This window comes from Lotus japonicus, chromosome 5 (assembly GCF_012489685.1).
Source record: "Lotus japonicus ecotype B-129 chromosome 5, LjGifu_v1.2".
In the NCBI taxonomy this organism is placed as follows: domain Eukaryota; kingdom Viridiplantae; phylum Streptophyta; class Magnoliopsida; order Fabales; family Fabaceae; genus Lotus; species Lotus japonicus.
The window spans coordinates 16,195,228-16,267,316 of NC_080045.1; the positions used below are offsets into that span (position 1 = coordinate 16,195,228).

The following is a 72,089-nucleotide window of genomic DNA, read 5'->3' on the forward strand; positions in this document are numbered from 1 at the left end:
AAAAAATGTTAGAATATTAATTATCAATCATAAATTGAAGGGGAGAAAATTAATATAAAACTAAGTAATATTTTGATATACAAAAAATATTGAGAGTTAAAATTAATTATAATAAAATAATATTTATTAAAAACAATTAAGAAAAAGTAGTCTTTAAATAAAAAGTGGCACTCTATAGGTATTTACCATTAACTATAATGTGTGTGTATTCGTTGAAAAAAATTCTTCAAATATAATTTTTGATCTATTATATATTAGTAAAAATGATTGAGAAAGAATAACAAAGTAAAATAACTATGACCAAAGTTCAATAAATTTAAATTTAATAAATAATTATTTACACTAAAAAATCATTTCTTATTATAATTTTTAAAGTTAAAATTACTTCATTGTGGATATAAAGGGTAAGAAAATATGTCACTATAACTTATTTATGATATTAAAAACTTATTACTTGAATATATTTCAAATTCACATTATGAATTTCTATATTTTTAAATGAATAAAATATTAAGACTACTTCAGGGCTAATTATTTAATATAAATTACTAGAGAGAAATGCATGTGTGTTTAATAAAAAAGTTATTTCTCTTGAACATATATACGATTATTGCTTGGTTTGTGTGTTTTGGTGGGTTAAGGGAAAGTAGAATGATTGTCCATATGATTTGGAACAGTTTGCTAGAGGCTTTGAGCGTAATGAATGGCCACGGAAACAAAAGATGACACGTACAATGTATTGGGAGTCACCGCCATCCACTGTATTGAAGTGTAATGTGGATGGGGCGTCGAAAGGGAACCCAGTGGTGAGTGGTATTGATAGGGTTTTGAGGGATCAAGAAGGGGAGGTTTCAGGTTACTTTACAAAAGGAACTGAATAGTTGTGGGCTTTGGACGAAGGTTCAAGTAGTGTTACATGCTTTGTTATTTTTCTAGCAATTTAAATTTTCAAATGTGGTGGTTGAGAGTGATTCCTCCTTAGTGGTTGGGTGAATGTCTAGAGGAGATAAGCGGTCATGAAAATTGGAACATGTATTTAATCATACAGATCATCAGATGTCTATAATTCAGTGTGTTGGTGTGGTGCATGTATTGCGTGAGGGAAATACTGTGACAAACTTTTTGGCAAATCAAGAGTGTGTGGTAGGGAACAAAAGATATGGGTATGTTGTGACCCAATGCAATTATCTAAATGAGACGGTTGTTCTCATTTTTATTGTGTTTCAATAAAGTTTTTTTTTTAAATTAATTATTAAATTTGAGTAATATTAATTATCTAGATCTAGAGAACTCTAATTCTATTCAATGAAATGTCTCACCTCCATTATTATTTAATTTATTATATTTTATAATAAAAAGTATTTTAATATTTATATATTTATTAAAACTATAATAATCATATATAATTTTTTAAAAATTATAAATAAACTCGTGCAACGCACGGGTATAATTTCTAGTGTAATTGTATAACTCCAAATTCTATAATAATTCCTTCATCTCTCTCTTTTTTTTTTTGTTACATATGGAAAGAACATCTCTCTTCTTCTAAACCAGATAGTTTGAAGTGTATGTATAGCTAAAATTGATCACCAATTTCCACTAAAAGTAAGAAATTTATGTTAATTAACTAATTATAATGCAAGCTTGCATGCACATTCTAGCTACTTGCACTGCTATACACATAACTTAAACGTGTATTTTTTAATTGGTGTATTTGCCACACATGTTAATTCTTCACAGTACCAATTATGAAAACACAAATTAAATCAGAATCAAATGCTTATCAAAAGTTAGGCGTTTGCTTATTCTTGTAGGTTGGTTAGATAAAATCTAAAAGAAATTGCCCACATTGTCATGGGACAAGGCGACCATTCTCCACGTAATTTTCAGTATATGATCATTCGGTGCGATTCTCATCAAAGTAGTATTTACGAATTGTTATACTTTTTTGAAAAAATGTCAGCAATGCCTAATGCAGAACATGAGGATGACGATTGACGAGGACAAGCAAGACACCTTATATAGTGTACTACGTGGGCTAGTAGTATTCAACGAGAGAAATGATTTTTAGTATGAATTACTTAAAACCTCATAAGTTAGATTAGAAATTTATCGTGTTTGTCTCAGCTTTGTTTATTTAAAAAAAAATCAATAAATTTTTACAATTAAAATGTTTGTTTTGTTGTGAATAACGCGTAAGCAAGTAAGAGAGAAAGGAGAAGAGAACACTAAGAGATAGAGAAATGGTCTGATGGGGATACTCGGCTAGGTGCAGACTCTCTTGTATTTATAATATTAGGTTTGGAGTGTTGAACAAGTATACATGTGGGTCTGACTCATGGATTCTTAATTCTGATGGGCATCCAAATATTCATTAACACTCCCCATTGGATGACAATCCCTTAAGAATGTGCCTCGTTAAAACCTTACTAGGAAAAATACAGTGGGATAAAAACCTAGTGAAGGAAAAAGAGTACATCATTCTATAGTTCGTCTTTGTACATTGTCTCATTAAAAACCTTACCAGGAAAAACCCAACGGGAAAAACATGGTTAAGGAAACAAGAGTACAATGCATTTTAATTGCGATATTTGAGCCGACGAACTCTGATACTCCACACAAGCTTTACAAATGTTGTTGTTGGAAAAACCTTCGTAAATAAGTCTGCCAAATTATCACTTGAACGAATTTGTTAGATGTCTATGTCACCGTTCTTTTGTAGAACGTGAGTGAAGAAGAGTTTCAGAGATATGTGCTTTTTTCTATCTCCCTCGATGTATCCTTCTTTTGTTTGAGTAATGCATGCAGTATTATCTTCATATATAGTTGTCGGCGACATCTTTCTAGAGGACAGACCACAAGTATCAAGTACACATTGAATCACGAATCTCAGTCAAACACATTCTCGACTTGCCTCATGTAATTCTAATATTTCTGCATTGTTAGTTGAGGTGGTTGTTATAGTTTGTTTCATAGATCTCCATGAAATGGTTGTTCCTCCACATGTAAACAAGTAACTTGTTTGAGATCTTCAGACAAATATCCAGCATCTGCATAACCAATTAGATCAAGCTTGGACATATAGGGGAAAAATAAAATCATATCCATTGTGCCTTTAAGATAACGAAAGACTTGTTTTATTTCATTCCAATGTCTTCGTGTAGGTGAAGAACTATATCTTGCTAATAAGTTAATAATAAATGATATATCAGGTCGAGTATGGCTAGCAAGATACATTAATGCTCTGATAGCACTAAGATATGGTACTTCAAGACCAAATAATTCTTCATTCTTTTCTCGAGGTCTAAAAAGATATTTATCTACATTTAATGACCTTACAATCAATAGAGTACACAATGGACATGATTTGTCCATATAGAATCATTTTAGTACCTTTGCAATATAAGTCCCTTGGTACATAAATACCTCATCATTTAGATACTCAATTGATAATGCTCGACAAAAGTTTCATTCTCAACTCTTTTATCTCAAATTCTTTCTTTAGCAAAACTACAGCTTTTTGGAGCTCTTCTAGAGTCTCAATAAATCATTGTCATAAACATTAATTATGACATAAACAATATCATATCTCATCATAAATATGCATGGATTTGTTGGATCCTTTTGTGACCGTCCTTAAGCAAATAATCATCTAGATTTCTTCAATCTAGTAATTTGTTAATTGTTGAGAACATGAATTGTTTGCTTTAGGCATCTTACAATCTTCAAGGATTTTTATATAGATATCAATCTCAAGTTAGCCATACAAGTAAGTTGTAACTCCAAGTATCCACCACGATTGTCACATGTGTCTTAAATATGACAACATTATTTCACTTTACTACGAAGGCTCTTTAGGCCTTATTGTCTTTATACCGTTAGGGTATAGACATGAGGTCCCAAGACCCTTAAATTCAGCAAATGAATTGCTTCTTTCTATTTATGGCCAATCACACCCATTCATTTTCGGGTTCAAGATTCTTGCACATATTTCTAATATTGAGCGCTACTTCATCATGTCACAATTCTTCATGTTCTTGGTTCCTTATTTTAACTTGTAGAGACATAATCATATGATATCTCTTAAATAAATAATTACAGGTACCTGAACCTCTTTAGGAGGAATAAACATTTTTGTAGTCTCTACACTTTTCAAGATAGTTTGCCTCATCAACAATACCATCTTCCTTCTCCATGATATATCTTTTTGAACCAAGTTTTAGGCATGCCTTAGTCTAATAATAATGACAAATTTTCCAATTGGGATATTAAGCTAGAGAAGGGTATTTGCAGCATATAAGAAATATAAATTCCTTTTAGGTCAGAGAATGCTTCTTTTGAACTTCTGGTTCATAGTGTGAGTATACATATGCATGCTTTACAAATTTTCAGAGCTGCTTAATTTCCTCTCCCTTAATGCTGAGAAACAACGAGTAAGATATGAAAAATTTATCGGTAATGGCTCAAATTGATTACATAACTCACCTTTCCTTGTGATCCCACCTTAGTGCGTTGTGGTGGAGCAATTGAAAATATATAACGCACATTGAAAATTCTTAGATGGGAGATATTAGGTTCCTGACCATGAATCAATTTTAATGGGGAGAATTCTAATAAATTGTTGGCTTGATGCGTGTCAATGCTGCTAATTGTAAAATCATATATCCATAAATAATGATATTTGTTCTCATATGTAATTGTCTAGCTATAAATAGAAGGCGTTTAATTAAACAATTTAGCTAGATCACACTGAAGACGAGCATGAGCAACTAGACATTCAAAATCATGTCATTTACCAACTTGATCAAGGTTGGAATTTTCACTCTATCAATATTGAGAGCTGATGACATATATTTGGTCATTTAGTCGATGCATCATTAAATTTATGAAATACTTAAAATGGACCATAAAAACTTTATGACATATATTTAGTCATTTAGTTGATGCATCATTCAATTTGTTCCATATATAGAACTTCCTCATTCAAAATAACATACTTCAATGTTTGAAGTAAAATTTTCTGGCATTCTAAAGCCTTCAAGGATTTTGATATTTTCGACCCATAATTTATCATTTCATCAATGAAATGTAAATAAAGTCTTCAAAGACTTTCAAATTAATAAGGAATTGTAAGATCAAGTTTTGATCATGTAGTACAACTCTATGTTTTGATGATTACATGTTAACTATTGTGTATGAACAATTATGGTACTCTAATGTTGTTTTCTGAGTGTTTTAATGACAGGCTCTGACTCTGATCTAATTACACTTAAATCAGAAGCACTTTGCTTAAAGAGTAACCTACGCAACGCTTTCGCACTCACTATGTTCAATCTGAACAGTAGAATAAGCTTCAGAAGATCTGAAGATAATAAAGCTCTGATATGAATTCAGATCACTTGAAGTTCGGAAGACCAGAAGCTCTGAAGGTCCAGAGGCTCTGAAGGTCCAAAAGTTCTGAAGGTCCAGAAGCTGAGAAGTGAAGACTCTGAAGTCCAAGAGTAAGCTGGCTCTGAAGACCAAGTACTTCTCCTCTGAGTCCAGAATCAGAAGTTACCAAGGTCAGAGGATCCAAGCTTCCCTCTGACTCTGATCACCAAGCTTCACAAGTTCCAACATGAAGCGTCGCTATGATCAGAAGTCATCTAGGTTAAAGGTCAAGTCGCTATCCAAAGTACAAAAGCAACTGTACTATTCCTGACGACCTTACCTAACTTATTCAGCCACAGCAGAACCTGAAAAACCAAGATCTGCCCTCCAATGGTAGCATTCCATGCAAACGTCTAAACCCTAATCCTTGGAGTATATAAAGAGGCTGAAGATTAAAGATGCCGCCTAAGAAACTTTGTTCAAGAAAGCTCACGCGATATTCAAATATTCTCTTAGCAATCTTTCTTCAAACTGTACTTATTGTGTTTACTTTAGCTTTCTGAGAAGCATCTCTGTGTAAACCCAAACTTTCAAACAGTTGTTTGTTTTTCCTTAAGGAGACCAAGGTTGGTTAGATCCTTGAAAAGACTAAGAGAGTGAATCTTAGTGATAGCTAAGTCATTGTATTGTTAGTCACTTTGCAGGTTGCAAGTGCAGTTGTAACAAACTCTGAATAGTGGATTGCCTTCATTCTAAGAAGGAAGAAATCACCTTAACGGGTGGACTGGATTAACTTGAGGGATTTATCAAGTGAACCAGGATAAAATCATTGTGTGCTTTCCTCAACTCTTATCTTAGCACCTTTATCCTTTGTGTTTGAAGAGATTTGTTCCTATCTCAAGTGGGAAAAGTTTTTAGATTGAAAACGCTATTCAAACCCCTCCCCCCCCCTTTCTATCGTTTTTCATACCTTCAGGAATATGTTCACATGACTTTTGTGTCCCAGTATGAATATTGCATCTAATACTTTCCTTTAACTCATATTTGTCGCATGGAAAAGCTTAATAGGTTTGACATCTCCACATTTCTAAATTACTACTGATCCATACAATATCTAACAACATCCTTATCTTTCTATACATTGATATCAATTTAGGGGAAGATAAAGGGAGCAGAAAGCATGAGATCATGCGCCAATGTGAGACTCTAACTCACACCTCAATTCTCAATATTCTACACCTAAGTGTGAGTCACAACCATATTATTATGCTCCCCCTCAACAAGCTATTAGGAACTGCACTTCAATTCGCTTCATCACCGTGTCAATAGGACACGTCGTCTAACCACTACATTGTGTCAAGAAGACTTTCGATATGAGGAGTTATTATCATGGTCACATCAACCATTGATTCAAATACCACTTCTGTGATTGCAACCGCATCTGGGTTGTTTCTTGCAAAAATATAATATTATTGATCTATAGATCTGTTCAAGAGTGTTAGTGATCCATTTTAAAATATTGCTGTGGAATTTCATAGGCTTCTTCTAGAGACTCACCACAAAGTTTCATTTCATGAAACAAATGAAACAATATCAAATATACCATTTGATGTCCTTCAGGAACAATTAACCATGCGTTCATAATTTTTCTAACTTGAATGATCACAACTTTTGTCATGTTTGTTGAAATATTCACTTCAGGGAATATCTCAATCATTACTTAATAAAGCTACTTCAGTAGCTTACATGATAGACACATCTCTTTCAATCAACTTGATCATTTATAATGGGAATGATATAAATCTTCAGAAACTATAATGTAGATATTGACAAAAGACTATAGGGTCTTCTTCTTTTATTTATTTCAAATAGCTAAGTTTGTTTAAATATTCATTTATGATACAAGTAGGAAGTCTAAATACATGTAAATAAATTTGTTTATAATAAAGATTTATGTACTAATTAAAATAAGGCTTAATTCCATTTTGGGCCCCTGATGTTTCAGAAATGAGCGATCGAGGCCCCCCGTGTTTAAACGTATCGGTCAGGCACCCCAACGTTTCAAAAACGTGCGATCCAGCCCCTTCTGTTAAGTTCCGTTAGTTTGACCAAACGGAGGCTCTGACGTGGATTTTCATTTCCATTTTAACATTTTTTTTTACCCAGAAATTTTCCCTCAATCCAGAAACACGATACCCCCAATTTTTTACCCTAATTTCATTCATCCTAACTTAGCAAGAGAGAAGAGACAATTTTCTTCATATTCAAAACCCAGCACTCATAAATCCCTTCATCTTCTTCCTCCTTTTTTTTTGGATAAGCCATGTATTTATATATAATAATAATTGACTACACAAGTTGTGTAAGTCGAAGAAAACATTACAAGAATAAAATGAGAAAAGATACAGAGTTAAAGAGATGAAGAAAAAGCCAAAGAAAGAATTGCCAAGGGGCCAAGAAAAACAGGGAAACACCAGAGAAGAAACAGAGACTACGAGGAGAACAAACCAGAAAAAGTCGAGGCAATTATTCAACCAGTCAAGAGTAATCATCTCCCTTCAAGACACTAGCCTGCACCCAAATCAACGCCCAACGGCGAAGTACTCAACACCAAGGCCGGCCCTGGGCCTGTGCAAGTAGGCCCACAGCCCAGGGCCTCCAAAAAGAAGGGGTCGCAAAAATAAAATTCCCAAAGGCTACGGTTTCTAAAGTGTGGCCTAAAGTTTTTATGCAACGGCTTTGAAACTGTTGCCTTTTCTTCTGCTGATCACCTTATAGCCTGATTCTCCACTCTCCAGCTTTGTCTAGAGTTGCTTCCTAAAGTGTGGCCTAAAGTTTTAGGCAACAACTTAGAAACCGTTGCCTTTTTAGATTTTTGGCCACGGTTTTTTGACTGGGGCACACGTCCGCTGCCTTTTCTCAAAAAACTACACTACTTTACTAAATAATTTAAATAGATAATGTTCCTTAAAAAAAATTATTAAGGGTCAATTTTTATTATTTGTCCAGGGCCTCCAAAATGTCAGGACCGGCCCTGCTCAACACCAGCAAATAATTCAAGAACACAGTATCACTCAATACATCTTCTTCCTCCTTCTCCTCCTCCACATTCCATTCCCACCCAACAACACCATCACCAACGAAAACCCCCACAACACCGTCACCGCCAACCCCACTCACCCAACACCGCCACCAGCTCCTCTAACCCCCCCCCCACCCCCTTACACCACCACTGCCAACTCCCTAAAACCCAATCTTCTGCCCACCCAAAAAAACATTTCTGAAAATCCCCCAAACCCACCTCTCACACACAAATTCGAGTTATCACACCCAAGGAGATGAAGCAGAGGTGACGAAGGGATGGATCTAGAACTCGTGGTAGAGGCAAAGAAGACCACGAAGGAGAAAGGGAGATCTACGGTGAGAAGGCCCACGGTCACAGTGACGGGTTTGGTGGAGGCGCGACACCCCTACCGTGGCAGCGTGGTCGAAGCTCGGTGGTCACGGCAAGCGAGGTGGAACAATTTATCATGGAGGTGGCGGTTATTAATGGCTTCTGGTTCTGTGTTCATGTCTGAAGAAGAATTCTGGGTTCAATTTGGGGAAAATTTTGGGGGAAGGGTTAATGAATGGGGGGAGGGAATTATTATTGTAATTTATTTTTTTTAATCAGACTTAATTAAATCCACGTCATCGCCTCCGTTTGGTCAAACTAACGGAACTTAACAGAAGGGGCTGGATCGCACGTTTTTGAAACATTGGGGTGCCTGACCGCTACGTTTAAACACGGGGGGCCCCAATCACTCATTTCTGAAACATCAGGGGCTCAAAATGGAATTAAGCCTTAAAATAAAGTACATCGACATACAAATGTTTCTACATGTATTCAAAATCAATTACCTTTCAATTATAAATTTTATTAAGTGCTAAAAAATCAATTGATATCATATTAACTGTTTTCCATAGAATCTAGCCACAAAATTCAAGCATCGCAAGGTTTGACATTTTAACAAAAAAAAATATGTTGTCAAATAATCAATTAATTACTATCTATCCTTGTAACAAGAACTAGAAAAAATATATATCCATTCACGTCAACTTAAAATAAACAAGAGTTTTTTTTTTTAATCACTTAGCCAAGCAACAAGAAATTAGCAAAATATAAAATAATATATATAAATCCAGTTAATCGATTGAATTATTATGTTGTGATTCTTAAAAACAACTTGAAATTTTTTCATGATGAACAATGCTACGTAGCCCGACAAAATGGGCACGAAAGGTGCACGAGACTCATTTTGTGGCAGTTTCAAACCGCCACAAAATTACAACTGCCAAAAAAAAAAGAACAGTTGCAAGAAAATGCTTCGTGCATGGTGCACGAGATCGCACGTCGTGCCACACAACATTTTCCTTTCATGATAGTAGATGTATAGGCATGCGTGAGAAATGTTAATGGATTTAAATTGATGTCACAATTTCAATTCAACATACATAAACAATCTAATCATTATGGTGAATCAATTTACATGTAAACAATAATCAAATAAATTCAGGAAGAAAAGAAAATAGCATATAAAAAGTATTCAATTCAATAAAGAGATCTTTTACCAAAATAAAGAGATCAATTCAATTTAAATAATTTAAATATAGCATATTTTATGACTTTTTCTTGATCTCTTCCCATTATTTTAATATGATATATCTCATGAACTTTCTTTATCTCTTCCAATTCTGGTGGCAAGATTCAATAATATTCCATTCATGTCAAGGAATGAATGGGGAATGATCAAATCAACTAAATGATATGTATAGAGATATAAAGTAATTTCTCTAATACATTGAAGTATTCAATAAATCTATTGAATCTTTTTGGGATTTAATGTTCATATAAATTTATAGTACTTCATGAATTGTTCTTTGTGTATTCATGCTATGGTACTTCTGGACTCATAGCTCAAAGAGAATATATCTCAATCAATTCGGATATGATCTTCAGGATTCATACTTAAAAAAAATTCAACTACGGTACTTCTGGACTCGTAAGTTATGAATCTTCATGATTCATATTTTAACTAATCAACTAGGGTACTTCCAGACTTGTAGGTTATGAATCTTTAGGAATAATATATTTTTTTTCTCAAAATAATTAAACTACAGTGCTTCTGGACTGTAAGACTATGAATCTTCATGATTCATTCAAAATAATTCAATTACAGTGCTTCTGGACTGTAAGACTACGAATCTTCATGATTCATTCAAAATAATTCAATTACAGTGCTTCTAGATTGTAAGACTATGAATCTTCATGATTCTTTCAAAATGATTCAATTACAGTCCTTCTGGACTGTAAGGCTATGAATCTTCAGGATTCATATTTATTACTATGATACTTTTGGACTCATAGATAAATGTTTCGAAGAAAGAAGAAGAAGAAGAAAAAATTGTAAAACTATAACCTTCCACATAGTGACATAGATGTGGTACTTACTCTGGAAGTGGTACTTACTCTTTCACTTAGGAATGAGGAATTATGGAGAGACTATCGTGCTGATAGCGTGTTGTGAATAAAGCGTAAGCAAGTAAGAGAGAAAGGAGAAGAGACCATTGAGAGATAAAGAAATGGTCTGATGGGGATGCTCTGCTAGGTGCATACTCCCTTGTATTTATAAGGCTTAAATACTCTGGAGGTCCCTGAAATTGTATGGCGTACGAAAATATGTCCTTGAAATTTTTTTTTCCGATTCCGAATCCCTTGAAAATTTTTTTAATCAAAATCAGTCACTGCGTGTGTTTCATGCTTATGTGGCTCAATTTTTACACAGTCATCAATTCCACATGTATTTTTTCTTTTTCTTTTATTCCAGAGTCATCAAATCCATACCCTATGTGGCTCAATTTTATATTTTAATTGAAAACTTTTATTTTTATTAAAGAAAAAACCAAAAAATAATAGAAAAAATAGGGTGAAGTTCAGAATTCTTCTTCAACTCATCCTCTCTTCTTCTTTTTCATACTTCTTCATCACTCACTTGAAATTATTTCAACCCAGAAAATACCACACCAACTCCCAAATCTACAACCTCCACCCAACCCACCAACACCCACCGAACCACCCAAAGATCGAAGCCCAAATCTCCAGATCTGCGACCTCCACCACCCAAAAACCCATAGAAAAGGAATCACATCAGATTGGAGTCATGGAAAGGAAAAGGTTTTGGTTCAAAATTGGAGTTTAGATTTAGATTTATATGAATTGGCTACATGTAATCCATTTCCTTGGACGAACATGTCTACCCCTCTAGTCTTCTTCGCCCCTCTCTCTTCCATCCCCCGCCTCACTTCCCACATCAAAACCCACCTCTATGCAAATTTGATTGTGTTTTGAGATTAATGATTGGGTTTTGTTAATTGTCTTTCTAGAAGGTCTTGCGGTAGGTGCTGCTTTTGCAGTGTTATTGAATGCAAGAGAACAAAACAATTGTTCTAATCGAATCTACAATAATGGAGAAGGGAGGGGTTGTGCAGATATGGTGGTGGTGCAGTGAGGGGAAGGGTTGGAGAAGAGAAGAAGATGAAGTTGAATTTTCCAGAAAAAAGAAACCCCTAAATAATTTTCTTTTATTACTCCATGTGTAATAAAAGAAAAAGAAAAAATACACGTGGAATTGATGACTGTGTAAAAATTGAGCCACATAAGCATGAAACACGCGCAAGGACTGATTCTGATTCAAAAAAAAATTTTAGGGATCCGGAATTGGAAAAACAAATTTCAGGGACTTATTTTCGTACGTCATACAATTCTAGGGACCTCCAGAGTATTTAAGCCTATTTATAATATTAGGTTTGGAGTGTTGAACAAGTATACATGTGGGTCTGGCCCATGGATTCTTAACTCTGATGAGCATCCAAATATTCATAACATGTTTCCATTTTTTAAATATTTGTTATTTTAAAAAACTAAAATCAGATTTTTTGGAAAACCAAATTTATTTTTTATCTGGAAAATCTATGATAATAATTGAGATGATACTGATATTAATTCATTTGACCAAAAACAAATTTAACTATGCCCTTTTGAAAATCTCAAAGATATAATATCATTTTTAGATAGTAGTCAATTTTTTAGTCCAAAATAAACACACAATATCACAAGTTCTAACTTGAATGCGTTCGGGCCCCTTGATGGGAACTCTAATCAACAAGACCGAGTAACCCTCATATTTCACAAAAGAGTAAAATACACTCACCCCCCTCAAGATTTGCAAGAATGACACTCCACCCCATTCTTTTTAAAAATCTACACTTCACCCCATTTTTTATAAAGGCAAATTTTAGTGATGAAAACAAATTCCTCACTACTAAAAACTAATTACTAATTGGTAAAAATTTAAATAAATTTAATGCATATACACTATCATACATTAATTTATGAAAATAATTTTACTGAATTAAATTTAAAAAAACCATTCACTCTGTCTGTTAAGTCCACGTCCCATCTATCTCCAAATCATATTTCTCACCACAAACGGCCACCACCAAGCCTTTACTCCCTTTAACACGGCTCCACTGTCCCACAATGTGAAACCCCATGGCACCTCCATGCCTCAAAGTTTTGTTGCAACCTGAACCCCAGAACGTGAATCGCACATCCCTAAAGCCACTTGTTCAACTACTTCTTGTGAATTTCACCCCTTGAAGTTGTGAGCGAACGCTCTGTTGGTCTTAGATATTGTTGGATTTTGTTAAAAACGATGCTCCACCGCCTCGTTGGGCTCTAATAACCTCAGATCCACTTCATATTTTCATAATTTTGTTTCTCTATTTTCTTCACCCATTTGTGTTGCTTTTTTGGCCTACAACCCAATTTTGAAAATTGGAGGTATAAAGAGATTATTTTGATTAAAATTGAATTATTACCAAATATGAAAACACAAACATGTTTCACTATGTTCGAGATATGGTTTGTAAATCGGGCAGGTGTGCTATTGCATAATTTGCATTATGAATTTACGGAGGAAAAACGCGATTGAGAGAATGAGGAGGATTGTGATGTTTTCATTTTTAAATTTATTGGATTATATTGATTTTTTTTTGAAATTATTGATTAACAATTTAAATAATAACTAATTATTAATGAAAAATATTTTTCGTCACTAAATTTGCCTCTATATAAAATGAGGTGGGATGTAGATTTTAGATAAGAATGAGGTGGAGTGTAATTCTAACAAACCTTAAGGGGGGTGAGTGTACTTTACTCTTCACAAAAGCCATAAAATTTAGGCAAATAATGTTGAAGGTTAAGTTCTTACTCTGACTCACCTATACCAACATCCAAAACATTTGCAAGTAAAGTTGTACAAGGAAAAGGGATAAACTAAAGCATGATGAAAACATGAGGTTACGTCTTAACTCATGCTCACATCGAGATATTGTTTGCAAATATCTCAAACATTCAAGAAACATCAAACGCATAGAAAGAAGGCAAAACCTAGAGATATTAAGAGATCAATTATATTTACAATTTAAATAAAGCCCAGTATATTTATTTGAAACTAAGTTACGACAAAGCCTTTTTTCAATAAGTACTATAGCGCGCAAAAAAAAGGGAGGCCAACTGTGTCCATCATCAACCAAGGGAGACACATTGTGTTGATCGTTGATTAAGGGGTCGTGTACCCTCCACGTGGTCGAATTAATGGCAATTCTTAGTTAGATTATGATCAATAACTCTCAAACCCAGGTATCCTAAGTCTATCCTAGACGTATGCACGCCTACAAGACCTGTGAAGAGCCGAATATCTCTCTTGCCACCCGCCCTTTTCTTATTCTCTCTCTTGGTAGTAGTGACGAGGACCACAAGAGATAATAAGGAAGACACAAATTTCAAAAACATATATAAGATAGGGAATTGTTATTCAGACCTCCCCCACAGCTATTCAGACCCTTCATTAATGTATGAAAAGTCATAAATACCCTTAATGAAAAAAAAATATAAAAAAATCATCACTCTCTTCACATTCTTTCTCTCTCCTCTCTCTTTACCTCTTTCCTCTTTCTTCCACCCCCACCACCCACCACCACCCACCGCCGTAGCCGCCACCACTGCCGCCACCACCGCCGCTGCCACCACCACCACCACCACAACCTCCATCTTCTGTCGTTTTTGAAAATATCCAACTTTAGGGAGTTGTTTTTGTCGTTTTTTATTTTTTTCTGCAAATAAACGCACTTCACTTCTGAAGTGCGTAGTTAACGCACTGTTAACGTGCGAAGCAAATTTGTACATAACTAATATTAGATGATTTTTAAAAATCGTGAGACTACTAGAAGGTGTAGGAATTTGGAAATTCTAACTGCACATTTGAGCTTAGAATTATCATATTACCTTAACTAATAAGTGACAGTCCAAAATTCCTTCCGGAAATTAAACAGGAAAAAAAAAAGAAATATATGTGTTACGCTCGCACTTTGAAAGTGTGTGACTATCGCACTTTGAACGTGTGTGACTATCGCACTTTCAAAGTGCTATAGTGACAGACTTTCAAAGTGCAAGCGAAAAAAATTTATAAAGGGTTTTTTTGGATTTTACAAATTTATCAAGGTCTGAATAACTGTGGGGGGAGGTCTGAATAACAATTCCCAAATTCCCTATAAGATATTCAGAGCAACTTGGAGCAACGAATCACATGATAAAGGTACGATAACATGTTGCTTGACGATTGATCCGCCTGAAAGTGAAAATGAACTACAACATTACAAGTGAAATAGTATTTAGGCTTAATTAGGAAGGATGGAACGGGGATCATGAGAGAATCATCAAGTAGAACAAAATATGAAATGTTCATTTATAACCACATCAGCTCATTATAAAAGAAACTAAGGCAGCCCCACTTACCTAATAATCTCATACTACTCTATAACTTTTGTGAGAAAATGCAATATGAGAAATAGTATTAAATATACCGATGCATATATATATATATATATATATATATATATATATATATATATATATAATAGTATATACATCGATCCATGCATAACGTTTAGCTAGCTGATTATTATGAAATATTGTATGATTAGTAAATGGACAGTGATATGTGAATGGGATCGAGAAATTAAACAGAAAAGTACAAGCAAAAAAGGACATAATTGTGGTGTGGAAACTTCAGGGATCACTATCTTAGCCGAATTCATGATTCATCAAGGATTTGATTTCTGAATTGGAAAGGATCCCATCAAAAAAAGTAACAAGAAATTAAAAAATTGTATATATCAGTTAGTTCAGCTTAATTATATGGTTGAGGGATCGTTTGACTTGTTAGTAGATTTTTATTATGTAAAATATAATGATGAGTTTTTCTATATATAATTTATGATGTGCTATTTTTGGGGCGCCCTAGCCCTTCATTAGTTCATTGTAACCAAAAAGGATGTGCTAATTTTATATACATCTTCTAATTTTGGAATAATTTTTTTTTATCTCAATTATCTTTCTTTTTGAAGAAAAAAACAATGAAAACGATGGCAAAGGCAATGTCGTTTGCAAAATGAATCAGAAGTTGAATTCATATATACTTCATAGTTCATATTCATATATACGACAAAGCAGAGAGGACAGGGTGTAATAAATGCACCGTCATTCGGTGTCCCCACACAATGCAGCCAATGGTTAGAGTTATATTCCCACGTGTGGGTCGAGGATGGACCACTGACACGTGTCGGTTCCTTTCCAGTATTTTGTCTCTAAAGCGTGACGTGGCTCTTGTTCTCAACATTGGATTCCCCTCTCCGTCTTTAGGTTCAATGCATGCGCTCACTGGCTCAACAATTTTTTGTGTTGTTGACTCCAAAATTATTAACTATTCCCCTAAAATATAAAAAAAATTATATTAAATTATGTTTGCAAGATTTTTTTATAAGCATAATAGCAATAATAATGGGTGTACAAATTGTAGAAGGAAGGGAACAAAATAGTGCAGTCGCAGAGAACCTTGAGCTTACCAACCTCCAAAACCAAACAAAAAATGGATCGAGAGACTATCATCATATTCCAAATAGGTTAACACTTTTAAAAAAATATATATTTGTTGCAACACCCAAATTAAATTACATATATATTCTATATGGCCCGTTGATGATTTTTTTTTGGTAGAGGTTAATCCATTTACATTAATAATTATTTTCCAAAGAGTAATAAATAAAATAGTTTTTAAAAGATAGAATGTGCTGTTCAAAAAAATAAGATAGAATGTGGTCAATTTAACTAAGTGCATGGAATAATCAAAAGAGTAAATTATCCTTTTTTACCTTTAACTTTCCTTAAATTTTATTCTTCTCTAAATTAAAATCTACACTCCACTGCGCTCTTTTTAATTTTTGAGATAGAAGATCAAAACCACCACAAAATTTCTGACCGATGAATAATATAGATGAAATTAGTGTAAGTTTTTAAGAAGAATGTTTTTTGTTGCAAATATTTGTCACTAAATTAAATCTATCTATTTTGGCGACATTTTATATTCATCTCTAAAATTCGATAGTAATACATGCAAATTTTAACAAATATTTTAAAATTAGCGACGAATATAAAAATAGAACTAAAACCCATTGCTAATATTGTCACTAATTTTTTAATGAAGTTGTCAATTTGTAAATTAGCGATGAAGTTTGCGTTACATAACTCTTCCTGTAAAATTTGTCACTAATTTCACCCTCCATAAAACAATTTTTGTGAGAGATTTTATAACAGATTCTGATATTTTGTTGCAAAAGTTGAAATTGAGTAGAATAGAGTGTAAAATTTAAAAAGAATGAAGTTTAGTGTGATATAAACAAAATTGAAACTTACTAGACTAAAATTTACTCTAATTGAATTGAATATTTTCATTTCTCAATGATCGACTCTTATTTCTATAATTAATAGACTAAATGGACGACTCTATTTTTTTCCAACTCAAATGACAATTCAATCTCTTATATTATGATGATATTTGAAGAAAACACCAAATATTTTGTGAGGTTCTTAGCCTTCCTTCTCATTGTTACAAATATTAATACTCTCATGTTAGAATTTGTCTTATCCATGGTCATATATGTACCTAAATGCACCACGCGGCGTAGGCATGGGAAATTCTAAGTTTTGTAGTTATTATAAGTTTTGTAGTTACTATTGTTTTGGCCCCTTTCCATAACCTAATAATTTTTAACTTAGGTTCTGGTCAAACATTTCATTCAGCTATACATGGAGACTTCAAATAGTACAAAAGGACGAATGAGACAGCTTGCATAAAAAAATATTCAAGTGGTCACTCCCACAGTAGACATAAAAATCTTTCTATGCCTTTTTTTAAAAGGCTTTTATGAATATAGAAGACGCATACAAGAAAACCATCTTCGATCGAGGCCATTTTTATCTTTTAAAATTGGGAAAAAGACAACCTACTCCAATCTCTCTTCACTCTCAAATTAGAGGTTCTCTTTATGTGGCCGTGAAATCGATGTCGATATTTCCTTTTCACAAATCAACCTTAAGATATGGAAAACGGGTACGTAGATTCTCCATATTTATGTGCGAATTCATGTGGGATTTTCCCCGATTGATATTTGTTTTGGAATATTTAGAAGTGGCAAATACATGTTATTGAAAAAGGTGAACATCCAACCAAATGACATATATATATATATATATATATATATATATATATATATATATATATATATATATATATATATTAGTGACAATTTTCATCTATCACAAATGTTTATAGAAGCTAAAATCCTCCGCTGCATGATAAGTCTCTTAAATGTTTACTTATCATTACTCATCTTAAATAAATAAAATCCATTTGTTAAACCATGTGTTTCGGAAGACAATTTTGTTTGAATTGATGAGCTTAACTTTCTAGGAATAATTTTTTTCTATTCAAATAACTCAAACATATATAAGACATTTGTTTAGGGGAATTAAACATGTATATGTTAGCTTGTTAACAAAGTATATTTATTAAGAACAAAAGAAAGTTAACATTTTATCAATTTATGTGTTGTGTATTTAATATTTATTATATAAAAAATTAAATTTTACAAATTACAAAACTCAATATAGAAGAAAGTACTAATGTATAGTACTTTAGAATATGAATCTAATTGTATTTGTGATTGCTTTAGCTTTGTATATTACTCTATAATTCATTTCCTATAAAAAAAACTATATAATTAATTTAATTAAGTTTTTTTTTATAGGCATTCATTTAGTTAAGTGATGATTGTTCCTAAAATTTGTATAAAAATTGCTCACGATAAATAATATTATCCTTGACACAAATGTAACTTCCTTATATATAATGTATATATTTGATACATGTAGAATATGTGTGTGTTAGCTAGAGAGAGAAAGAGAGAGTTAATGATAATATGGGGCCATATATTGACTAAATTAAAGGCATATATGCATGTCGCTTCGGCATGTTCCACCATACTGATGTTGAAACAATTGCATGCATGAATACTAACTAAGGTAGCACCGTCGTTTAATTTGGATCGCGTATGAGATTGAGAAGTGTAAAAAATAATAAATATTTCCTCTGCTTCACATGGTGATTATATACCTCGTCGTTTTTGTGTCAAATAGATGCATATATAAATAGATGTTGTGCTCGAATCCTATGTTCAACTTTGTGCAACGAATCATTAGTTTGAGGTAAATGTCGTGGAGGCTTCTTCATGGGTCCTAATTACTCGACAAGATCCTTCACAAATTGACAATGATCAGCTCGAACAACATTATATTCATGCATGTTTGTATTAATAATAATGAAGATTTGTCTGAGTGTGTGATTCCTGGTTTGTGATGACACGATATTAATCCAGTTTATAGCAAGTTAAATCGCAGTGTGAATTAATTACTGTTGTCATAATCGTTAACTTGATGAAATAGCTGAAGGGATTCTCCTTTGACATTTGTTTTACACGTGTACTAGTTCCCAATGTTTTATCCCCTGAATGTACAGAGTTAGTTAATTATACTTTTTTATAAGAAGGGTTGTTTAAATCACCATGGATTTATCTCAGATAAAATTACTCCAATATAATTTAGGTCGTCTAAGACTAGCGTGATGTTACCTAATATTTAAATCCGTATTTGTTTTCATCTCAAAAGATATATAGCAGACAATAGTCAGTGAGAACTTATATTAACCTTTGAGGCTTTGACTAACATGCTTTTTTTTTTTTTAAATTGAAAAGATAAATTGCACCCTGCTAGGATTGATTCATGGATCTTTCCCTCCCCAACCTATATGTCCCCCAACTCTTACACTTGAGCTATCATTCGGAGACAGACTAACATAACTCACTACAAAGAGGTAGCATAGAGTGTAGCCTACCCACTAGACCACAACACTACATTATCAAGATGCTGAACATTAATTAATATATTCAATGATACAATTCACATTTCCAATCATATTTTGAAAATATTTCTCACAAAAACTAGTGTGGCTATAGCCACACCTAGCCTATGAATGGGTCCGCCCCTGCCTTTGACTAACATGCTTTTTTTTTTAAATTGAAAAGATAAATTGCACCCTGCTAGGATTGATTCATGGACCTTTCCCTCCCCAACCCAGGGACGGATGCAAGTGTTGAGGCATGAGGGCAAGTGCCCTCACTTGATTTTGCAAAATATCATTAGAAAAAAATTTCAGTAGTAAAAGTATGTAGTTTTTTATGGTCAATTTGGTAAAAAATGTCATCACTTGTGTCCCACATTGCTAAATGCCCTCACTTGTGTCTCACATTGCTATGTGCCCTCACTTGAGTAGTAAAAGTATGTGTTTTTTTATGCTCATTTAATTTAGTAAAAAGTGCTCTCACTTGTGTCACATTTGATAAAAAAATGTTATCACTTCTAATAGTATATGTTAATTTTTTTATTACAAATTTATATTTATATATTGCCCTCACAACATTAAATTTCTGGATCCGTCACTGCCCTAATCTATATGTCCCCCAGCTCTTACACTTGAGCTATCATTCGGAGACAGACTAACATGCATTGACCTGATGTCCTTCTATGATTCTATTAATTAAAACAATAAATAGGCAAATTAAAGGTATGGATTTTTTTTGGTAAATAATAAAGGTATACTGGTTTGCCTGCTGTTATTTTCTAAGTCTTGTTTCTCTTGTTTTTCTGTAATCTTCTCCTCCCTCCTTCTCTTTTCTGGAGCACCCCTTTGCCTCCCTTTAATACAATCTTATGGCTTATAAAAAAAATAAAAAATAAAGATATATTTTATTTCTGTCAAGAAAATAAAGGTGTGGTTAACAGTTAACATTTTAGCTGAGATACTACAAAAGACCTACTAAAGACCATAGCAACAATAATACACCGAGTCCAACATATAACAAGTTCGTCTTTTGACCCAAAAATATACATGATATAGCAAGATTTGACCCCAAAAAAAATAGTGCTTGCTTGCTTGATATACCAAGTGAAAATATTCTGGATATTCTGGACAATCTAACTAATTACCATCTGTAGAGATCATCACAATAATTTCTAATCTGATTAATGGTTTCTCTTATAACCCCTGAAGTTGGAGCATGCGAAATTTGAATCCCCAACTAACCAAGAAAATAATCAAATTACCAAACCAATAATTGTCATTGAAAGTTGTCATGAGGAGATACTATCCTCCTGAAGTTATCAACTTATCATCATCATATTTGTCATTATAACAATCATCATCTTGATAATGTTCTTTGAGTCGTAAATGGAGGATAAAATACAAGTCATAGCAGAATATAAGTTTTAAATTTAATATCACTAAGTTTGATGATGAAACCTTTTTTAAAATTTTCTTGTTCCTTCCAGCGTCCCTTTACACATAGAAAGGGACATGGATTCTTTTACGCAAAATTTTATATGTAAAGTTTTCTTCATAAATATTTACAATATTAAATCAAACAAAACCTATTTAATACCAATAAAAGAGATAAATATTAACTTTTCACATCAATAATTTAAGTGAAAATATTGCATAAGATCCATTAGCTTGACTATAGCTATTCACGAGTTTTTAATGTCAAATATATAGAACTTGAGCTACACTAATTATACAAACCAGAAATGAACCCTCAAGTTATTGTCTTAAGGTTACATCTTATAAGTCATAACACCAGTCTTATAAAACTTTGGTCACTAAAAAGTTGAATTTGTCACGAAATTTGATATGTCAAACTCGAATAATTCATGAATACTTTTAACTCATTTATAACTCTACTGAAATTTCAACGGGTACAGTGAAGTGCCTTATTGATAATCAGAATAAGAGGACAAGCCATCCAACAGTCTCTCCGTGTATCAGAATAACAACAAAAGTTTTGTTTTTTTATCTCCATAAGCTCATGATAACTAAAGCTTAGCTTGACTACACTATATATTGGCAAAACTATCACAAGTATGAAACTATTTTTCTAACACATCTGTGTCACGAATAATCTTCTTTGAAGGAAGAACAACTGCAGCCACTGGTTTATCTTTAAATCCACCACCTTCATCAATTATCAGCCTATAGCCATCTATATGGAGTTTTGCATGGTGACCACTAACAATGATGGTTGGACTTGCCCTTAGTTCCTACAAACAAGAAAACAGTAGGTTTATTTTTCTTGGAGTGCAATGGTGGAAATGAGGTTTAAATTTAACCTCATGCAAACTACCCAAACCTCTCACCACAAGCCCAATTCTAGTAGTTTAGTTACCAACTTATTTGAAGAAGCTAGAAAAACAACTAGAAAAAGAAAAGGAAAAGTTAACAATATGCATATATGAATTTAAAAACATAAAATGTTGCAGAAATATACTAATAAGAAGCAAGCTATTGTTACCTCTGGAATGTCCCATACATTCTTTCTCCCACTGAGAGCCTGCACCTTAGGGATCCGAGTATCCCGAACTTTCAAACATTTTAACTGCTCATTAACATCTCCTTTCTCCAAACCAGCATGAACAGCAATCAACTTGCAGCACTTTACTCCATCATCAGTATTTATAAAGACATTGTCCTATAAAAGCATAACTCAGAGAACTTTCAGTCTCAGATGTTGTTTATTCATTCACAATATGTTAGTAAATGAAATAAGGATTCATGTTTCTAAAGGACAACCTGATAACTAAGAAATCTATGTTACTTGACATGAGAGTATGAGACATATATGACTACAAACAGAAAGAGGCAAAGAAAGCAAGCCACACCTCTTCATGGACCCAAACTAAATCAGCAAGAAATTTCTTATGCTCATCAGGAACTGCCTTAACCAAATCTGCATGCAATGAACTGCCCCTTAGGTTAGGAAACAACAACCAAATTTCAAGAAAGGGAAAATACACTTCAAAACTTATACAGAGTATCATTTATTTATAGCACTGAAACTCTCTATTATTAGGAAAATCTGGCTCAGGAACAGAAAGAAACATAGAATTCTCACGAGAGAGTGCGGACCAGGAAATATCCATTATGCTTGAGTAGATACAAATGATACAATCTGATTGTTGTTATACAAGAGATTGGCATAGAGCAAAGTAACTAACTAGTGACCAGCTCACATAACTAACCAACTACATTAGTAACAAACTAACTCCTCAATACTTCTAATAGTCTTCCGCAAGCTGGAAGGGGTAAGTATAAGGACAACCACCTTGAGAAAAGAACTATCCAAAAACAACATCTAATTATGAACACCAGCAAAAAGCTTCAACACAAATGAACTTGAATTGCATATTCTCTTGATCACATCTATCTGCAAACTTCATCCTTGCAGCTGCAAACTATTCTTTATCCCTCCTTCATTTGGTTCCAACTCTAATGCTTTCTTGAAGCTTTCAATAACAGCCATATATGCTTGGACTTTGCCAAACAGAGTTTTTGCATTATGTACTCCTAAAGAACATTGAAAGCTAAGAACACATCCAATAGTAAGACCAATTGTCTAGTAATAACCCAAGTTCACATAAGCCACTATTCCTTGCCATTCACTTCCAATTGCAACCCCTGATAGTATAGGTCGAATGCCATATAGGAGACCTGAGATGGCAAGCTTAAATAACACCTTTACTAATTACTCTGAATCACCTCGCCATTTGTTAACAACAGATGATGCTGAAATATTAAAAAACGAAGTCTTGCACTCGATTGCCCTTACCTTAGCAAGCATTGTCTTTACCATCCCAGGGGGTGCAATGTTCTTTTGGAATGCACATTGTCATTGGATACTATGCTCAACGGACTGTCAGACTTCCATTATTGACCACTTTATCAGAAGTCCCACCATTATGCACAACTTCCTTCCTACCAAACTTGAAATCATAATACAATTTGAAGTCCTGGAAAGACCACCAGTGGAATAGTGGCTCTCCCCGCTTGTTTTCAGAGGAGTGTGAAGAGTAGGCAAAAATGAAGACATATGTTTTGAGGCTCCCAAGTGAATGTTTTGCCTATTTCTGAATCATTTTTGCAAACACCTTATAGTCAGCTCCAAGATCCACCTGGACCAAACAAAATTATAAAGTCATATGCCCGATGGAAAGAAAAACTCCATAATCACAGCAAAGACTCCATGAACCACTGATTTCCCTTGTTTGAAAGAGGACTTTCTTTGTTCAAAAGAGATACTCTACGACGAGTGTCAAGCGGACAGGGGCACGCAAGTGTGAGCGACAACGGCAACAGAGGGGCGCAAGTGCGAGCGACAACGACAATGAGAGAGGAAGGGTGAGTGCCTGAGTGGCTGTGCAATGGACAGGAACGCAGGAGAGGGGTACGTGTGTGAGTGTGACGGTGAAGAATCCACCGCACATGTTGTATCTCTCGTGTTCTTCCCATTAACAATCACTTGAATCTTGGACAGTTATGAGTGGAACAGTATAACAACCAGTAGAAGGATCTTCTAGCTCTATAACTGCATCTTATGGACAAGAAAGTGTCTGACTCTTGAAGAGGCAATTTTTGTGTTGAGTCCATCAAAATTCAAATTATCGAAGCTACCGAAGGTGAAAGGATCAGATGCAGATTTCCATGCCAGAAAGAAATTCATCTTTCGTATCGGCTAAGAAAGAAAGTAAAGAAGCATAAAAAATCTTCTCAAATTCTGTATGCTCTTTGGTACAAACAGAGGATGACTTGGGACAAGATGAATTCATTGAGACATCGACTCCAAGACTGGTGATGAAATCCAAGAAACTAAAGGAGGAGAGTTTCGCGGCGGTGTCGAAATATGAACGTTTGAAGCCTCTACCGTGAGTAGCACGGAGAGAGTGAAGCGGAAGTGGTGAGCTCCATTGATGAAGCTCTGATACGGTGATACCATATTAGGAAAATATGGTTCACGAACAAAAAGAAACATAAAATTCTCAAGAGAGAGTGTAGACCACGAAATCTCCATTACGATTGAAAAGACACAAATAATACAATCTGATTATTATTCATACAAGATGTTAGCATAGAGCAAACTAACTAACTAGTAACCAACTCACATAACTAACTAACAACCTAAGTAACACTCTAACTCATCAATACTTCTAATATGCATAAAACCTATACCACTCTGCACAACCTGAAGTTACAGAAAATCTAATATACTAACCAAGCTAGCAGAAAATCAAAGAACAAAGCAAATTTCAGCAACACAACACCTCAATGATTAACAAAATTGAACCTGCAAGATAAGAAGCAAGCATATACCTGCAGAACCATGGGGAACACCATAGGACTCAAAGGTAGGTCCAGCGTCGTAAATAGAACCCTGATAGTCGGTTCCCTTAGCATGATTGAACCTATCCTTGATGGTACCACTCCACCTTCTCCCTTGCAGGTGCATCTTCTCAAACCCATCACCCTTGAACCACCCTTCCCTGTACTCACTCGCCTCGAACTCCTTCCACCCCTCGGAGAATTCGGACCCGTCAGGGGGCGGCGGGAGGAGGTGGAGGAAGGCGGCGAAGGCGAAGTCGTGGTTGCCGGAGAGGAACACGTGGCGCTGGTTAGGGTAGCGGGAGGGAAGCGCGATGAGGAAATCGAGGACCTCGCGGGTGTGTGGACCCCTGTCGCAGTAATCGCCGAGGAAGATTATGGTGGCGGTTTGGAAGTGGGAAGGGTCGATGGAGTGTTCGAGGTTGGACCAGAGGTTTTGGAGCTTGGTGATGAAGCCATGGATGTCGCCGATGCAGCATATGACTCTGGATTCTGGCTCTGACATTGGTGCGCCAGTTAAATGATTTGGTTTCTTGTGAGCGTTGAATTTGGTATGTTTATCACTTTTTTATCTCTTTTTTTTTCTTTAATGATTAAAGTATCTTCACCCAAGACAATGATGTTGAGTGAATCACCATTTTGGTCCCTAAGAAAGTAGGCACCGGTCATATTAGTCCCTAGAGATCATTAATGGTTAAAAAATCTCTGTAAGTGTTGACGTCGGTCATAGTAGTCCCTATCTAAGTTTGACCGTTAGTCCCTGTAACGGAAAGTTCCCATGTGTCACGTTATGTGCCACGTAGATTTCAATTTAGTCCCCAGCGTTATCAATTTAGTCCCTAGGTAATTAAATTTAATTAAAATAATGAGTTAAAAAAATAAAAATACAAGAATAGAAAATCTTAATAAAAAAAATAAAAAATAAGCCAAATAATTAAAATCTGATCGCCGTTTCAGATCTGCCTTCACCACAAGCACACATCTCTTCCTCTGCCTACACTCCACCACCCTCCCTTCACCACGACCACCACAAGATCTGTTTCCTCCACCCCAATCACCAGCAACGGAGCCGCACCCCTATAGCCACAACCTTCCTCGCTGCCTCTGTTCGACGCCGACGACCTTCCTCGAACCGGCAAGGAGCGTGGAAGCGTGGTGGTGGCGCGATTGCAGATGAGCGGCGTGAGAGGAATAGAGAGAGTATGCGACTGGGAAGGAGGAGTTGAGCGTGGTGGCGATGCAACAGATCTGACGAGGTGTGTGGCGGTGGCAAGCAGAGGAGCGTGGTGGTGGCGATTTTGAAGGGAGGAAGGGAGGTGATGGTGGGTGGGTTTGGGGTTGGTTCTAGATTTGCTGGGTTTTGAAGAAAAGAGGAGTGGGAGGTAGAGGGAGTGATGGGTTTGCTGGGTGAAAACAGTTCAAACAACATTCAAACGTTTCTTGCTAGTGTTTGTGGAATTAACACAGTCATTCTGGGTCATTCTGAATGTAAAGTTGAGATATATGTTCATTTTGCTTCATTTCAATAAAGCTATGCTTGCTTTCTTTCTCCTAGTCAATTGACTTGCTTATTTTCATGGTTTTGAACAGAAAAACCATTTGTCTGGATTGTGAAAATCTTATTTAAAGCTTTCATTTGATACCGTGCAACAATTGATGAACACAGTTTAATAGGGACCCTTTAATGGTTGCTTTGTTTGCATCTAATTTCTGAGGTAACGTTGCCATGACAAAATCTAGTAAATGAATTGAATGAAGAGTGTGGTAGAAAAACAAGCTTGAGGGTTGGGGTTTGATGTTTTTCTTAAACAGGATTTGGGTGGGATGAATTTGGGTTGAAGATGATGGGAAGGATGAAGATGAGATTAATTTGGGTTGTATTTTTATTTTTTTAGCTCATTATTTTAATTAAATTTAATTACCTAGGGACTAAATTGAAACCTACGTGGCACATAACGTGACACATGAGCACTTTCCGTTCAAGGGACTAACGACCAAACTTAGATAGGGACTACTATGACCGACGTCAATACTTACAGGGATTTTTTAACCATTAATGATCTCTAGGGACTAATATGACCGGTGACTACTTTCTTAGGGACCAAAATGGTGATTGTAACGCCCCAATTTCTCAACTGAGGAGTCACATTAGTAACCTAATAAGTCTAAGGACTATTTCGTAATTCTGAGAAAACACAATATATTTTTTTTTTCCTTTTCGAAACAACTGAACATAATTGAATACTTAACATAGACTTTATTCAACAACCCGTTCCCGACATATAATAATAGTGTCATACAATATCGTAAGCAAGTTTCCAAAATAAGTACGCTCACTGGAACAGTGGCGGAGATAAAGTTTAAACAACAGAGTTTTCAGATGGGGAAAGAAACTCAGACATAGTCCTGCAAAAGGAAGAAGCAACTGCTTCATCCACCTCTACTCGACCGCCCACGATCACGGTCTCCAACTTGAACAGCTAAGCTTCAGCGGAAGGCTCTCCATCGCCTAATAGCGTTAGGCGCCCAAACAACAAGTAGCAAATAGAAAGGGTTAACTCCATACAATTACCATGTATGAAAGAGAAAATCATGCTATTCAAATTTAACTACCTATCATGGTAAATAAACCAACAACATAACTAAACTCATATATCAACAACCTAACATATAACATCAATTCAGATATCGACAACCTAACATATAACATCAATTCAAATATCGACAACCTAACATATAACATCAATTCAGATATCAATAAAACAATAACTAAAATCCAACAACATAGGGTTAGGTGTTAGTTCCCTATAATGCAACTATATGCTTCTACCAAAATGGATCGATCAGCAACGTCTCTCAAGACGGGACGATCACGTGGGACAATCACCACCACACCGCACTTAACGCCACTACGGACGGGACAATCACGTGGGACAATCACCACCACACTGCCACTTTAGGACATCTCGAAAGATGGGACGATCACGTGGGACAATCACCACCACACCGCCACTTTATAACGCCTTAAAAGACGGGACAATCACGTGGGACAATCACCACCACATTGCCACTTCAAGTTCAAGCCCTAAATGCCAAGTCAATCAACAACTCCCAAATCCAATAACCAAGTCAAGTATCAACAATAACCATGTCATATCCACTAGAAAGCAGTAATGACAGAAACCAGTAAACGGCCGAAGCCTCTCAGAAAACGGAGACACACGTCTCAATAAGTTTACTCGGCCGAAGCCTTCAGAAAACATTTGGCACAAGCCTCAGAAACAGTCAACATAAGCAAGCATAATAATCATAATCATCTGCCAATCAATATAAACATCTTCATCTCAAACACAGGCAGTGCGATAAAAGCAGGCAAGACTCAAAGACACTCTAAAACTGAGTTACCCTTACGATAAAAGCAGGCAAGACTCAACGACACGCTAAAACCGAGTTACCCTTACCTTCGTGAGTAGAAGTTGGGCATGGAAGTTGTGAACCTAGAACAAGGAAACACAATCATCAACACAAGCCCTACTAGAAGTAACACTATCTAATAACGCTAATCGAAACCGGAAAGAAAGCTTTTAAAGCTTCAGAGTTCCTCTTAAGGCATGAATTGACAACAGAACTTCGTTCGCTAAAACGAGCATAACTCGAGCTACAGAACTCGGAATGACACGAAACCAGCGCCAAAATTTCGACAATCGAAAGAGCTACGCAATGGTTCAGGTCATAGAGACCCAAAAATTATTTTTGGACACGGTATCCTAAGCAATAGGTTTCGGCCACTCTAAAAAATAGGGTTCCCGAACTTTTTCTTCGATCTAAATCGATTCCTAGGTATTCTTAGGCGATATCTAGGCCAGGGAAACTCTCAGAAAAATTATCGAATCGAAAACTGTCGCAGGGGTATTTTGGTCAATATTTTTAGCTCGGAAACTCAAAATCAGAATTTCGAAAAATAAATTAGATGGGGTTGATACCAACGACGATTATGACGACTAATCTTACTAACGCTAAACTCAGTCGAGGGTTTTAAGCCCAAAGGTTGGAACTTTAGCCAAACATGGGTATTATGAGCAGAATTGAAATTCGGCGGCAATTCGTCGAGAATCGGCGAAATGAAATCCGCTAAACATGCTCAGGGGCACGCAGGGAATAAGTTTAGATAGAAAGATGAAGTTATCTAGATAGTTTTGTAAAAACCTCAAAACTTAGAGCACAGAAAAGCATAGAGAAAAGCGGCAGAATTTACGATCAGAAGTGAGGATTAGCATCAGTACCTTGAGACCTACGCGTAGCAACGAACTATGGAACGATCAGGCAAGAATCGGCGAAAAACTCTTCTCCTCCTTCTCCTCTTGTGGCCGCGGGTTGTGTGTGTGTGTTTTGTGAGGTTTTTGTTTCAAGCTTCACATATTTATAGGGAATGAAATGGAAGATATTTATCAAAGATCGGATAAGTATGAATAGATATTTATCAAGATTGGATAAGTATGAATAGATATTTATCAAAGATTGGATAAGTATGAATAGATATTTATCAAAGATTGGATAAGGTTGAATAGATATTTTGTAAACCGGTACAGATTAGTTTAGATATCGGAGGATTTAACTCATAGAGTTAAGATAAAAATATAAGAGCGATCCCGATTTCTTCCTACTGATTCCAACGTATTTTAGACACGATATTTATCCCGCTGAATCTTCTAATTCTTCGAAGAAATATCAGTATGATTTTTGGTTTTCGAGGCTTGTTTTTAATGTTTACCGGCTTAAAATGCACTTTATGCACTTTATGATTTTGACCTCGGATGCAGAAACTTCCTTCTGAAGAAAGATTTGGAACGTCGATTAGAGTGGGCGCACGCGTGTGGAATCTTCATTTGAAGCTCTGAATAGAAAAAGTCTTCATCGTCGGTTGATTCTAGGGTTTTGAAATACCAGGGTTTCGGTTTCGGCAAACTTCCGATGATTGGAATCGGACGTTCGTAGATCCTAGAGTTTCGCCTCGAAACGGTTGTGATATATGGAAAAAGAGAAGTTCTAACATTTCTCTGAAATTTTTTTGGAACTTTTCCCATAGTGTTCCAAGGGTGGAACTTTTTGGAAATTTTATTCCTATAGTGTTCCAAGGGTGGAACATCTTTGAAATTTATTCTTTTCCTAAGGTTCTTGTCCTAGGTTTAAGCGAATACTGCTTGCGTCATAAGTTCCGTCGGTTCGAATCTTGTCCTTTCACCAATTTATTCCAAGCTAAAAACTTGGGTCTTACAGTGATTCACTCCAATGATGTTCATGTGGAGCTAACTTTGCTGATTTTCTTCTTCAATCAAAAAATATTTTCATGTTAGAATTTGTGTTTTTCAGTTGGAACTGTCTTAAAACACGTGTGAACTAAAACAAAACACACACTTTGTTGTTGTATTGGACCACGGCTCAAAAGTTAGAAATGTGAATTGAACGACCATGCAACGTCCGTTGAAGGTTTGTAGGATGACCCAATGCTATCTTTGGGGCACATATTGTGAATCAACACACTATATGACATTCTTGTGACTTGTGTTTTGTGAGCTTATGAAATGATGATACAGGTGAAGGAATACTTAATTGGACAAGGATGAGGTAACGTTAGGCATTTGGCGATTGAATATCACAATATAATGTTCCCAAGGTTTGTAGGGCGGTTCAATGCTATCTTTGGGGCACATGTTGTGAATCTGCACATTCTAAGACACTTGTCGGCTTAATTGTTGAGACTTGGGGTTTTGTGAGCTTGATGACTGATATGGGTGAGGGGATACTTAACGGGCGACCCAACATTGTAAAGAGGCTTAAATCATGTATGGCCAACTCGCATAGGTATATAAGGAAAGTGTGCCAAAAAGGAGGACTTATATTCACTTTAGGACAAACCCAAAAATCAAGAGTTCCTTTTTCATCGCTCTCGACTTGGTTTCTAGTTACCTCAGTTCACTTCGTGAACAAGGATCATTCTTGTTTTTTAGTGGATATGGTAAGGATATTTCCCTGACATAAGCTAACTAGTAACAATTCTGTCATTTCCGTCACCATTGGAACTAAACTAGTATGGCATTTTTGGTTCTAGGAATTTCTGTTCTTTCAGATTGCGACTATCAAGTTGCCATATAACCTGAACTTCATTGACAAAAAAAAAAAAAAACTGGACTTCCTAACCTTATATGACAACATAATAGTGTTAAAGTCAAAACTAATTTACAACATTGGCTACATAATTGTTACAGCTCGATGCAGAAAGCATGGAGGTAAAAAGCAAGGAAATCCATAGCAAGAATGCCACTCTTGCTAAAGAACTCTTTAAAACAACTCAAATTCCACTTGTTCTCCTGTTGCATTACACTGTAAATACTTACCACCCTTGCCTTGTGGCTGAGGGGCCATGTCTGAAAATGCAAACTCGCAAAAGTCTGGAAGTTCTGGCGGGATAGCACAGCGTATCAACGCCCAATTCAGGCCCTCGAAGAAGGGATGCTGCTTAATCTCTGCTGCTCCTTTCTCTGTACCCAAACGGTTTTCAGGCTCTTTAACCAACAACCCTCTAATGAGATCCCTCGCTTGGAAGCTAACAAAGGGGCTGTCAGGGAATCTGAGACCTTGCAATACCACGTTGGCTAATGTTTCTTCATTATTAGAACCTTTGAAAGGTGTTCTACCATATAAAAGCTCATAGAGAAAAACGCCAAATGTCCACCAGTCGACCGCAGCTCCGTGTCCCTCTCCTTTGATGATCTCAGGAGCTAGGTATTCATGAGTGCCAACAAACGAATTTGATCTTGCATCTGTGGGCTCAGCCACGAGCTGTGGCAAGGATCTGATCTGAGCAGCAAGATCAGCTTTTAATTTTCTTGCTTTTGCTGCTGGGGGTAAGAATCTAGGGCTGAAGCATGAAACTTGACATGATGGTTCAATGCAGAATGGCTGTATGCAACTTGATTGTGCACAAGGACCAGAAATCTTAGCAGGGTCCATATCTGATGATCTTAGAAGCGTTGGGTTAACATCACACCTCAGTGAAAGGTCAAAATCTGTGAGCATAATGTGGCCGTCTTCTCTAACAAGAATGTTTTCTGGTTTCAAATCGCGGTAAACAACACCAAGCATATGCAAGTACTCCAATGCAAGCAGGACTTCAGCAACATAGAACCTGCATGAACAAAGGTTCTGGTGAATACAAAATCATATTCTAATATCTATTTTCATGTTGCGAAGAAGATTGACTTAAACTAGCACCAAATTGTTGATCAGAAAGCTAATTCATTTATGTTTCCTAATACAAGTGACGTGATTTATTTGTTGAAAAGTTGCATGCATGACTAATGGCCGAGTAACACCACTGCAATGCACAAATTTTGATACGAAAAAAATTCTGTATGGATTTTATATTTTTAAAACTAAATTATTTGTTCTAATCATGAAAGAAAGTAATAATATTGACTATACGCAGATTAAAAAAAAAAGACATGTAAATCAGACAAAGCGGAGAGAAGAATTAGTTCTCTGGACATTGGTAACTTGTAAACACATAACAAGATACTAAAAGAACAGTTGACACAAGTCACATTTCATTAGACTAAAAGGAGGGTCTCACACCTTAATAACAAGAAATCTTATTTGTCAATCTTAATTCTTGCAGCTTTTGTTTCACATACAAGACCTTTACATATAACTAGCATATCTTTTTTAACATATTCAACTATCATTGGGGGTAAAAATCAAACAAAACAAAAAAAGAAAACAACTTCCCCTGTTTTGAATGACCTGCATTGCACTCTATGCAAGAACAATGTCATACCCTGTTGCTGTGCTGCATAGATGCCGCAGAAAGCCACATATTGATATATGTGAACCGACAGAGGAAAACTATGCTTCAACACATAATACAGGAGGTAGTTGACACTAACTCACTAGTTAAAACCAAATTTTGATCAATAATTGAAAAATCATTGACCAAAGATTAAAGTGGCAACCACAAATAAAGGTCAAACTAGCTAGTAGTAACAGTGAATGAGGCAAGGATAAGAAATTTAGGGTGCAGTGGCAGTGATAGTCTTGTGGTTAGCAAGTAAATAGAGGTGTAGGGGTACATCTTGGCTATAGCAAGGCCAAAAGAAATATGCAGCATGCATCCCACAAGCATGTTGCATGACAGTGGATCAAGGAGACAGCAGAACTACTAACATGACATCTTCCTTAAAAAGCCTCATCAGTGAATAACCCAAGTCACCAGCAGGAGTTCAATTTCTAACTCTTTCAATTCTACCAATTTTATAGAAATGAAAAAAAAAAAAATCTACCCAGAATAATCAAGTAATCATAAAACAAATGTAAAGTGAAGCAAACCATAGAAAATTCAAAGCTTCAAGATTTACAAGGTAGGGAAAAGACATTTTCAAGCTATACAAGACGTAAAAGTAACATTTTATAGCTCAATCATATTTTATATAGTGCAGAACTGAAGCATATATTATACCTTAAAAACATCAACTTAAAACCTTATTGACTGTAAAAGATATACCAGAAATACATGAAATGACGATTTATGAGAATGAGCACAGGCATATTTCAGTAACTATGTGAATTAAACATATTTGTTTGTGCCAGGAAATATTCAAGGAACCGTACCATTTATTGCATATCTAAAAACTTAGTAGGTGTTGCACATAATCCTAATGTATTAACGAACATTTCTTAGAATTGTACCTTGCTGCTGGCTCTGAAAAACTTCTACCAAGCTGTTTCTGCCGTAGGACATGAAGATCTCCACCTGGACAATACTCCATTACCAGACATGAAAGATTATCTGAAGTAAACTGTGCATATAGTGTTGGAAGAAAAGGATGATCCAGCATCCTTAAAATTTCTCTTTCAGTTTGTGCCCTAGGCAATTTCTTCCTTCTTGCCAAAAATTCGTTGTCCATGACCTTTATAGCAAACAAACAATTTTCTCCAATTAGCTCAGCTAGATATACAGTCCCAATGTCTCCGCAACCAAGTTTCTTCAAAAGATTGAAGTGTCTCAAGCCTAAAACCCCATGCTGCATTTGAGCATGTCGAATGGCTTCCCATCTAACATCCTTTGACATGTGAGGTCTATTGCCACAACTTGAACCACTGACATTGCTCTCATCACTGGTACTTGTACTACTACTGTAGTCACCTTGGCTACTCTTTGAACTTTGCGAAAATTCAAGTTGCTCTTTCAATCTGGTATTCTTTTTCACTTGTGTAACTTCTCTGCTGCTATCACAGTCAATCGATGCTGAGCCAGAGTGCACATCACCCAAGTATATTCCACCACCAGGGATAATAGAGTCCAATGTTCCAATACCTTTGTCGTTTTCTATGTTTGTATTTTCTATAGCACAGCAACATCTCTCGCAAACAAGTTGAGTTGTACCAGGAACTGACTTGTTATTTACTTCATCGGATGGAGGGTCGGACAAAGCAGAAATGGAATCCTGCTTTAGTTTCTTCTTGCCCAAATTCTTGGTTTTGATGACCGATTTAACTGTGCGGGGTCCATGGCGTGACAGTTTGCACACTCTATTTCCATTTACTGAAGTAGATGAGGAGGATACTGTTTGTAACCTACCTTTCCTTCCGCTCTTTGGCACAGATGTTTTATTTCCTAATTTTTTAGGGGATGGAGCTTTTTCAGGAAAATCTAATTTACTTTGATTGGTGTCACAACTAGATGGAGAAGATGCAGATGTTTGTTTTTCTATTTGAACAGGCTCCACCGGAGATGGAACCTCAACTTTACTTGATGAACATGCTAAATCACTTTGCATCATTGAAGCCCCAGCATCATTTTGTGTAGTTGCGACAACAATTTTGGTAGAATGAACATTATGGCTCAATAGTGTGCTTTTGGCCGTTTGATGAGACTGAGATTCCTTATTCAAGGCAAGTGACTTGCTTTCTTCTGGCAATATAGATATTTCAAACGTTCCTTTACTCTCAACATTAGAAGGCCCAGATCGTCTAGCTTCAGCTACAACCGAATTGTACAATGTCTGAATCTTGCCAACCTCAGATATTCTTGGAGAAGCTGATGACTTTGATAATCTTTTCATAGCAGCCATTTCTGATGCCTTAGATATACAATGGTCTCTCAATGCCTGCTTCAAAGTCACCGGCTCAGATGTCCCAACCCGTGGGGACCGAGGAACGCCCCCAGTAATTGGCTTTTTTAATGCACCTTTCATCTTAGGGCTTGTTCCATTTTGTAAAAAGCCTGAATCCCTGGATGAGGATTTGAGAGTGATGGATTCAAACAGCTTATTAATATCATCATCTAGATTATCCTTGTATCCTAGTTTCACCACTGGAAGCTTCTGGTTTTTCTCAGCCAAGCTATATCCAGAATTGGACTGATAAATCCCTGCAGCTTTCCCTGTATTCAGGTCTTCATGTGCTTCAACAATTTCACAAGTGCCAGAGAACGAACCCATCACAGATAAGTTGCTCCACAAACTTAAGTTTGGTGTGGTAGATGTAACACAAACAATATGTCTCCCAGAGCAAAAGTCTACTCTAGTGCATTTCAAATGCAGCTTATCAGACACAACAACTTCACAGCTCAAGGACAATGAACCCTAAATCCAGCTTTCAGAATCCAAACCATTCTTAAATCAACTTTAAAGTCCAACTGGTACATCCACTTCTTTATCAGCTATAGGACATCAAACCCTGGTGCAATGGCCAACATTTGAATGCATCAGAAAACCAAGTGGAAAATGATATTGTCAATTAAGTAAGACAAAACAGGGAGGGACACAAATTGACAGATAAAGATACCCAAAAAAAAAATTATTAGACATCATCGAAACTATAGGAGAAGCTAAAAAATGAGAAATTCCATATGCCATTCACTTGCAGCACCCAGGAAGGAATACAATCAAATTGCACATTCTATGTTTTTTTATTCTTTTCCAGGCTGATTGACACACACTGAAATTAATACGAAGATGAGAATACGGGACGATTGATCTCATAAAATACAAGAATTTAAATATTCAGTTATTTAGCAAACCAAAGAAGAGCTGAGTAACCAAGAGATAAATCAATGACTAAAAAACAGGGTATTCAAAATTGAGCCATGCAATAATCCGGATACTGCACAATAATCAGGACAAGTTTATATTAATCACAACTATTCCCCTTCACTGCTTTACACCAATCAGTGAAATCAACAGATCAGATGAAAGGTGAAGCAAACCAAAATCTAAGCAAGTTCGACATTCAATTACAGATCGATATAGATGCGCATAAAAAAATTAAAATCAAAAACCATAAAACCACAATACACACACAAAAAGTACAACCACATCGAATCTGGTTTAAAATGAAAAATAATCAAATTAAACGAAGCCATTTTTTGGATACATCAAAATCAATGCCTCGATAGGTGATTCAAATTCCACAAAAAATATAATAAAATAACATGAAATGCAATTTGTTTCTTCAACAGCAGCAGCTTCTACTCCGAAATGAAGTTCCAGAACCACAAAAGGAAAAGATCGAAAACTCAGATTACAGATTCAGACAACACAGTACAGTATATATAAATATGCGTTTATCAAATACAGAAACGGAACGAGTTAGCAAATGCATACACAACAAACTGTTGAGAGTGCGATCGAATCGCAGAAGCTGCACCTGCAAGCAAGCGAAGTAGGAGAAACCAGAGCGCATTGATGGAATCCACAGCGAAGAAGAAGCAATAGCGTTGGAAGATTGAGAGGGACAGAGAGAAACCCTAGATAGCCATGGAAATGGTGGAGAAAGCTCAGAAGGAAGAGAGAGAGAGAAGAGAGAGAAGGGAAGAAGAAAGGTGAATGTGTATTTTCTTTCAGCACTGGCACTGATTATTTTGTGCAGAACTGGGTCCCACGCTCTACGCGATGTGTTCAGACAAATTAAAATAATAATAAAATTTGAATTGTTTTTCATGTATGGAATTTCTGAAAACAAATATGATGGGAGTTGAATTATTTAAATAGAATAGCATCTTTCATTTTGTGTTATTTATTTGTCGTATTTTCACTATTTTGCTTTAAAATAATGTTCGCCAACTTGAAAATCGGCGATCTCAGATTTGCCTTCAAATAAGAAATAATGAAAATGACTGTTACAAAAAATAAATAATGAAAATAATTTAAAATGATGAAATAGTGAAATACACCTGGAATGGAATTAAGTTTTTTTTATTAAAAAAAGCATAGTATCCAATGCTCTTACTTTCTCTTTCTATTTTTTTGGTTTATGTATAACGGGGTGATATTCTATCGAATTGTAATAAAAGATTCTACTTAGATAGATTTTGTCCCATGAAATGAACAAAGAGTTTGATTTTATGCTCTGGTAGAGTAGAGAGATAGAGAAGAGAGAGTTTGAGTAGAGAGAAATATGTGAGAAATAGAGTAGATTTTGAGGTTGTTTGGTATGATAGAGATAAAGGAGAGAGATGAAAAATAATGAGGTGAAAGAAAGAGAAAAATTGACTTTTGATTAAAAAAACATTTTTTTATAATAAAGGTCTCAGAATGCATTTAGTGACAGATCAGAACAGCCACTAAATGCTAAGAAAAGGACAAAAAATATAATAGTGGCGGTTTGGAACCGCCACTAACTGCACCGAAATCAAAAAAAAAAAAAGCACACCCACGTGGATCTCTTCGCAAAACGCAAAGAGATAAAAAAGTGAGATTTTCCCACCCTCAATCTCTCTCTCACCTCACTCTCTCTCCCACCAAACAAGGTAACTTTCCCTACCCTTCCTCTGTCTCTCTTCTTCTCATCTCTCTCTACCCTAACTCACTCCTACCAAACAGAGTGTTAATGTACGTTTAGTATGTAAAAGGAAACTGAGAAAAAAATGATTAAGATGAAGGAGAGTAGATAATGATATCATTTTTTTGAAATCAATATCAATATCAATCAATATATATTAGAAAAGAAGAACTTCCATCAGGCTGATTTAGTGACGTGTCATTCTCACGTTAATTCTTAGTGACGTGTCATTCTCACGTTAATTCTCATAAAACAAATTCCACGTGTCATTCTAAGGTTAATTCTAATAAAAAAAATACATTTTTAAATTTTAGATTTGATTAGGATTTAGGTTGTTTATTTCTTGATTTTATCTTAATTTATTTTTGATTTATTTTTAGACTATTAATTAATTTTTATGGTATTTTTATTGAATTTTTTTAAATAGAGATAATATCTATTTAAATAGAGAGAGGTTTAGATAGATTTAGTTTCTTTTTATCTCTTTGTTAGATTAATAATAAACTAAATCTTAACAGATATTCAACAGAGTCCTTATATATCTTTGACTTCTATACATTTTCAGGACTTTTGGGTTAAATAACATTTGTGATTTTCCCCCTTGATTTGTAGGTTGAACAAAGTATTCGTAATGACGGGGTTAATCTCATGGCAGAGCGGTGTGATTACCTTTGAGACTCACGATATTGCTCAGGTTGGTGCTACGATCTATGATGGAAAAATTGATGTATGGATTCTCATCATTTATTACTTTTTCCCTTTTTTTTAGATTTATGGTTCTGGAAAGTGATATCATTTTCTCTTCCTATTTTCAAATTTTTTTATGGCCCAAAGATAGGTCAAGGTTGATGGAGATATCTAGAAGAAGGAGCACGGGATGCTATCATTGAAAGATTTAGACTTTACATGACATTTGCTATTTAGTTTTTAGATTCATGTCATGCTTTAAAAGTAGTAATCTCCTTAGCACATGTGAGAGAGAAATTGATTCGAGTTTCTGGCCATTTATATTGATTGATTGTTTGGTCCTTTATATGCATCTTCTATAAACAGTCTGCAAAGTGTTTAGTTAGTAATTATGGGTGCTAAGGTAACATATGTCCTACTATATGATGGGTGTCTAATTCAGATTGTAGGCTTAGACTTAATGTAGAACACGGATGTTGTTATTTGGTAGAACATAGATGAAATACCAACCATATTTGTTGTGTTTTTGGATGATTTTATGATATTTTTCTTGCATTCTTACAAAGTTTTCATCAACACATTGAATGCACTATTTCTCTATGAACAATAATTTTAAATTCAAAAAAAATTAACTTTCAATTTTTTTTAATTCAAACAAAAAATTAAAGTTAATTTTTCATCCAACAATTTTGTATTGAATCTAAAGGAAAAATTTATGTTTTTTTTTCTCTTCTGTTGTGAGTTTTTTATTTTATTGTTAGAGTATTAATTAATTTTTATTGAATTTTCATATTTTTATTTAATTCAGGATTTTATAAATTTTTATTTTTGATTTGTGAGGTTTTGGTAGTTTTTATCTATCCTTAATTAGCACATTTTTAAATTTTAGATTTGATTAGGATTTAGTTTGTTTATTTCTTGATTTTATCTGTGGGTCTTTTATTTTATTTTGGATTTATTTTTAGAGTATTAATTAATTTTTATCGTATTTTTATTGAATTTTCGGATTTTTATTTAATTCAGGATTTTATGAGTTTTTATTGTGATTTGCTAGATTTTGGTAGTTTTAATCTATCTTTAATTAGTACATTTTTAAATTTTAGATTTGATTAGGATTTAGGTTGTTTATTTCTTGATTTTATCTTGGGTCTTTTATTTTATTTTGAGAGTATTAATTTTTTATGGTGTCTTTATTGAATTTTCGGATTTATATTTAACTTATGATTTTATAAGTTTTTATTGTGATTTGCTAGATTTTGATAGTTTTTATCTATCTTTAGTTAGTACCTTTTTTAATTTTAGATTTGATTAGGATTGAGGTTGTTTATTTCTTGATTTTTTCTTAATTTGTCTTATTTTTATTTAATGTTAATTCCAGAAAAAAAGGGAGCTGATCTGGTGCTGAGGGTCCACAGAGCTACCATGGACACACAGAGATTTGATGGTTGCTAGGTGAATTTGGCAGAGTTTCTCATTAGTTGCGGACTGCGATTATTTCTACATTGTTTCCACTTATCACCTAAGAGAAATGTGTTTACTTAAATTTTCAAACTCATGTAAGGATGTAACAGAATGTGAAATTAATCAGGGTTGGTAGTGGGTTTTTTTACTTCTCTTGTTGTTTTTTGGGCCATTTTGTTTTTAGACAAATCTTACACTTGTATTGTTCTACCTTGAGTCATTTCTGGCTCAGGTCTTTCTATTAATAATATCCATTTTGCTTTCAAAAAAATCAGGGACTACTATGTTAGTTAGATGTTATTATAGTAGTTACTTAGTACTAGGATAAGATGAACTATAAATAGAGGAAAATTTTATGAGTTTTTATTGTGATTTGTTAGATTTTGGTAGTTTTTATTTATCTTTAATTAGTACTTTATTAAATTTTTTATTTGATTAGAATTTAGATTGTTTATTTCTTGATTTTATCTTAATTAAAAAAATATTTTCTAAAATTCGACCTGGAAATACTGGGATGCACACTCCTTTAATTCATATTTTAATTTCATTCAATAAATATATCATACACTCATGAATTAAAAATAAACATGAAATATCAACGTTTTTTTTTTGACTAGAAATTACGTAAAATCAAAGTAAAAACTAGCAAAAACCACTAAAAAAAAAATCAGCCACCAAGTAACATTATATTTAATGTAAATGAAAGTTTTAAATTCCTCATCTCTTGATTGTAGAGCCGTTCTATTTTAGGTGATAAACTAGGTAATTTATTATTTTTTGTTTATAAAAAATTTCATGTGTTATTCCATTATAAAGTTTCTCTTCTGTTGACACGTGTCATTCCCTATTTCAAAAGATTTGCTCTAATTATCTAAGATTTACCTAGATTACTCATTACTAAATTTATTTTCAAAATAAATTTTGAAACCGTTTTCATTATCTCTTCAAATTAGGAAAATTCTCTAGCCTAATTTACTGCATATTTACCGGAATCCCCTTATTTCTCCTTTTATTTTTTTCATGATCTACAATATAAAAATAAAATATGTAGTGCTGAGATTATAAAATATCAAAATTTTAAAATATTTTTCCTAATTAACTAAGATACCGCATCAATCATCTCATCTCTTATATGTACCTGCAACTCGACTTAAAATTCAAAAAGCAAACATATAACTATCATATCTTATTTCTAACAAACTCAATCTCCTAATATCATAAATTAATTAATTCCATTATAATTTTAATAACCAATAAAAGAAAGCAATAACTGACTCAAAATAGATTAAAATACACACTCAACCAAGATACATGGACAATTGAACATGTACACGAAGCATGAGTTTTCCAGAAACATGGACTCAAATACAACTAGATTCTTAAACAAATATGACTAACAGTGTATTATAGCCATTATTGGAGAAGGATTTTGATGTTGGATGCAAACAGATGGGATATGAATGTAGTTTGTGGTGATTTAGGCATTTGATGTTGGATACATTCTTCAACTATATTCTTTGGATTGGAGGATGCATCTTGCTTGCTCCCAGCAAGGTCCTAAAAGGTGTGTGTGGATTATTTGTTTCAGCACGATTAGAAGATGAATAGATGATTGGAGGATTTTTAAAGGCTCTAACAACTATGTTTGTACCTAAGGTATGTTATATCAAACTGATTTTTTGCACTTTTTTTTATGGGATGACGAGAAATATTGATCATCCAAGTTTATTTTGATTTTATTTTTTAAATTCTATCTCTCACGATCAATAACTGTTAGTTAATTTATTTTTAACAAGTGACTATGCTACCTTTGTCAGTTTGATAATTGTACCATTGTTGATTATGCATCTGATTTCTTATACAAAGGTATGTTCTTTTCATATAAAACCTTCTATTGTTGTATTTGGAGTACTATTTTTGTGTAATTGAAGGAGTGATCGCATTCAGAAATTATGCACCTTTTGAAGAAATTTTATTTTCCACTCTTAAGATGGGAAAACAATTTGATGTTTAGTATTTTGGTCAAGTTTCTGGAACTCTATTCTCTGATTAACCATTGTTTCAATGGAGGTTTGGGAATTATATTTCCCATTTAAGAAAGAAGTTATTAGAAGCAACTTGAGAGGTAATTCTTGAATGGTTAAAATTAAAACCATACATGCTCACAATTGAAGTCAAGTTTGTGTTCCGTCCTGATTCAAGTCTACTCCTTTTTCCAAGTATGCTTACATTGCTTTTCTCCTTCTATAAGAAGGTGGTTTAGGGCAGCAAAGATTCATTTTTACTGCTTTTATGTCAGTTGTGTGTCACTTTGAGGCTAACCTTCTAATCAAGCATTTTACTTTGAGGCTAACCTAGCTTTTAGCCACTGTTTATGCCTTTTATTAATTTTTAGAAGAATCAGTCAAATTTATGTTTAAGATAAAATCAAATCACCGAATCATGTATTTGATCCCAATATAATATATAGATGATTTGAACTTATTGATAATTTCTATTGTCTTAGGACTTAGGAGCAAAGCTCCAATTGTGGAAGTGAGGCTCAAGAATTTGACTATTAAGGTTGATTCCTATGTTGTTAGCAGAGCTTTGCCAAATATACCAAGCTCTGCATTGAACATTGTAGTAATACTTCTTGGTACCTGTGGGATAAGTACTGCTATGAGAACAAAGCTTTACTAAGGTTGATCCTTTGTTTCTCATATAGAAGCGCTTTTATGCGGTCAAAAAAGCATCTCATGCAGTAGGACTTCAAGGGGATCAAAGAAGTAGGTGAAATGTGAATTTTTAGATGGTATGATGTCATATCCAATTAGTACTTATGGAATATATTTGATGATTCACTAATGAAGTGTCGAATATTAATGAGTGAGTTTTAGAGCTTGGAGTCATCCAATACTATTAGAGGGAAGAGGTGGAAGAAGAAGAATAGTTAAAAGTTGAATCGTTCAGATGAGGTAAAGAAAAGTTAAGAGTAATTATATTTATATTTGTATATAACTATAATAATTTGATAGTAAGAATAGTATGAGGAATAAAAAATATTAATACATATGTACTATAAATTTATTAGTGCTAACATATTTGAGTTATGAGATCTCACGGGAAAGAACATTTTACATGAAAAATAAAAATTTGTACGAGTGAAAAAAAACATTTTTATATAACTTAAGTGTACTTTTAATAATGTAAACAATAATTATATATTTATGTATTGTTTCATATCTAAAACACAAAAGCAATATCTTTTATGTAACACGGGTATACATCTTCGAAAAACAAAATTCAGTTATACCTCATATATGCAAAACTTTACAAAACACTAGAATTGAGTGTCTGAATTTATGCTATTTAAATATCTACATCTTTATTATGATTATTCTTACCTTCTTAGTATCTTAAATTTTTTATAATTTAAAATATCGATCGATTTATCAAATACAATAGACAAATTCCCCGTGCAACGCGCGGGTAAAAAACACTAGTTTTTTATAAAAGAGAAATATTTTTAGATTGTTTGGTTATGGCGAGGAACAGAAAAGAAAAGAGAACGAAAATAAAATAAATGTTAAAAAAAATTATATATATGTTCTTATTTAAAAATTAAATATAATAATAAATTTTATAAAAATATAATTTGAGAAATTTAGTCAAAAAAAAATTAACATTATGTACTGCTAAATTAATGATATTAAAACAATTAATGAAAAATTGAACACATTGCATCTCTCCTCCCATTTTCTCGTGGGGATTGCGATAAAAATAATTTGTGGATCCCAAATTTTTTAGTAAAAAACAATGGTAATTCAATGAAAAGTTGGGTGACTTCCTCTTGTAAAAAGAAAATGAAAAGTCACTACTAAAAAAATGCGAATTACCGACGGATTTTAGCGACGGATAATAATCAGTCGCTATTACCGACGGACTGCGACGAAATCAGCGACGATTGACGTTTTGAAAATAAACATTCAATTTTAAACTTTAGCGAAGGATTTAGCGACGGATCCGTCGCTGTTGTTCCGTCGTTAATTCCCTCGGTAATTTCATTTTATTATTTTATATTGCAAATCAGCGACGGTACCCTCGGTAAATTTTGTAAGAAGTTAGCGACGGATGGATAACAGAAATTCCGTCGCTAAATATATTGTTTTTAAAAATAAATAATTTTGTCCAGGTTTCGAACCTGGGTCCTGCTTGCCAAAGGGGAATGCCTTAGCCATTTGAACTACTTGATATGTTATCTTTTATGTTTTGAAATAAATATATTTAACTTGAAAAACACTAATAGGTTAAAAGACACTTAACTAATCCTCATGCTCGCTAGCACACTTAACCATTTCCAAACACTGAAACCTCTCGACTGAAACCTCTCGAATCTCACAATTCCACCGCCCTCTTCTTCTCCACCGTTGTCGTTCCCTTTCACCATAACCACCGTTCCTAGATCCTCCTACTGAGTCGCCGGAGTCTCGATCTGCATCCACGGCTGGCGGTGGTGAATGGGTTTCCCTTCGCGTGTCCGCCGCCTTCTTCCTCTCCACCGCTTGTCGCTCGCAAACCGTCATCCTCCATCGCCAGTTAACAAGCTTAAGGGAAAACTCTAAACCGTTATCCACCATCGCCAGTTAACGAAAACGAAAAGGGGCAGAAAAGGGCCAAGAGCAACACAACAAACAACAAGAGGTATGATCTTTTTTTAGGGTTTTTCACTTTAGTTTCTACTGAGTACTGAGTTGGTTTCTAAGGGTTTTTATCTGTCATTCTTGATGGAGCAGATGACTAGAGAGTGATAGGGTTTCTAAGGGTTTTTATTTGGGTGCTGATTTTATGTTAAAATTACTCTCTATTTCGAACTGAAAAAGTTAGGACTTGATGGAAACTAAGACTCCAAGATGCTAAAGTGGCTCTAAATTACTTGCCAGGAAAAATAGAAATAGATTATAGAGGACCTATAGATTACTTCCAAGATGCTAAAGTGGCTCTAAATTACTTGCATAGAAATAGTCGAATAACAACATCTTGATGATGAGATAAATCCTAACCATATAGATTATAGAGGACCTGAAGTAGTCAACCAAGATTGTACTGAACATACTTTTGCAGCCAGGGAGTAATATTTGGATATTTGGATCTAAGGACAGAGGTTTAACACTGTTGGAGGGGTAATGTGATTTGTATCGTTCCTGTTCAGTGTTTTTCAATATTTAAGAAGAATTTGTGATTTTTCCTTTCAGATTTTGATTGTTTAAAATACAATGTAAAATATTTCATATACATTCATTCACCCAAATGCTTTATCATTAGTCTTCGTTTCTGTTGTATTTTTGTTCTGTTGTGTTGGGCTACTTAGTTTACTAGTTAGCCTTTTAGATTTTAGCTATTAGTTTTAGTTGGCTACTGTTCTATTTCTATTTGCCTATTTTTTGCACTCTGTAATGTTGAGCAAGCTCTCGAATCAGTTCACATGTTGTGTCATATGCCTAGTTTTAGTTTTATGCAATCTCTCGAATCAGTTCACATGTTGTGTCATATTTATTTCAGTTACCCTTGCATAATTAATTTTTGATGACATGAAGGCTTACCGGTTAGTTCTTCTTGTAGATCCTGCTGTTGCCAGAACCAGAACACCAAGCCAAGAGGAACCAACAAGATGAGTATCCTTGAATGTCAGCAATAAAACAGAGGAACCAGAATAGCTTTTAATATCAAGGTTTTTTTACTCAATCTGTCACTAACTGTCTTATTCTCAATTCAGTATGGTTAATAAGCTATATTTCTTTTAGACAGAAAAGAGTTGGAGCATTTTCAAGTTCTTGCTAAAGCTCAATATCCAAAGATGCTGATAACAAGACAATTTGTGTATTCCATTCAATTATTTGTTACATAACTATTCCCCCCTTTTCATTACATTTTAGCTTAATTTCTTTGGCTCATGTATGTTTACTGCTCCATGTTGTAATTCAACTAAGAGATTGGTCTTAACTCTTAACTGATAAATCCAAGTACAGTTTTTTGTAATTGCTTGTGCATACTCTAGGGTATGCCCCTCCAACATATCGGGATTCCAACCTTGAGAAGTATTCATGATACGTAACATCGCCAATCTTGTACCTGTGATGAAGGTATTTGCATAATTGCTTCTGGTTATTTTTCCTTATAACTATAACTAAGTGACATTCAAACTATTCTTATTTGTTATTTTCCTTCTCATCATTTTTCTCTTCTGTTGGAGGGCAGAATGGATCATCAGAGTGTAATGCTGCTCTTGAGTTTGCAGTAACTACTCTTGAGATAGGTACTTATTTATGAAAATACATCATATTACTAAATAGGTGAGAATTTATGAAAATACATCATATTACTAAATGTGTTCTAGTTATTGTATGTTTGCATACTCTAATTTAGGAAGAAATAGATAATTACATACTCACACAAGCCTAAATATCATTTCTGGTTATCAGTTCACCTAATCTCATTTATTCTTTAACTCTGAAAGTGTTCACTTTGCATATGAAATCAGTGAGGAATTTCTTTGATAATTTTTCAGCATTGTTTTGTTTCATGTTTAGCTATGTGTAGCAAAATATATATGCTCTGTTTGTTGAATCACTTTCACTGCTTCTTCTTGTGTTGTTTTAGGTTCCTTAGCCCACTTTGTGTAGTCCCTTATGTAACTTTTGCAGGCCTTGGTCTCTATCATCTTGGTTTCCCAAAGGTATAAAGCATCTATCATCTTGTACCTTTCTCTAAGTTTAGGAATTGAGAATGGGAATATGTGATTTCTTTCCCTTTATTTTGGCCAATTACTGTTGCAGCTGGCAAAATGTGTTGAGGTTAGGCTTCCTGCAGCATAGATTGTTATGGTTTTCATCTCATAGGCAAGTAGTGAATCTATCTAGCTCTAGCTATCTGTTATCCCTCTCCTTTATGCTGTTGGTACTAAACTAATTAGAGCCAACCAATTAAGAATTATTTTAAAGTTCTCTATAACAAGTTAGCAGCAAGTCTTATAATGCATGTTTTTGCAATTTACTTGCTTATTGATGAATGCTTTGATTTAAGCTTGAATATGCATGAAAATTGAGGATTCATTTACTGAACTGCTTCTTATTGGTTGTTTATTGTGTTTGTGTTAGAAACATGGATGTGCCTGAAAATAAGAAATTGATGGATAATAGATTATACTGTGATACGCACGTGACAGTAGAATTTCAATAGGAATTCATGAATTAGCGAGGGAAAAATTCCGTCGCTAAATTAGCGAGGGAACGGAATGGAAATAAAAAGGTCAGATAGTTAGCGACGGAATGTGATCCTTTAGCGACGGATTGTACCGTCGCAAATAGCGACGGAATAAGAACTAATACGCTAAATGATTTAGCGAGATAATTATATAAATTAGCGACGACCTATTTCCGTCGCTATTAGCGACAGATTTAATTTTCCGTCATTAAATATTCAGCGACGCCACTTTACAAAGCGGATGGCGTTCCATCGCTAATTCCGTCGGTAAATGTTTAGTGACGGGATTTTCCTTATTTAGCGACGGATTTCGCCCCTCGCTAATTTGTTTTTTTTTCAGTAGTGAGTTGGGTCAAGCCCAATAGAGGGGACGAAACCCAATTACAACCTTCTCAACAAAGCTATCTTAGTTAAGACAATAAACGGTCTAAGCCTGTAGTTTGGACCACTCATCACTTAACATAGTGAAAGGTAGAACTAGCTACAACTAACTAGCTAAGCACAAACACGATAGTAATCCTAACAACAAAAGGCAAAAAAAAAACACCAATAAATCTACATCATTGAGAATCAAAATACAAAGACGGATTGAATGCTCTAAATATCCAACTTTCATATAACAATTTTGCTATTTTTATATAGAGATAAGCTAGCGTCATGTATCTATACTAGTACGCTGTAAGATCAAGATTTGGTCATGTGGTACAACTCTATGTTTTGATGATAACAAGTATTTATTTGTGGATGAACAACTATGATACTCTAATGTTTGTCTTGAGTGTTTTGACAAACAGGTTCTGATTCTGACACCAGAAGATATATTCGTCAGAAGATCTGAAGATCAGAGGATCTGAAGATCAGAGGATCTGAGGATCAGAGGATCTGAAGATCAGAGGATCTGAGGATCAGAGGATCTGAAGATCTGAAGATCAGAGGATCAGAAGATCTGAGGATCAGAAGATCTAAAGACCAGAAGCTCTGAAGGACCATAAGGCTCTGAAGGTCCAGAAGCTCTGAAGGTCCAGAAGCAGAAGTTACGAAGGTCAGAGGATCCAAGCATCCCTCTGACTCTGATCACCAAGCTTCACAAGTTCCAACACGAAGCATTCCTCTGATCAGAAGTCAATGGTTAAAGGCAAATGTCTCTATCAAGAAGTACAAGAGCAGTGTACTATTCTGAAAAGCCTACCTACCAAGGTTCAGCCACAGCAGGTTCTGGAAGTTCCAGAAATGCCCTCCAACGGTCATATTCTCTCAACAGAAATATCCTTTGCACCTTGGACTATAAAAGGCTAAAAAAAAAGAAGAAAGCTAAGAGAGAGATCAAGAGCTGCAATACAAGAAAAGATTCAAGCCTCTACTTTCTTCATCTGTTCTTATTTAGTTTACACTCAGCTTATTTAGAAGCAAACCTTTGTAAACACCAACCTCAAACAGTTGTTTGATTTTCCTTAAGGGACCGGGTAGGTCAGTATCCTTAAGAAGACTAAGAGAGTGAATCTTAGTGGTGATTCCTTTAGGAGATCAAGGTTGATCGGATCCTAGAGAAGACTAAGAGAGTGAATCTTAGTGTGAGCTAAGTCAGTGTATTGTTAGTCACTTGTATGTTTCAAGTGCAGTTGTAACAATTATCTGATTAGTGGATTGCCTTCATTCTAAGAAGGAAGAAATCACCTTAACGGGTGGACTGGATTAGCTTGAGGGATTTATCAAGTGAACCAGGATAAAATACTTGTGTGCTTCTCTCTTCTCTCTATCTTTATCCGCTGCACCATCTATCTTAGAGAAACCGAAAAGATTTACTTTAAATCTTAAGGGGAAAGTTTTTATATTGAAAACGCTATTCAACCCCCCTTTCTAGTCGTTTTTCACACCTTCAATTGGTATCAGAGCGCAAGTTCTGATTACCACACTTAACAGTGTTCAGTAGATCCGGGCCAGTGTGAAAAACTCATGGATTCCACCACTACTACAAGCAAATATCAATACAGTGCAAGACCACCTATCTTTGATGGTCAGAGATTTGATTTTTGGAAAGATAGAATCAAAAGCTTCTTTCTTGGCTTTGATCCTGATCTCTGGGATTTTGTTGTTGATGGCTACACCCCTCCTGTCGATGAACATGGTGTAAAGATCCCAAGGGAGAAGATGAGTGAAGATCAAAAGAAGGAGTTCAGAGATCATCACCGATCAAGAGCTATTCTGCAAAGTGCCATTTCATATGAAGAATATGAGAAAATTACTGATCGTGATTCCGCCAAGGGCATCTTTGAATCCTTGAAGATGTCTCATGAAGGAAACAAGAAAGTGAAAGAATCAAAGGCACTGTCTTTGATCCAGAAATATGAATCCTTCCAAATGGAACCTGACGAATCCATTGAGGATATGTTTTCCAGATTCCAGTTGATTATTGCTGGAATAAGACCCCTCAGCAATAGCTACACCACTGCGGATCATGTCATGAGGATCCTTAGAGGTCTTCCTGAAAGCTGGATGCCTTTGATAACTTCCTTGGAGCTAACTAGAGATGTTGAGCAGATGAGTTTGGAAGAACTCATAAGCATACTGAAGTGTGATGAACTAAAGCGTGCTGAACATCAGGATCAGAAGAAGAAGTCTATAGCCTTGAAATCCAAATCTGAAAAGGCTAAGGCTCTCCAAGCAGAAGCAGAAGAATCTGAAGAAGCCTCTGAAGATTCTGATGAAGATGAGCTGACTCTGATATCCAGAAAGCTCAACTGCATCTAGAAGCACAGGCAGAGCAAATTCAAAGGCTCATAAAAGGACAAAAAGTCAAAGAAGCATTTCAAGACCAAGAAGAGTCTGATGGTGACTTTTGATGAATCAGAGTCAGAGGATGTTGACTCTGATGGTGAAGTTCAAGGACTCATGGCTATTGTCAAAGACAAAGAAGCAGAGTCAAAGGGAGCTGTTGACTCTGACTCAGAATCAGAAGGAGATCCTAACTCAGACGATGAAAATGAGGTATTCGCTTCTTTCTCTACCTCTGAACTGAAACATGCATTGTCTGATATTATGGATAAGTATAACTCCTTATTGTCTAAGCATAAGAAGCTGAAAAAGGACTTATCTGCTGTTTCCAATACTCCTTCTGAACGTGAGAAAATTATTTCTGATTTGAAAAATGATAATCATGCTTTGATCAATTCTAACTCTGTGCTTAAGAACCAGATTGCTAAGTTAGAAGATATAGTTGCTTGTGATGCCTCTGATTGTAGAAATGAATCTAAGTATGAAAAGTCTTTTCAAAGATTCCTGGCTAAAAGCGTAGACAGAAGCTTAATGGCTTCAATGATCTATGGCGTAAGCATAAATGGAATATATGGCATTGTCTATTCTAAACCTTCTGAAGTTGCTGCATCATCTCTTAAGAAAGGAACTTTCTCTATGTCAAAATATCATGCTCAAATTCCTTTCCATTATCCTGCTGAAAGACCCAAAGTTGTCAGAACTTCCGGGCTAACTAACAAGAAAGGACCCAGAAAGTGGGTACCTAGGGATAAGATTATATATGTTGCAGGTATCTTCAATAGGTCCATCGAAACTCCAACCATGGAACCTGGACAGTGGATGCAAGCAACACATGACGGGAGAAAGACATATGTCCCAAGATCCAAAACTTGAACCTGAAGGTGAAGTTGTTCTTGGAGGCATCAGTAGAAATTAATGATAAGCTTGACTCTGACAAGTCAAAGCTAGCTAAAAAAGCTTGCAGAGATGAGCATGACCGTTTCAGAAAGAAACAAAGACTCAGAACTTGACGAACTAGAAGCAACAACATCAGAAGATGCTACTACAACTTCTGACTTGCGTCATCAGAAGAAGAGTAGGTTCCTAGCTTCTCATTCTGAAGTATCTGAAGATGAAATTTTGTCCAGAACGGAGATGTCACCAGAACCACACTTCTGCTCTCATCAGAAGATACACTAATCAGCAGCCAAGTATCCCTTGGTATTCCTTCTGAGGGGGAGTATTTCGTCTTATGCTCTTACTATTTTTTTTTCCACCTTCATTCTTTTTGCTTATGACAAAAAGGGGGAGAACTTATAGTATCTTGACAACTCCTATATTATTTAGCTCAGAATCTAGATATTACTAACGTTGATATTAAGTATTAGATTCAGGGGGAGCTTAGCTCAGAATCAAGCACGAGTCTTGGATTCAGAAGGAGCAAGATAAACTATACACATCAGGATAAGTTTTAACTCTGATACCTTATACTCTGAGTGTATTCAGTTTATTTGTTTAGAGTTGTTCATCAAAATACATGGTTTTGTCATCATCAAAAAGGGGGAGATTGTAAGATCAAGATTTGGTCATGTGGTACAACTCTATGTTTTGATGATAACAAGTATTTATTTGTGGATGAACAACTATGATACTCTAATGTTTGTCTTGAGTGTTTTGACAAACAGGTTCTGATTCTGACACCAGAAGATATATTCGTCAGAAGATCTGAGGATCAGAGGATCTGAGGATCAGAGGATCTGAAGATCAGAGGATCTGAGGATCAGAGGATCTGAAGATCTGAAGATCAGAGGATCAGAAGATCTGAGGATCAGAAGATCTAAAGACCAGAAGCTCTGAAGGACCATAAGGCTCTGAAGGTCCAGAAGCTCTGAAGGTCCAGAAGCAGAAGTTACGAAGGTCAGAGGATCCAAGCATCCCTCTGACTCTGATCACCAAGCTTCACAAGTTCCAACACGAAGCATTCCTCTGATCAGAAGTCAATGGTTAAAGGCAAATGTCTCTATCAAGAAGTACAAGAGCAGTGTACTATTCTGAAAAGCCTACCTACCAAGGTTCAGCCACAGCAGGTTCTGGAAGTTCCAGAAATGCCCTCCAACGGTCATATTCTCTCAACAGAAATATCCTTTGCACCTTGGACTATAAAAGGCTAAAAAAAAAGAAGAAAGCTAAGAGAGAGATCAAGAGCTGCAATACAAGAAAAGATTCAAGCCTCTACTTTCTTCATCTGTTCTTATTTAGTTTACACTCAGCTTATTTAGAAGCAAACCTTTGTAAACACCAACCTCAAACAGTTGTTTGATTTTCCTTAAGGGACCGGGTAGGTCAGTATCCTTAAGAAGACTAAGAGAGTGAATCTTAGTGGTGATTCCTTTAGGAGATCAAGGTTGATCGGATCCTAGAGAAGACTAAGAGAGTGAATCTTAGTGTGAGCTAAGTCAGTGTATTGTTAGTCACTTGTATGTTTCAAGTGCAGTTGTAACAATTATCTGATTAGTGGATTGCCTTCATTCTAAGAAGGAAGAAATCACCTTAATGGGTGGACTGGATTAGCTTGAGGGATTTATCAAGTGAACCAGGATAAAATACTTGTGTGCTTCTCTCTTCTCTCTATCTTTATCCGCTGCACCATCTATCTTAGAGAAACCGAAAAGATTTACTTTAAATCTTAAGGGGAAAGTTTTTATATTGAAAACGCTATTCAACCCCCCCTTCTAGTCGTTTTTCACACCTTCATACGCCTCATGGAAACACAATATTATAACCATACCTTGCATTCTAACCATTAGAGGAGATAGCCAAAGATAGGTGGTGGTTGTTGCGGAAGAAAATTTAAATGTTTGATGGTGGAGGTGGCTATAGGGAATTCTAGTGGTGGTTGTAGATTGACACTCAATGGAGGAAGAGACTCCCAAAGGAGGGGGTGGTACTCCCACTTTTCTATCTTTCTCGCTCCCATGCTCTTCTCTACTAGGGCACAACTTACACAACAAAAAAATTGAGATTCCACTTTATAAATTCTTTTAGATTAAATAAGATATGATTTTGCTCCCCATAAAATGGGAGAGTTGATTTTCATCCTTAGTCGGAAAAAAGTTTGTATTTAGTTTCTCAGTTTAATAAAAAGCTGGAAATTATCATTGCCAAAAAATTTGTGGATCCCACTTTTTTTGTCAAAAGCAATGGAAAAATTGGATCTAGCCCAATAGAGGGGTTACAACTTTCTCAACAAGGCTTTATTAGCAAAAACAATGAACGGTTTAAGCCTGCAGATCGGGCATCTCATCACTTAACAAAGTGGGAGCTAGAACTAGTTAGAACTATCTAGTTAATAAAAAAAAACAATGGTAATCCTAACTGCAGAGGGAAAAAACACTCATAAATCTACACCTATGAAAATCAAAATACAAAAACAGATCGAGCAGTCTAAATCTCGAACTCGCATATGACATTTTGCTATTTTTTCTATATAGAGATAATCTAGCGTCACGTAGCTCGACTAGTAGGCTTCGTGGAAACACACAATTATAACATGCCTTGCATTCTAAAAATATTTTCATGTCACATTACTGAACATAATCCCTAAATTGGTCACCTTAATTGACCTCTCTCCAATTAACTTAATTTAATTTTAACTTAAATTCCCATCAAATTAAACTGAAATCCCATAATGAATTTCAAAACTGGCAAAACCGTTGTTAAGTCCAAAACCTAAACCTCACAATCCCTTACTAGTCTTTTGATGATAACAAAGAAAAAGTTATAAAAGCTAAGACTATAAATGTTCCAAATCACGTAAAGCCAAAATCAAGATGAATTGACTATAATAACTTTGAAGGATTCATTCACAAAGTCTCCCCAAGGTTTATCCTCTATCAAAAGGTGCAAGACTAGTATTGAGTTGTCTCGTCTACCAGGTTGCATAAGACTTCTGTCATCTGACCATGCTTCAAAGAAGATCAAACACCCAGAGGACTCAGCTGATCAAGAAGAAGAAGAAGAAAAAGACTTGCTTCATCCAACTCTTTGATATCATGGTCAATCATCAAAAGCTGACTTGTCGAAGAAGGATGCCCAACAAAGGTAGAAACATCAAAGAACAATTTGACAAATCAAGATGCCTTAAGTCAATCTTGAGCTCGTTCCAAATTGAACGAGTTATCTCCAAGCTAACTTGCATCAATGATCATCTTAAGCCGGACAAATAAGAAAACTGTGACATCTATTAAAAACACAACAGATAAACCAGAAGAAAACACGAGGTTATCTCCATGCTATCATGGAGAGAGAAAGAAATACTTAAATCTATTTGTTTATTATTTCAAGTACTACTTCTCTCATCATCTATCCAAGTGAGATTTCTCAAGTTCTTAGAGCACCTCAAGCTTTTAGTAAATCAGATTCTAGCCGTTGGAGAATGGAAAAAAGGTAACAAAAAAACAAAAAGGGAAAATTCGACTCTCACTCCTTATCATAAGAAGAACCGAAGAAGGCCACTACAAGAAAATATTGAATTACTAAAGGTCCCAAAGCCATCATAAAGTCTCGCTATTATCAACAGCTAGGCCGTCGACAACGTTTTTTATTTTAAAAAAATAACAATTTAACTTACCGACGAAACAAGTTGTTGGTAATTTGGCGAAAATATTTTTTTTCGCGAGGTGCCAAATTACAAACGGTTTTACCGACGAAAAAAAATATATCGATAATTTCAAATTCAAAAAAATTTTATAGATGAAAAAAGTCGTCAGTAATTTCACAATTTGAAATTGCCTTCTACCAATAACTTTGCAGGATTTAAAGAAAAAAAATTATTATCGACAGAAAAAGTCATCGGTAATTTCAAATTTTGAAAAATTATTACTGGTGGAAAATATCGTCGGTAATTTCAAAATTTGAAATTGTCGCCTACAAAAATCGCGGTGGACTTTAGAAAATTCAAAAATTAGTTAACGACGACCAAAATCGTCAATAATGTATAAATATTCTGAAAAAAGTCGTCGGCAACCTAGAAATACGAGTTTGCAAACCATCTTACTCACACACCCTCCTTCTTCTTTCTCACTTTCATATAAATCATAAATAATGATAATTTTAAAGACGGTAAAATGCTCCTTTTGTTGCATATAAAAATGTTACCTCGACATTTTTATTCGCAACAAAAAGAGTTTTTTTTGGACAAATTAGCAATAGAAAAGTCGTCGGTAATTTTAGTGACAGAAAAAGGTGTCAGTAAGTTTGCAACGGAAAAAACCAATTGTGTGTGAGTGCGCTTGAAAAGAAAGACATGTAGTTGATCAGAGTAGCACAAGAAAGACGGGTTTGAATTGTGCCATCCAAAAACTTGGATTTCTAAACGATTGAAAGATATATCATTTTTGTTGAAATCGTTTGGTGCAGCAAAAATGAATAGCAGGGAAGTAGACGATGCACATCAACAATTTTATCTTGGTTCACCCCCAGAACGATAGAGCTACATCCAGTCCTCGACATTGCCAAGATTTCACTAAGTTCAAGTATCAAGGACTTCTCCATTCAAGTATTATTTGAACCCTGCCTCTTCAGGAAGCCTAAGTATTTATTGGTACATTTTGTCATGCATTTTGTCAAAAACAACTGATTGTCGAAGCAGATGTCGTGGCATCTGATTTCGTGAAGGTAGGACATTAGTCCTTTGCTTAAGTTTGATTTTGTGGGCCCTTGAAGATTTTATGAAGATATGTTTTTATAGTTACTTGAGGATCAAGTAGCTGTTCCAGAAGGGTTTTGATTTGTGGGTTGTTATTTGTTGAAACAATCTTTATTAAAAGATTGGTTTCTATCTTTACGTTTGAATTTTGCAACAATATCTTGGAGATTCAGTTTAGATTTGTTGTTGCAATCTGTTACTTCAAGCAAACCCTAGTGCCTACCTGCTGCTGCTGAAGTCTATAAAAAGGATGAAGACCTAAAGCTTGAAGACCACTAAAGCTAATAGAGAGAGATCAAGTATTTTAGGATTGTTCATTGTTCTTTATCCTTGTTTCTTGTGAACAAACTTTGCTCTCTGATTCTATAAAGCAAAGTTGTGTTCTGTGTTCTTTAATTCTTCAAACTCTGATTGTTGATTGTTTGTTACCAATCACTGTGGCAGTGATTGAGAGAAAGAGAGAGAGGCTCTCATACTTAGGTTGAGATACTAAGTAGAAATACACTTGGGTAGATTAGGAAGTGAACTATGAACTATGGTGTTCATGAGTGTCTGTAATTCCTGAATCTTGAGATAGTGGATTTCCTTTCTTTGGGTGCAAACCCTCCAGACGTAGGTGAAGTTTCACCGAACTGGGTTACCAATTTTCTGTGTTCTACTTTATTATTTTTCTGGTTTTGTTACTGTTAGTCAGTTGTCGAACCGGTTGTCCCAGCATCGCGTTCGACATCTGTCCTGTGCGAGAACTGTATTTACAATTGGCATCAGAGCAGGCACCCTATTCTATTGGGTGAGCTCCAGGGAATACATACTGTTCTTAAGGACAACATTATGGATGGAAGAAGATCAATCTATATGCCACCAATTTTGGATGGTACCAATTATGACTACTGGAAGGCTCGAATGGTGGTTTTTCTCAAATCTATGGACAGTATAGCATGGAAGGCAATATTCAAGGGGTGGAAACATCCTGTGATAGCATCCACAACTGAATTGAAGCCTGAAGATAAGTGGACAAAGAAAGAAGATGACGAAGCTCTTGGAAACTCCAAAGCCTTGAATGCTATTTTTAATGGAGTTGACAAAAATATGTTCAGGTTAATCAACACATGTACTGTGGCTAAAGAAGCATGGGAGATTCTCAAGACTGCCCATGAAGGAACATCAAGAGTTCGTATGTCAAAGCTTCAGCTTCTTACAACTCAGTTTGAAACTATGAAGATGAATGATGATGAATCCATATATGAGTTTCACATGCGTATAAGGGATCTAGCCAACTCTTCGTTTGCCCTAGGGGAACCCATGTCTGAAGAAAAGTTAGCAAGAAAGATTCTCAGGTCTCTCCCCAAGAGGTTTGATATGAAGGTAACTGCCATTGAAGAAGCCCAAGACATCAGTAACATCAAGGTTGATGAACTCATTGGTTCCTTGCAAACCTTTGAGATGTCTCTTAATGGTAGATCTGAGAAGAAGGCGAAGAGTATAACTTTTGTGTCCAACACTGAAGAAGATGAAGATCAGAGGGAGAAGGATACTGATGCAAACATTGCAGAAGCTGTATCATTACTTAACAAAGCGTTGAAGAGTTTGGGCAGAATGTCAAATACCAATGTCCTGGACAATGTGTCGGACAATGTGAAGAATACTGAATTTCAACTCAAAGACAAACATGAGAATGATACAACCAAGGCTATTCATGTAAAGGCTCTCATTGGGAAGTGATATTCTGATGCTGAGTCAAGTGATGGTGATGAGGAAGAACTAGTTGAAACCTACAAATTGTTGCTGGCTAAGTGGGAGGAATCATGTATGTATGGTGAGAAAGTGAGAAAAGAAGTCAAGGATTTGATTGCCGAGAAGAAGCAACTTCAGAGTAATAACTCCAGTTTGCAAGAAGAAGTAAAGACCATCAGCAAGTTGCGTGAGGAGAATGAGAAACTTCAGATCACTAATGCAAAACTGCAGGAGGAGGTAACATTACTGAACTCAAAGCTTGAAGGTATAAAAAAGTCTATTCGTATGATGAATAAAAGTACTAATGTGTTAGAGGAGATTCATGAAGTTGGGAAAACAGTTGGAGATATGGAGGGGATAGGCTTCAGCTACAAGAGTGCAAATAAGTCTGCTTCATCTAAAAAGCAAACTAAGCAACCAATGTCAGACCCAATGTCGCATCATTCTGTACGACATGTGTACCCTCAGTTCAGAAAATCGAAGAAATCTACTTGGAGATGTCATCACTGTGGTAAACTTGGTCATATAAGGCCCTACTGTTACAAGCTATATGGATATCCTCAGTCTCATGATCAACCAAGGACTAATCCACAAGTAGCTTCATCAAGGAAAGAGTGGAAAACTAAAGAAGGAGTTAGAGTCAAGTTCTTCGGCGAGGAAGAGATGTCTCCACAGCCATCTATGGTGAATAGATCATATTCAAAGGATGTTGCTCTTCTTAAATCTCAGAGTTCTGGTGTAGATGTTATGAAGGAATGGAGGAAGAAATTTGTTGCTGCAAGTTCTCTTGAAGTCTCAAATGCACCAGCAACTGTTCATGCAAGCATAAGTGAATCTGTAAGTGCAGATCCTAATGTTATTGTGCCTAATGTGATTCATGAGATATCAGTTGAATCTGTTTCTATTTCCAATGTTGAACCTCATGTTGAGACATTAGTTAAGACTACTTCAGATGTGAATATGGAACCCTCTGCTGGAAATCCAAACCCCATTGTTGACACATCTGAACTTGATCTCCAAATCCATCAATCTACCTTGGGTTCTGAACCATCTACCGTTTGTAAGAAGTCAGTTATTGAAAGTGTTCATGAATTGTTGTCATTCTGGTCTTAGAAGTGATGGTTTGTTTATGCTGTGCTACCTTTGCCAAATTTGTGTTAAAAAGGGGGAGTAGTTTGGTGAAGAATATGTGTTGTTTCTGTTGCTGTGAAGACTATGTGTGATTTGCAAGTGTTAGCTTTGGTCTGTAATAAGTTGAAGACTCTTTCAAGACAAGGCAAGTAACTGGTTTATGTTCAAGCTGCTACTTTTCAAGTTGCTACTGGTTTACTAGTTTACACTTGTTGGATAGTTAATATTGTCGCAACCGGGGTCGCGGTGGGACGGTGCACAAAGAAGTGTAAAACAGAAGAGTCGCCACCAATATTTTTTAAAATGGGAAAACATCAGAAAACCCATAAAGAAAATGGTCTTCGAAACCAAATCTAGATCCGGGAGTCTATTACGCGCAGGGAAGGTATTAGCACCCCACAGCGCCCGTTTATAAAACGGTTACCTCTAATTAATTGTGCAAAATTAAGTCAGCTTTCTAAATATTTGTTTCACCCCAAAAGAAAAATGTTTTTGATTTTAGTACTATTTGATTTTTGTGTGTTTTGATTTAATTAATTGAAAAAAGAGTTATTTAGAATTTTAGCTTGACAGTTGTAGATGCCTGCTCCTACGTATCCCCAAAGTGCAATGGAGAAATCAAAGCCACGTAGTTCTTTGGAAAGATTGATGTTTTTGTTTTTATATGTTTTGTAAATTTGATTAAAACTTGATTCTTGACTTGATTTGATTAAGGAAAAAAAATTTTGTTTCAAGGTATTGAAGCTCGAAAGGATTTTGAGGATTTGAAGTTCTTTACACGGCTTTCAAATTAAAAAAGGTGTACGCTACCGAGCGGGTAGTCAAGGTAAAGGATAGAAATGCTATTCCATTACCGTAATTAATCTTAAAAATTTAATTATTCATGCTACCAAATGGGTAGTCTAGGTAAATGATAGAAATGCTATTCTATTACCAAAAATGCATTTTTGGAGTATTGTTTATTTACATTTAAAAATCATGCTACCAAATGGGTAGTCAAAGTAAAGGATAGAAATGCCATTCCATTACTGTATTTGACTTTGAACAAATTATTAGTACTCATAACATGTATCAGTTAGACATTCCGCAGCACACAACATATATCTTTGTACTATGCCAAAAGTAACTAGCCAGCAATGAACTAATTACTATCATGGTAGAAAGAAGAATAAATAAAACCAGATGAAAAGCGCATGGGCCAGACCTTGTCTTTTAACCACTAACTCTAAAATTAAACCTGAATTTTTATTCCTTTCAATACTACTCTAAAATTCATTCTGTTTTTTACATGCTTTATGTTCCTTTTGATGATGGTGATTTTAAAACCTCTATGCTTACAGGGATATGATTACAGGGATATGATTGCATGGACACAATGATAGTTCACCTAAGCCAAACATTGGAAAAGAGAGACAGAAGTATGAATTGTTATAAAGGAAAAAATGGAGAGTATCTTCATTATGATTTCTCTTGTTCATTTTCCTACCTAATTATGTAAATTGCATTGAACTATTGAATAGAATTATTTTTGATTCTAAGCAGCATTTCAGTTCAATTTTGTCATGTTTCAAACTGGTTTAAAAGCATATGAAATTCATTTGGCTAAACAAGAATTAAAAGGGAAAGAGTATGTTTACTTGGATGAAGCTAATTTTCTTTCACTCCTTCTCTTCAGCCCTGTGCGTGCCTCCTCTCTTGTGTATGCTCCTAGTTATTCTGGTTGCTATTTGTCACTATTGAGAATTAATGATCAAGAGATGATCACCAATCCAAGGTATTTGCACTCTTGTTTTTATACTCTGCTTTCACACTCGGTTTTTCTCTTCTTCCTCTGTTTTTTCTTTTCTTCCTCTCCTTCCTCCTTTCTACTGCATAATTTCACCCCTTTTATAGAGGTTGGGGGCGGTAAACAATTTGCCTCAAGCTGGTGAGTCCTGCTGTGTAATCTATGACAATAAATTTCCCTAAGCAAGCTGTGTAATCATTCCTAAAAATTCTAAAATTGCGGCTCTGCACCCTTATCTCCTCTTACTTTTTATGGTTTCTTATCCTTTTGTACTGTCAGAAGAAGGTCAAAATTAAATTAACCACACAACTTGTTCATGATAAGCCCTTGGGAAGTAGCATTATCTTCTGCATTGTCAATTTTTCACACCATCTTCTCTTTTTCTACCACATGCCACCGCCACCGCCATGTTTATTTCCCCTGTTTTGAAACATTTACTTCCTTCCATCCTACGTTTCCTAACTTCCTTCTTTCTTTTGCTTTTCTTTAATTAGTTTCGTGACTTTCTATCCTTCCTCCTTCTAGTTTCTGATTTATCTTAACATGTAACAAACTTATCTTCATATTAAAGAATTGAATGTATTTTTTATGTTTTATGTTTTTTTGCTTTTTTTTGTTTGTTTTTTTTTACAATAAGTAAATTAAAACCTAATACTAATAATGATAAAGGGGGCAAAATTTGGTGTTCACAGCTGCCCCTCTTTACTTGTTATTTTTCATAGAGAATATGAAGAACAATTGTTTTCATATTGTCACGATAAAATAAAAGTAAAGATATGCACAAATTTTGTCTCGGAGAAAAGTGGACGCGAGGGTCCAGGCTCGAGGGCCTAACTGAAAGTAAAAGCGGACGCGAGGGTCCAAATACGGGGGCCTAACTGAAAGATAAAAGCGGACGCGAGGGTCCAGGCACGGGGTCCTAACTGAAAGTAAAAGCGGACGCGGGGGTCCAGGCACGGGGGCCTAACTAAAAGTAAAAGTGGACGCGGGGGTCCAGGCACGGGGGCCTAACTAAAAGTAAAAGCGGACGCGGGGGTCCAGACACGGGTGCCTAACTGAAAGTAAAAGCGGACGCGGGGGTCCAGGCACGGGGGCCTAACTGAAAGTAAAAGCGGACGCGGGGTCCAGGCACGGGGGCCTAACTGAAAGATAAAAGCGGACGCGGGGGTCCAGGCACGGGGGCCTAGCTAAAAGTAAAAGCGGACGCGGGGGTCCAGGCACAGGGGCCTAACTGAAAGTAAAAGCGGACGCGGGGGTCCAGGCACGGGGTCCTAACTAAAAATAAAAGCAAATGCAGGGGTCCTAAGTTAGAAAATGGACTAGGAAGGATCCGGAGCCCATCTGAAAGGTAAGATTGGTTGTGGTTTCATCCCTGAACTAAAAAATGGCATGTTTGTGATGCAAAATGCAATGTTTGATAGGCACATTTGATGTGATGCAGATGATGCAAAGATTTTTAGATTATGAGATAGTTTTTGTTTATGTTTTGAGGTGTTGCCTTTGGGACACCAGGTTCCCTAGGATCCATGGATGAGCTAGAACACGATTTGATCCGCTCCCTGCTTTCTTTGCTAGATTGTATGTACTTCTCAAATTCGGGCTTAACCACCTTCTTTGCAAGGTGCCTGGTGACAATTTATTGAACATAGCAGTGATCTGATTCTATCCTTACCATATTAATAAGGTGGTTTGCCGAACTTACCAGGATTAGTGGGACACATGCGAAAAGCAATTGTAAAATAATTTTCAAGTTAAAACTAGTTTCCCTTTAATACATGCTTTCAACAAGATGCAAAAATGAAGTCAATGTATCAAGAAGAGAACAGGTCATCATATTAAAAGGAGAGCCATATTTATACACAAAACTTGCTCATAAAGAAAAAGGGATACATAATGGAATATGGTGGCTATATAGAAGGTGTACAAAAAGGACAACAAAAGAAAAAGGGTGGTCCAGTGCTATGAGGGATGCCCTCTGCGATGAACAGTGCTAGCTTCACTTGGCCACAACTTTGAATGCCCATCAAAAGCCAGCTTCTCACGACTCCTTGAAGCTTTGGAGCGATCAGGAAAAGATCCCTTCTTGCAACCACAAACCTCCATGATCTCATTTGAGTCTTTTTCTTGCCAGATTTCTTTTTTGAGTAGATTCAAACCTCCAACTAAGCCGCCCTTTCAGGTTTTCAGCTTAGTGAATCTATTTACTTTTCTATGACCCTAATTTTTGCCTGGGCCGCTCTTTCGAGTTTTCAACCCATCAGGTCGTTCTAACTTTTGCCTAGCCCGCATTTACAGGTTTTCGAACTAGCGAGCTTTCATTTTTCTTTTCCCCCTTTTTTTTATCTTTTGTTTGTTTTAAGCATGGAACTTTTTGACTGCGTCAGAGTTGACAGGGTGAGTAAGGTCTTCGCCGTCCCTGTTAGTGAGGACCAAAGCGCCTCCTGAAAATGCCTTTCTTACAACATAAGGCCCTTCATAATTCGGAGTCCATTTTCCACGATGATCCTTTTGAGAAGGCAAGATCTTCTTAAGGACTAAGTCTCCTTCTTGAAATTCCCGTGGACGAACTTTCTTCTCGAAGGCTCGCTTCATCCTGCGTTGATATAGCTGGCCATGGCATAATGCAGTTAGTCTTTTGCCTTCAATGAGGTTCAATTGGTCATATCGAGCTCGAACCCATTCTGCTTCTTCCAATTTAGCTTCCATCAATACCCTTAATGAAGGAATTTCAACTTCAATAGGGAGGACTGCTTCCACTCCGTATACCAAGGAAAAAGGAGTTGCCCCGGTTGAAGTGCGCACTGAGGTGCGATATCCGTGTAAGGCGAAAGGGAGCATGTCATGCCAATCCTTGTAAGTCACTACCATTTTTTGGACAATCTTCTTAATGTTCTTATTGGCCGCCTCGACTGCCCCATTCATCTTTGGGCGATATGGGGAAGAATTATGATGCTGGATTTTGAAATCGTCGCACAACTCTTTCATCAATCTATTGTTCAGATTAGTGCCATTGTCAGTGATGATTTTACTCGGCAGACCATATCGACAAATCAACTCCCTCTTGACAAACCTGACCACTACATTCTTTGTAACACTTGCATAAGAAGCTGCTTCGACCCACTTGGTGAAATAATCGATTGCCACCAGGATAAAGCGATGGCCGTTTGACGCCTTAGGTTCGATGGGTCCGATAACGTCCATGCCCCACATTGAGAATGGCCAAGGCGCTGTCAGCACATTCAATGGCACCGGCGGAGCATTGATATTGTCGGCATATGCCTGACATTTGTAGCACTTCTTCACATGGTTAAAGCAATCTGTTTCCATAGTCAACCAGTAATAACCAGCCCTTAATATTTTCCTTGCCATTGAGTGCCCGTTCATGTGGGTTCCAAAGGAGCCTTCATGAATTTCTTTGATAATTATGTGTGCTTCTGCCGCATCGACGCACCGGAGGAGTACTAGATCAAGATTTTTCTTGTAAAGAACATCTCCATCCAAGAAGAAGCTTGTTGCTAATCTTCTCAAGGTTCTCTTGTCATTTTCTGAAGCATTCAGGGGATATTCTCTGCTTTGGATATACCTCTTGATGTCATGATACCATGGCTTCCCATCAGGTTCCTCCTCAACAGCTTGACAGTAAGCCGGCTGATCTCGACTTTGGATTTTAATGAGCGGTACCTCCTCTTCCCGACTTATCTCAAACATTGAGGACAATGTGGCTAGGGCATCAGCTAATTGATTCTCCTCACGAGGAACATGGTGGAGAGTGACTTCGTCGAAATGCTCCAACAAATCTTTGATGTGGGCTTGATAAGGGATCAACTTGGCATCACGAGTCTCCCATTCTCCCTTTAATTGATGGATAACCAGGGCTGAGTCACCATAAACTTCAAGGATCTTGGCTTTTGATTCTATGGCCGCTTTGATTCCCATGGCACATGCTTCATACTCAGCTATATTGTTGGTACAGTCGAAGCACAGTCTGGCAGTCATCGGGGTGTATTGATTCTCAGGGGAAATCAGGATGGCTCCTATTCCATGCCCCATTGTGTTGGAAGCACCATCAAATAGCAGAATCCATTTATCTCGGTCTGAAGGATTTTTCTCTTGAAAGAGTGTCATTATGTCTTCATCTGGGAAGTCGTATTGCATTGACTGATAATCATTTATGGGCTGGTGAGATAAGTAATCCGCCAGAGCGCTACCTTTGATTGCCTTCTGAGTGACATATACAATGTCATATTCAGATAACAAAACTTGCCACCGGGCAATCCTTCCAGTGAGAGCGGGCTTCTCGAAAATGTATTTGATTGGATCCATTTTAGATACTAGCCAAGTAGTGTGACTAAGCATGTATTGTCTTAGCCGGCGGGCAGCCCAAGCTAAAGCGCAACAGGTTCGCTCCAACACCGAGTATCTTGACTCACAACCAGTGCACTTCTTGCTCAAGTAGTATATGGCATGCTCCTTCTTTCCAGAATCATCATGTTGACCTAGAACACAACCCATTGACTCGTCAAGTATTGTGAGGTACATGATAAGAGGTCTCCCTGGGACTGGTGGTACTAGGACTGGCGGATCTTGCAAGTACTGCTTTATTTTATCGAAAGCTTGTTGGCACTCGTCATTCCACCGCGTTGGTTGACTCTTACGCAATAATTTGAAGATTGGCTCACAGGTAGCAGTCAACTGTGATATAAATCGTGCGATGTAGTTTAATCTTCCCAAGAACCCACGAACTTCTTTTTCTGTGCGAGGAGCTGGCATCTCTTGAATGGCTCGGACTTTAGCAGGATCAACTTCTATCCCTTTCTGGCTGACAATAAAACCTAGCAGGTTTCCAGATTTCACGCCGAATGTGCACTTTGAAGGGTTTAGTCTCAGCCTAAACTTCCGCAAGCGTACAAAGAGCTTTTGTAGGTCGATGACATGGTCTTCTTCCGAATTTGACTTTGCAATTATGTCATCCACATAAACCTCAATCTCTTTATGCATCATATCATGGAACAAAGCTACCATGGCCCTCTGATAGGTTGCCCCAGCATTCTTTAATCCGAATGACATCACCTTGTAGCAAAAGGTTCCCCATGGAGTAATGAATGTGGTCTTCTCTATGTCTTCGGTGGCCATCTTAATTTGATTGTACCCGGAGAAACCATCCATGAAAGAGAAAAACTGATGTTGAGCTGTATTATCTACTAGAACATCAATGTGAGGAAGCGGAAAGTCATCTTTAGGGCTAGCCCGATTTAAATCTCGATAATCAACGCACATCCGAACTTTCCCATCTTTCTTAGGGACTGGGACCACATTAGCAACCCATTGAGGGTATTTGGCAACAGCAAGAAAACCTGCATCAAATTGTTTTTTGACCTCATCCCTGATCTTTAATGAAATCTCTGGCTTCATTCGCCTCAACTTTTGCTTGATTGGGGGACATTCAGGCTTTAGTGGAAGCTTATGTTCCACTATGCTGGCATCTAAACCGGGCATGTCTTGGTACGACCATGCAAAGACATCACTATAGTCATGCAAGAGCTTGATCAGTTTGTCGCGTTCACTCTCCTTCATGGAAGCCCCTACCTTGACTTCTCTTTTATCTGTTTCTGTGCCCAGGTTAATCATTTCGATCTGCTCCTCATGAGGTTGGATCTCTTTAGCTTCATGGTTCATAAGTCTTAGAAGTTCTGGAGGAAGTTCATCATCATCTTCCATATCCCCATCAGCTTGATTAATGGGACAGTCAAAGTCAGGCAAAGTGATATTAGCACTGTCCTTTTCAAGGACATCACTGTCCACTCTGCACGATTTGCACAAATGGAAACAAAAAAGCGTAGGCAATGAATAAAAAGAATAACAGGGTAGCACAATAGATGAAGATTTAGATGGGAAATTCAAAAGTGCATTTCATTGATGACATATATTAAAAAGGAAACATAGTAGCCCAATACAAAAAACACATAGCAGGTTTTCCAAGATATTTTACACAAAAAGAACATAAGCCTAGGGCGAGGCATTAAGACAAGCAACATGCAATTACTTTGGCACAGACTTGTAAACCATGGCAAGTTCGACAACCTTCCAATTGCTGAGTTCGGTATCTGATGCGCATGGATGAATCAAATCAACGCTCTGGCCTTCAGGAACATCTTCCTCTGCCACGGCCACCGGGCTGAGAAATTCAAAACCAGCACTTCGAAAAATCTCCAACAAATCGCATATGGGGATTCCTTTACACTTTGGCTCCCTGTTTTCCAACCTGGATTTTCTCTTTTCCCTTTTTTCTAGGGCCACCCTTCTCTTGTCAGCTTTTGTCGGTATGTACCCTAGTCCAAACCGGTCTTTGTTCTCAATCTGCATTGGGACTTCAACAATACCTTTCTCATTCTTTCCAAGCCCATGCCCATGTTGATATCCTCTTTCGAGCATCACCTTGGCAACCATCAAAGAAGCATCTGATAGCTGCGCTTTCACAACAGGTGTTTCCTCATTCACATATGTTGTATTGGCAATCTCTAGTGTCTGGAATAAAGTCTCCAGAGCCTCCTCTTCCGCCTCTATGTATGGAGTTGATAAAGGCTTACTCACAAGTAAGTCCTCTTCTGCTAGAACAACAACCAGTTTGTCATCGATGATGAACTTGATCTTCTGATGGAGCGTCGAAGGCACAACCTTAGCAGTATGAATCCACGGTCTTCCCAACAGACAACTATAGGCTGTTGTGATGTTCATCACTTGAAAAGTCACTTGAAAAGTAGTGGGACCGATCTGAATTGGCAAGTCAATTTCTCCCATCACTTCCCTTCGGGTGCCATCGAAAGCTCTAACTACCGTGTTGCTTGGTCTTATGTGAGATTCATCTGAAGGCAGCTTAGAAAGCGTGGACTTCGGTATTACGTTTAATGACGAGCCATTGTCAACCAACACCTTTGCTAGGATATAATGCTTACATTTCATCGAGATATACAAGGCTCTGTTATGCCCTGCCCCTTCTGCCGGTATTTCATCATCGGAAAAAGTTAAATAGTTATTGGTTGTTATGTTGCCAACAATACCTTCAAACTTGTCAACAGAGATATTGTGAATTACATATGCTTCATTCAGAACCTTCAACAGGGCTTGTCTATGGGGTGCTGAGTTCATCAATAAGGCCAAAAGTGAAATTTTTGCTGGAAGGCGGTTTAATTGGTCAACCACCATATACTCGCTTTGTTTAACAAACTTTAAGAATTCCCCAGCTTCTTCATCAGAAACCACCTTTTTCGGCTCCTTCTCACAAATTACTTCCTCAATGATATCTTCATTCATTTTACTTTTCCCCTTTTCAGACCTTCCAGATTCGGCTGCATGATCTTTTACAAGCTCCTCGGGGGTATAGACACGACCGCTCCTTGTCATTCCACCGACGCCCACAATGTTTGTGATGGCTGAGGTTTCAGAATCAGGAGTCTTAGGTTGATCCTCTTGTGAGCCACCACCAATAACTTGCACATCATATTTCCAGGGCACTGCTTTACTATCCTTGAAGGGGAACGGAGTTGGTAGTTGTATGGTGATCGGTTTGGGTTCAGTAGGGGCCGGAGCATCCAGAGAGCTACCAAACAATGTTTCCTTATATCCAACCGCTGGTACTTTATTCCCTTCAAGAGTATTTGGAACTTGCACAATAATAGGCCTCATTTTGTTCGAGACGGATGTAGTCACAGTTTTTGTATAGTGGATCACAAGCGGTTGTGGAAAGATCGGCATTTGCTCCTCGTTCATTGCCACTTCATGGTCAGACTCAAATTGACTTATTTGAAATAACCGTTGGTCCATCAGATCTTGCAAGGTTTGCTTGAATTCACTGCATTTTTCTATAGAATGACAGACACCAGGGTGAAATCCACACATTTGATCCTCACCTAGGCTTCCTTTAACCATGCCTCTCTTACACATTTCAGCAAAGATAACTCTTAGCGGAGTTTTGACTTCCTCCACTCTCATGATCAAATGTTTTTCAGAGCTTTCTTCAATTGCATTGACTTTAGAGCCCTCATGACCTGGCAACGGATTATTCCCGATGTTTGGTTTTTCTGCGAAATTCAATAGTTTTGCATCGATCAGTTTCTGAACCTTATACTTTAGAGCCATACAATTCTCAGTGGAATGTCCAATGGACCCGGCATGGTAGTCACATCTAGCATTGACATCATAACCCCGTGGGTATGGTGGTTGAGCTGGTTTTAATGGATAAGGAGTTACAAGAGATCCCTGAATAAGCTGTGGCAAGAGCTCAGTGTAAGACACGGGGATCGGATCGAGACGGACTTGGTTCCTTTCCCTATTTCCTTGGTTCACGTTGGGTATGAAGCTCTGGTTTTGGGGTACAAAATTGGGCGGTTGTTGTGGAGCTGGTTGGGTCACAGTGTATGGGGATATTGGGTGATGAATTTGTGGGTAAGTGGCTTGTGTAGTTGCGGCAATGTATTGATAAGGGATTTGAGGTGTGATGGGTGTTTGGTAGAAGTGGGTAGGCCTCTGGAAAGGTTGCCACTGAGAATAACCTCCTTGATGAGCCGTAACTACATTTGTTTCTCCTTCTTTCTTCTTTCCAAACCCTATAGAAGGTTTCTTTATGGTACTCGCAACAGAAGAACCCTGGACGATCTTTCCTGTTCTCATTCCATTCTCCACTCTTTCTCCGATGATGACCATATCGGAAAAGTTAGACGACACGCTTCCAACCATCCTATCATAAAATGGTGACTGGAGAGTTTCGATAAACATTGAAGTGATCTCTTTTTCAGACAAAGGAGGCTCTACTTGAGAGGCCAATTCTCTCCAGCGTTGGGCATATTCTTTGAAAGTTTCGCTTTCCTTTTTTGTCATGTTCTGGAGTTGCATTCTGTCAGGAGCCATATCAGCATTATACTTGTACTGTTTTAGGAATGCATCAGCCAAGTCTCCCCAACTGTGTATACGAGATCGTTCCAGATGCATGTACCAATTCAGAGCTCCTTCAGCCAAACTGTTTTGGAAGAAGTGAATCAGCAACTTCTCGTCATGTGCGCATGCAGCCATTTTCCTACAATACATGGTCAGGTGACTCTTTGGACATGTGGTGCCCTTGTATTTATCAAACTCCGGAGCCTTGAACTTTGGTGGAATCACCACATCTGGGACCAGACATAAACCCGCTGCATCATTAAAACCATAATTTCCGCCCTCCATGGCTCGCATCCTTTCTTCCAGTAACTGCAACCTTTCTTTGGATTGACCATCCTCGGCAAAGTGGTTTGGTGGATTTCCTTGGGCACTAAGATTAAGTGTATGCGGTTGAGGGATATTTAGTGAGTTATGAGGAAGATATGTCTGGGATATGTCTTGTTGATTAGTGTTCATAGGTGGCACAGGGCTTGGCATAACAGCATGTACAGGTGCGGAAGACATGTGGACCTGTGGCGTTTCGGTGGTATTTGTTGGTGGGCCTTGAGACGAGGTAAGGTTTACTTGAGTGGTGGTTGGTGGATTGTTGTCTGTTTGGTTGATAACCACAGAGGGTGTATAACCAGGAGGGAGACCATAAGGCGGGAATTGGACCTCGTGAGGTTGGGAGGTTTGCTGGAAAGGCATGTTGGAATGCACGGTTAGAGGCATAACTATCCCTTGCGGATGGACCCCTTGAGCATGCACAGGTAAAGGAAAGAAGCCAGGTGGAAACTCTGGAGTAGATGACAGTCCTTCACTCCTTCTTTGGTTCTCCTCATCTCTTTCTCTCCTCATTGTTTCCTTGAAAGCTTCAATGAACTCGGACATATGTTCTTTGATTTGATTGATGCCCTCCCTTAGCTCTGCGTTGACTTGCTCTTGCTCATCCATCGTCCTGGATCGGGAACGAGTCCGATAGGAATGTCGCGAATACAGCTTGCTTGTTTTGATTACTGGTTTTCGTGAAAGTGAGTTTTTGTTAATTAAGAAAATGTTATAAAAATAAAATGGTTAACTAAGAAAAAAAACAAATGTGATTGTCGTCAAATTTTGTTAACACGCTTGATGCACGAGGGTTCCCCAAGTTTTAACGCTAGAGGAAATGCCCCTTAGGTTATGAAGATGGTTGATAAATGATCTAAGGGAGCATCCACCCCTCACTAGACGATATCGTTTCCATTGACCACGTATTTGAGAACTCCATGCCGCGAGACCCATACCTCATCGAAGGGCTAATGGCCTCATGATGAGTGTACGGTTGACATTTTTCAAGTGGGCATCTACCTCTCAATAAATAACGTCTAAATTATGCCAAACAACATCAGATATTTGAACTAGCCAGTGTGGTGACAAAACACATCCTTCCATTGATTGCAAATTCAAAGTACAAGGCCGCTAAAGATGCCGAACTAAAGTACAAGGCCACAAAAAAGTTCAAACATCGAAGATTACATCAACTCATTCTTTTTCATCTTCCTAAGATCCTTGGCAATTTTCTGACAATATTTCATGAATTCATCTATCTTTGGGGGAAGTTTTAGCCAGAGAGCAACACCACTTGCCCCACGGAAGAGCTCTAGCCACTGCCTAGTGAGATAATGAACGCTTCTGGACAGGTTTAAATATTTATCCATCCAAACATTCTTTCTGCGTTCTAATTCTTCAGCCATTAACAACCACCTCTTTATCAGCTTATCTTTCTCCATCTGACTGTTATATGCCTGAATCCTCCATTGCCTCACCTCAACAGTTAATTCTTCAATCTTCTTCTTCATGATTTCCCCCTCATGGTTTGCCATCATTAGTGAGTCATGATATTCTTTGAACAAGGACCAGCTCTTGTCAGCATAAGCACGAGCTTCAATTAATTCTTCTTTCAACTTTTCCATGGCTTGTTCCTGGCATTGAATCTCTGCCTTCAACTCATCTTTTTCCTCTAACAATTTTCCCAGCTTGATTTCTTGGGCTTTCACCTTCTCTTGTGACTTTTGTAATTCATATGATGTTGACCTCGCTCTTTTTGGTTCTCGATAAGCATTGTCACAGTCTTTTTTCAATTCTTCTATCTTTTCACCCATCTTCTTACATTGATGCTGGAGCCTTATAGCTTTCACCTCTTCTTGGTCTTTCTTTCCCTCTAAGCTTATCACATGCGCCTTCAACATCTCTATCTGAGATACCATGCTCGCAATGTCTTGGTTTGACCTTTGAGCCACAGGGTCAACTTTTTGCATACGACTTTGTACATCTCTAGCTGCTCTCCATTCCTCGTACTCTTTGGAAATTATCAGACGAGGTCTTCCTAACTCATTATCTCCTTTCTTGTGGACATTTTTCCAAGCTCTTTTTACTTGAGCTTCTAGACCTTTGGTGCCCTCTTTACCATATAAGAAGCTTAAACCTCCCAGTTGTTTCTAGGAAGGTATAACTTGAGTCCGTTTGAGCTGTAGGAGAGCTATAGCCGGAGTATAAGCTACACAACCTCTCGACCCCATTAATGGTACGTTATGAAAGTCCCCACAACTGAAGATTACCTCATTCGGGTGATACCAAGGGCAAACCCATTTAAATGTTCTCAATTCCATGCTGGCAAACTCATTTTTCCATTCCCCAACTCCTTGCACTTTCTTTGGAATTCGCCAAAAATCCT

The 72,089-nt window shown here is 36.5% G+C and overlaps 3 protein-coding genes across 4 annotated transcripts; all 3 read right to left on the minus strand.

Moving 5' to 3' along the window:
- Nucleotides 1-21,628: 21,628 nt before the first annotated feature.
- On the minus strand, nucleotides 21,629-25,702 carry LOC130718352 (tyrosine-protein phosphatase RLPH2-like). The gene is made up of 4 exons (XM_057568937.1): nucleotides 25,122-25,702; nucleotides 22,637-22,704; nucleotides 22,270-22,446; nucleotides 21,629-22,018 (listed from the first exon to the last, which is right to left on the minus strand). The coding sequence occupies exons 1-4, from the start codon at nucleotides 25,633-25,635 to the stop codon at nucleotides 21,848-21,850; spliced, it is 930 nt and encodes a 309-aa protein (XP_057424920.1). The 5' UTR covers nucleotides 25,636-25,702; the 3' UTR covers nucleotides 21,629-21,847.
- A 5,453-nt stretch (nucleotides 25,703-31,155) lies between these two features.
- On the minus strand, nucleotides 31,156-37,026 carry LOC130717390 (serine/threonine-protein kinase KIPK2-like). Of its 2 annotated transcripts, none has more exons than XM_057567606.1 (3): nucleotides 36,834-37,026; nucleotides 33,873-35,864; nucleotides 31,156-32,316 (listed from the first exon to the last, which is right to left on the minus strand). In XM_057567606.1, the coding sequence occupies exons 2-3, from the start codon at nucleotides 35,624-35,626 to the stop codon at nucleotides 31,470-31,472; spliced, it is 2,601 nt and encodes an 866-aa protein (XP_057423589.1). In that variant the 5' UTR covers nucleotides 35,627-35,864; nucleotides 36,834-37,026; the 3' UTR covers nucleotides 31,156-31,469. The 2 variants fall into 2 exon arrangements, with proteins under 2 accessions (XP_057423589.1, XP_057423590.1); XM_057567607.1 differs by having other exon boundaries at nucleotides 36,791-37,026.
- A 25,601-nt stretch (nucleotides 37,027-62,627) lies between these two features.
- Nucleotides 62,628-70,330, minus strand: LOC130719162 (uncharacterized). The gene is made up of 2 exons (XM_057569802.1): nucleotides 66,510-70,330; nucleotides 62,628-66,269 (listed from the first exon to the last, which is right to left on the minus strand). The coding sequence occupies exons 1-2, from the start codon at nucleotides 70,328-70,330 to the stop codon at nucleotides 62,822-62,824; spliced, it is 7,269 nt and encodes a 2,422-aa protein (XP_057425785.1). The 3' UTR covers nucleotides 62,628-62,821.
- Nucleotides 70,331-72,089: the final 1,759 nt, after the last annotated feature.

Coding starts and splice junctions, on each gene's coding strand:
- LOC130718352 (XM_057568937.1), bottom strand. CDS start 25,635: ATGTCAGAGCCAGAATCCAGAGTCATATGCTGCATCGGCGACATCCAT. Junction 22,705..25,121: donor TGTTCCCCATGGTTCTGCAG/GTATATGCTTGC, acceptor CATTGCATGCAG/ATTTGGTTAAGGCAGTTCCT. Junction 22,447..22,636: donor TAGTTTGGGTCCATGAAGAG/GTGTGGCTTGCT, acceptor ATGCTTTTATAG/GACAATGTCTTTATAAATAC.
- LOC130717390 (XM_057567606.1), bottom strand. CDS start 35,626: ATGGGTTCGTTCTCTGGCACTTGTGAAATTGTTGAAGCACATGAAGAC. Junction 32,317..33,872: donor TTTTCAGAGCCAGCAGCAAG/GTACAATTCTAA, acceptor TTGTTCATGCAG/GTTCTATGTTGCTGAAGTCC.
- LOC130719162 (XM_057569802.1), bottom strand. CDS start 70,330: ATGGATGAGCAAGAGCAAGTCAACGCAGAGCTAAGGGAGGGCATCAAT. Junction 66,270..66,509: donor GTTTACAAGTCTGTGCCAAA/GTAATTGCATGT, acceptor CAAATCGTGCAG/AGTGGACAGTGATGTCCTTG.